We start from the raw sequence: 71,389 nt of genomic DNA, 5'->3' as shown, positions 1-71,389 counted from the left end.
ATAATAATCCATCACTATCTTCAAAAGGACAAAAGAAAAACTCTACTTCCTCTTCAGATTAATTTGTGTACAAATAACTTAAGTGAGAAAATCTTAATGTCTGGACTGTGATATCAATAGCAAAATAACCCCAAGCTTCCCAATTAAAAGATATGGACGGGCTGAGTGGATTTAAAACAAGAAAAACCAACTCTATGCTGCCTACAAAAAACTCACTTCAGCCGTAGAGACACACATAGACTAAATGTGAAGGGATGGAAAAACATGTTCCACATTAATGGAACTCAAAAGTGAGCAAGAGTAGCTATATTTATTTCAGACCAATCACAATTTAAGTCAAAAACTCTAAAAAGGAGACAAAAAGGTAATTATGTAATAAAGAGATCGACATAGAAAGAGGCTATAACAATGACGAGTGTATGTGCACCCAACAACAAAGCACCCAGATATATAAAGCAAATATTTGTAGATCTAATAGAGAGAGAGGTCTGGCGTGGTGCCTCAAGCCTGTAATCCCAGCACTTTTGGGGGTGGAGGCAGGTGGATCACCTGAGGTCAGCAGTTCAAGACCAGCCTGGCCAACATGGTGAAACTCTGTCTCTGCTAATACAAAAAATGAGCCCAGCATGGTGGCACATGCCTGTAATCCCAGCTACTTGGGAGGCTGAGGCAGGAGAATCACTTGAACTCGGGAGGTGGAGGTTGCAATGAGTTGAGATTGCACCTCTGCACTCCAGCCTAGGCAACAAGAGCAAAACTCCATCTCAAATATATATATATACACACACACACACATACATATATATCTATATTTACATCTATATATATATATAGAGAGAGAGAGAGAGACCAACACAACAATAGTAGGGGCTTCAAAACCCCACTGTCAGCACTGGAGATGATCTAGACAGAAAATAACAACAAAATATCAAGTTGAAAGTACAGTGTAGACCAAATGGACCTAACAGACATTTACAGAACATTTCATCCAACAGATACAAAATGCACATTCTTCTCAGCACATGGAACATTCTCTAGAATCAACACATGCTAGGCTACAAAAGAAGTCTCAATTCATTTTTTTTTAATTGAAATAACATCTAGGATATTCTCAGACTGTAACAGAATAAAGCTATATATCAACAACAAGGAACAGTACTTCTCAAAAGAAGACATTTATGCAGCCAATAGACACATGAAAAAATGCTCATCATCACTCGCCATCAGAGAAATGCAAATCAAAACCACAATGAGATACCATCTCACACCAGTTAGAATGGCGATCATTAAAAAGTCAGGAAACAACAGGTGCTGGAGAGGACGTGGAGAAATAGGAACACTTTTACACTGTTGGTGGGACTGTCAACTAGTTCAACCATTGTGGAAGACAGTGTGGCTATTCCTCAAGGATCTAGAACTAGAAATACCATTTGACCCAGCAATCCCATTACTGGGTATATACCCAAAGGATTATAAATCATGCTGCTATAAAGACACATGCACACATATGTTTATTGTGGCACTATTCACAATAGCAAAGACTTGGAACCAACCCAAATGTCCATCAATGACAGACTGGATTAAGAAAATGTGGCACATATACACCATGGAATACTATGCAGCCATAAAAAAGGATGAGTTCATGTCCTTTGTAGGGACATGGATGCAGCTGGAAACCATCATTCTCAGCAAACTATCACAAGGACAGAAAACCAAACACCGCATGTTCTCACTCATAGGTGGGAAATGAATAGTGAGATCAGTTGGACACAGGAAGGGGAACATCACACACCGGGGCCTGTTGTGGGGTGAGGGGAGGGGGAAAGGATAGCATTACGAGATATACCTAATGTAAATGACGAGTGAATGGGTGCAGCACGCCAACTTGGAACATGTACACATATGTAGCAAACCTGCACATTGTGCACATGTACCCTAGAACATAAAGTTTAATAAACAAACAAACAGAAAACAAATCAACAACAAGGAGAACTTTCAAAACTGTATAAATACATAGAAATTAAACAATATGCCCTTGAATAGCCAATGGGTCAATGAAGAAATTAAGAAGGAAATTAAAAAATTTCTTGAAATAATTGAAAACAGAAACACAACATATCAAAGCCTATGGTATACAGCAAAAGCAGTATTAAGAGGAAAGTTTATAACAATAAACTACATTTAAAAAACACATTTAAAATAAACAACCTAACAATGAACTGCAATGAGCTAGAAGAGCAAGAACAAATCAAATCCAAAAGTGGTAGAAGAAAAGAAATAACAAAGATCAAAGAGGAAGTAAATCATATTGAAACTAACAAATATGAAAGATGAAGAAAAAAATGTTGGTTTTTTGAAAAGATAAATAAAATAGACAAACCATTAGCTACACTAAGAAAAAGAAAGAAATCCCAAATAAATAAAATTAGAAACAGAAAAGGAGAATTACAGTTGGATACCACAGAAATACAAGGGATCATTAGAGACTATTTTTAACAACTGTATGTCAACAGATTGGAAAACCTAGAGGAAATGGATCAATTCCTGGACATGTACAACTTACCAAGATGGAACCAAGAAGAAACGGAAATCCTAAACAGAACAATAATGAGTAACATGTATGACTATGTAATAATAAAAAGTCTCCCAACAAAGAAAATCCCAGAACTAGGTGGCTTCACAGCTGAATTCTACACATTTTTATTTCAATTCCTCTCAAACTATTCCAAAAATATTGAAGAGGAGAGAATTCTGCCAAGTTCATTCTTCAAAGTCAGCATTACCCTGATACCAAAATCAGACAAGGACACAATAAAAAGAGAAAACTCTACGTCACTACCCCGATGAACACAGCTGCGAACATCCTCAACAAAATACCAACCAACTGAATCCAACAGGAAATCAACAAGATTATACACCATGATCAAGTGGGATTGACCCCAGGATGCAAGGATTGCTCAATAAACACAAATCAATAGACACACTACATCACATCCACAGAATTAAGGACAAAACCATATCATTTCGATAATACAGAAAAAGCATTTGATAAAATTCAACGCTGCTTCATGATAAAAAGTCTCAACAAACTAGGCACTGAAGGAAACATACCTCAACACAATAAAGGCCATATGTGACAAACTCACAGCTAACATAATGGTGAATGGGGAAACACTAAGAGCTTTTTCTCTGACATCTGTAACAAGACAAGGACGCCCACTTGTGCCACTCCTATCCAACACAGCACTGAACGTCCTAGTCAAGAGCAGTTAGGCAAGAGAAAGAAATCAAGGGCACCCAAAGTGGAAAGGAGGAACTCTAATTGTCTGTTTTCAGACAATATGCTCTTATATATTAAAAAAAAAAAAAAAAAAGACTCCAGCAAAAATCCCTTTGAACCGATAAACAAATTCAGTAAAGTTACAGAATACAAAATAAACATATAAAAATCAGTAGCATTTCTATAGACTAACAATGAGCCAGTGGAAAAAGAAATCAAGAAAGCAATCCAATTTAGCTACAAAAATATCAAATAAAACTAAAAATACCTCAGAAGAAGTCTAACCAAGAGGGTTAAAGATCTCTATGAGGAAAATGATATTCTACCCTCTGAAGGTAGAACAGTGGAATCTAGAGACAGGAAAGGGCGGCGGGAAGGCAGAAAGGGAGAGGTTGGCTAATGGATCCAAAATTACATCTAGATAGTAAAAATGAGGTTTAGTGTGCTATAGCCTTGTAGGGTGACTATAGTTTATAATTTATTGTATATTTTCAAGCAGCTAGAAGAGAGGATTTTAAATATTCCCAGCATTCAGAAATGACAAATGTTTGAGAAGATGGACATGCTAATTACCCTCATTTGCTAATTACACATGATAAACATGTATTGAAATATCACACTGTATCCCATGGATATGTACCATAACGTGTCCATTAAAAATAATAATTGTTAAAAACCCAAGGGCCATTTCTCATTTGTCCTATGTCAATGTCGTGGTCCATTGGTGGAGACCTAGCCATTTGCAAGTAAGACTATAGTCACTTGAGCTGAAAGCAAATGAATCGTCACAAAAACTACCACTGGCACCAAGTCTTCTTTCCAGAATTTCCTGCCCACAGCACTGCCACAGTCACTGTGGGCAGGAAAGACACACTAGCAACCAAGTTTCAACCCCAGCACAGTGGATGCTTTTATTTCTCTGGTTTGGAATAAGTGTGTGTTCATAACTTACATTTACTCCAACTGTCCCCTTGCTTAAATAGCTCCTTAAGGATGACTTCCTGTTACTAAACTCCAACAGCTTCTGAGCATCCATTATATTCTCCAAAGTCAATAAAAAGAGAAAATGTGTTGAAAGCCTGATAATGTTCACTTAAGAATCCAGCACGATGTACCGCTTGAAATGGCCACTCCCCCTTGTTCCTTTACCTGACTTTTAAAGTAACCCAGTTATTACACATAATTGAAGCCATAATTTCTGCAATACCATTAGGTCCACAGAGGGTGGGGCCAGGGGACTTCAAAGTCTGTCTCTGAATTTTTTTTAAAAAAGGAAAGCTTATGAGAGTAGGTAATGAAAATAAATATTCACACAACTCGAAACAGGGGATGGTGACACATAAAGCTCCAGCCTGGCACAGGTGTCCAGCCAGTGAGGGTGGGGACACAGACTCGTACGGTCCCCACAATCCCCCAGAAGTGCCACAGACATGTGGGTGGCCTGATACAGAGCCAGGCTCCGAATTCCAGGAGTTGTCTGGCTCTTGTGCACCCCATGTGGTCCACAGTGCACGAGGATGCCCCACGTCACCAGTCCCGATGCAGAGCACAAGAATGCCCCATGTCACGAGCCCCCGCTGCAGAGCATAGCCCGAAGGTGCCAGCCCAGCCTCCTACACACACTGGCCACCAAGGCACTGCCCTCCAGGAAGGAGGACCCCAGAGGTCGTGGCAGGGTGAGGTTCGGCTCTTCATCATCCCCGAGCAGAGGGGAAAGTCCCAGCAGACATTTGGGGAGCCTCTACAGGTGGCTCTGGGACTCTGAGCAGAGGTTCAAAGATGTCCCCAGATACGCCAGACTCAACCCTAAAACAGGCCATTCTTCCAGATATGCCCAGACTGGAACCTATAGAGGCCATCCTTCCTAGCTTTCCTCTGGAAAAGCAGGCTTAAAAGAGTATCGACTAAAAGGGGCCACCAGGAAGAGGGAAGTCCTATCTTTAAAAAAAGAAAGAATTTTTTTAAAAAAGAGGCACTGAGGCTCTGACCCATCTGAGCACAAAGTACGTGCTCGGCAGCATCTGTCAGAGCAGAGCAAGCACACACATGCTCTCCATACCCTGTGCTCCCGGCCCCCGTGCTCCCCGCACCCATGCTCCCCGCACTCGTGCTCCCCACACCTGTGCTCCGGGCACCCGTGCTCCCCGCACCCGTCCTCCCCATCGCCCATGCTCCCCACACCTATCTGTGCTCCCCATGCCTATGCTCCCTGCACCCGTGCTCCCCGCACTGTGTTCCCTGCGCCCATGTCTGCTCCTCGAGCTCTCTTCCACTGATTTCCTCTGTACGTCCCTCTTGATAGTCACTGTCACCTCGAATCACCTGGCTAAACGGAGGTAAAGAAAAAGTCTAGAGTAGCACTTTGGAGGACAGAGTGGAAGTGGCTGTTTACCAAGCAGGGCTATGAGATGAGCGCATCTGAATCCCCATTAATCCTGACGGTCAGTTGATTAGCCCTGTTCAGCAGCTGGGGACACTGAGGTGCAGAGGGACGGGCTTGCTTACCCGGACGATGCTGACAGTGTGGGCCCAGCCCGGTCCCACAGCCACCAGGAGGAGGCTTCTGAGTGGGCAGGCGCGGAGGTGCAGCCCAGAGAACGCTTGGGACCCTGGCACAGACTCCTCAGGAAGGAAACAGAGAAAGGTCCACAGAGACTCAAGCAGCTACAGAAGAAGGTCACCCAGAAGTTAAAAATAGATGTTTGTGCTTTATCGTCCCAGCGTGCTAAAAATCCAGCTCGCTCACACGAATGGCCTGACGTGAGCCCGGCCTCCTTCAGCACTGGGCTAAGCGAGAGCCACACCTGCCCCTCTCCCGACAATAGCAGGCTCCGCAGCTGTTCTTCAACGTACTTGACACCCTTCCGTGAGGATTAAGCTACACTCTGTCGACACTGGGTAAGTTTAATCCCGACACAGCTAACCGTGTCGATCTGCAGTGAACAAACAACTTACTTTGGATGATTCTGTCACTGACAAAGACCCTGAATCTCACAGCAAAGCTTAGTGACACGACTTACCTTTCTGTTTTCATTTCAGGTACACTGGCCCATAAGGTCTAGTTTACCTGCTGATAATGCCTTGGAAAGACCACCAGGGGGCCCCACACCATTTTCAGCTTCATGGGGATGTGAATTTCCCTTTGATGACAAAGATGACGGGGAAAATAAAACAAGGATCCAAAACAGATGCCTGTGTGTTTCCTGGGAGTGATAAGGTCAGGAACTGCCGCTCTGTGTCAGGTGAGGGAGTAACAGAGAGAATGGCACCAACTCCTGAGACAGGACCTGAGCATGGTGCAGCCACCGCCTGTGGCCATGGAAATTCCAGGGAATGCAGGCCCCAGTTGCATGGTACAGCCACCATCTGCGACTACAGAAATTCCAGGGAACGCAGACCCTCAGACACATGGTACAGCAACCATCTATGGCCACGGAAATTCCAAGGAATGTAGACCCTCAGTCACATGGTACAGCCACCATATATGGCCATGGAAATTCCAAGGAATGCAGACCCCAGTCGCATGGTGCAGCCACAGTCTGCAGCCACAGAAATTCTGGGGAACGCAGACCCCAGTCGCATGGTACAGCCACCACCTATGGCCATGGAAATTCCAGAGAACACAGACCCTCATTCACATGGTACAGCCACCACCTATGGCCACGGAAATTCCAGGGAACATAGACACCAGTTGCGTGATGCAGACACCACCTGCAGCCACAGAAATTCTGGGGAACGCAGACTCCAGTCGCATGGTGCAGCCACCACCTTTGGCCATGGAAATTCTGGGGAATGCAGGCCCCAGTCTCTAAAGTGTTATTTGTTTTATGAACTTCACTGCAGTGAATGTGGAAGAGTTTCTCTCCGTGCAGAGCTCAGTATCCAGAAAGAAAGTCAGCCCTAGGAATGCCTTCCTCCTCTTCAGAGCTCAGGGCCCAGGGCTGACACCCTTGGGAGGGGTCCTTGTTCGGCAACTGTGCCTGTTGAGCGTTCCCCAACACTTACCGTGCACCTCCTAGGAGCGGAGGCTACAACGGGGAGCCAGAGACTAAGCTCTGCTCAGACAACAGTGAGCTGATGGCTTTCCACTCTAAGTTCAACAGGGACCCAGACACCAATCTCTGCTGAGAAAACAGTGAGCTGATGGCCTTCCACTGTAAGTTCCAACCGCACAGAGTGTGTATTCCATGAATGCTTGTTAAATGAATGATTCATATAATAAGGTCGTCTGTGCTGACCTTTGCTGATCTGCTGACTGTGGGTTTCAGAGCATAGACCTCATTCCTGGAGCAGCCAGTTCTTCCCAGAGCGACGGCTGCTGGAGGACAAAGCCCAGGGCTTCTGTCCTGCTGCAACGCACTCAGGACCCTGCACTGGGCATGCTGGGGGCCTCTCCAGCAGGAGATCCCCAGTCCTGACCTTGCAATACCAGTGAACCCCAGGGGAGTCCCAAGTGCTCAAAATCAAGTAAATGTCCATTGTGATTTAACATATCAATTTTAGAAGAAATGGCAGATTGCCACTTCCCTCCTCAAACTAGGGACCATAGATCGATCCATGGCCCTAACTGAGGCTCTGCCTTAAATCCTGCTAAAACTACCAGCCAAACACTCAAATTTACATTAGAGTTAAAGGGGGAAAAAAAAACTAAACCCCTGTAAGAAATGGTCAAGTAACCTGTGATACATCAACCCAAAGATTAAACATTAAAACAATGAAGTAGCAAGATATTAAAAGAATAGAAACTCTATATACATCATGGTTCAAGGTTCTAAAATTACACAGAGACAAAGACTGGAATGGAAGGGGGATAGGTTTACAGATACATTTTTTATTTTTTAATTTTTAATATTACTTCTCTAATGTATGATTTGACTAACCAGATAATTCAGCAAAAAAAAAAAATCAATTATGCCTATAGATAAATATGTAAAGAATCCTTCTCTCTGATGCCAATGGAATTAGTTTGGGTCTGGCCCATAGTCTTTAATCTTTTAATGAAGACACAAAAACCATCTTTCAAGCTATTAGAAAAAAAAAAGATTTAAAACCAGGAGCCCAGAAGAAAAGGACCCGCTCTGTATCACAGCGTCTCTCCACGCCTCTCCACCCGGGACAGTGCTCTCTCAGCATGCTCCTTATCAGCATGTAGCTACCAATATTGTGACATTATTACTGCAGAGTGAATGATGACTGGGGCATCTTAGCAGGATTTCTAGGGTGTTTCTTTCTGCATAGGTACCTCTTCTCCCTCCTACCCACAATTGACAAGTGCCCATCCACTCCAGCATTACAGATGCCACTAAATGGGAATTTTTCGTGGTCCCTCCAGGTGAGCCTTCCCAGACTTTCCCTTTTTCAGGAGCTCCCCCTCCTGTTCATGTCTAGCCGTCTATCTGCTCTAACAGAGCCCACTACCCTGTGTCTTTCCCAAAAATAGTGAGGGAACGATTATTGGAAACCATAGGAAATGATATGCATGTAGATGAAAACTTTACAACTTACACAAATAATCACTCAAAATCATCCTTACACTAAAAATGCAAAACTATACAATTTCTAGAAGAAACTATGGAAGAAAAGCTATGTGCCTTTGGGTTTGGTCATGAGTTTTAACAAATGACACACAAGGTTGATATACACAGAAGAAATGACAATGTGGATTTCTTAATATTTACAGTTTATACTCTGGAAAAGACCTTGTTAAGGGAACAAGAAGACAAGCCACATATTGAAAAAAAATTTTGCAAAATACAGATCTGAGAAAGAACCTGTATTCAAAATATATACAAAATTCTTGAAACTAAACAATAAGTTAAACAGCTCAGTTAAAAATGCACACAGATCTGAACAGACACCTCACCAAAGACGATCTATGGATGGCAAGTAAACATACAAAAAGATGCTCAACGTACTAGAGAATTGAAAACCACAATGAGATAGCACAGCTGGTCTATATCTGTTAGAACTGCTAAACTCTAAAAAAATGACAAATTGCTGGAGGAAAAACAAGAGCTCTTTTCATTGCTGGTGGAAGACAGTGTGTAAGACCAGAATATGCCACCCCAAAATATGATGGTAGGAAACCAGAATATGCCACCCCAAAATATGTCCCTTTGGCATAAGAATTATTCTGAGCTGATTACTTTGAAAAAAATGCTAAAAAAGGAAGTTCTGAAAACAGAGTAGAAGTTACCCTTGTGTCAGGAAAATTTACATCTATAAAAGAAATCCCCATTTAAAACATCTCTCTCTCTCTCTCTCTCTCTCTCTCTCTCTCTCTCTCTCGGCACCAACCAAGAAGAGAAGGATGACTAAATTACTAAAGAGTCTTATCAACACAGAACGCATGGAGTTAAGTCTGTATAAGAAAACTTACCCTTGTCTACTGTGCTTTTGCTTGTTACCTCCCCACTACTGAGCTTCAAATCTTCTTTCTTTAAGTTGAAGATAGCATTTACACTTGAATTGAAAGCCACCTGCTGGGGATTTACTCATTTTTCCCTGAGTATCTCCCATGTATCCATAAGGTATACATGTTTTTAAACTTGTCTACTTTTTTCTCATTTTAATCTGTAATTTGTTACAGAGGGTCCCATCTAAGAATTCCGTAAAAGTAGAGAGAAAATTATTTTTCCTCCCCTATTACAAGTTGGGCAGTTTTTCCCAAAGCTAAACAAGTCTCACCTTACAATCCAAAAATCACATTCATAAGTATTTTGATAGCTACTTTGACATTATTTCCAAACAAAAGTTACCATGCAATTATGTACAGAAGCCCTATTCATAATGACCAAAGGAAAAAAAGGAATCAGAAAGTCTTACAACAGATGACTGTGTGGGAACCCACTCAGACATCAAGAGTTGTCATAGGGGCTGGGCACGGTGGCTCATGCCTGTAATCCCAGCACTTTGGGGAGGCCGAGGCAGGTGGATCACGAGGTCAGGAGATTGAGACCATACTGGCTAACATGATGAAACCTCGTCTCTACTAAAAAAAAAAAAATACAAAAAAAATTAGCCGGGTGTGGTGGCGAGCACCTGTAGTCCCAGCTACTCAGGAGGCTGAGGCAGGAGAATGGCATAAACCTGGGAGGTGGAGCTTGCAGTGAGCCAAGATCATGCCACTGCACTCCAGCCTGGGCAACAGAGCAAGACTCTGTCTAAAAAAAAAAAAAAAAAAAAAAAAAAAAAAAAAAAAAGAGTTGTTATAAAGATTATTTAAGTGAAAACATTTGAGATACCGAAGATAAAGAAAGAAATCTTACCAGACTTACTTTATCTAATTATAGCAGAGCTCCCAGAAAATACAGCTGCCATTAACCCCATCCAAGGAGTTTCTTTCAAATTCAGCTGCCAGGAAGACAGCCTACTCATTCCCATTAGCACCTGATAAATGAAAATGAAATCGTAAGCTTCCAAATGACTGAACAGACCCACTCTTGGCTGAGGGGATCCCAGAGTGACTTTCAAAACTGAGTTCTTGTATTTACAGAGGGTCCCATCTTAGAATTCTGTAAAGGTAGAGAGAAAATTATTTTTCCTCCCCTATTACAAGTTGGGCAGGATGGGATGACAGGGGTCAGATACACCTCGTTATACCCCCTCCTTTGCTAACCATGATGAGGCTTTCTTCCCTAAGGATTTAACAGAAACAAGCCTTTCAAAAGACTCCACCACTTGATTTCAACCAACTGCCTGAAGCTGCCTCTCCTCTCTTGCCTGATAAGAGACCACCCATGACGGAGAGGTTCTGACAGCATACACAGGATGCACAGAGTGAATTTTCATATCCTCTGCTTCACCTTTTAATGTCAGAGGGCTGAAAACTCCACCCTGGGATCATGCTAACACTGCCATTTTTTTGTACATTGGACCCATGAAGGAGCAAGAAACTCAATTGCACATGCATGCATTTCTCCTTTCAGAAATATGCATGACTCCTCCTAGAGCTTATTAAATATGTGTATTTGGCCACACCACTCAGTATAAATTACTATTTCCTTTACCTCTCCCTTGAAGTGTCTGTTTCTGACTTCTGGCTGGAGGTTATGCTTCCTAGCCTTTCAGGACTATCCTGCAGGCTGCAACCCTTTATAGGAAATAAATCTCTCACTGGGTGCAGTGGCTCATGCCTATAATCAAAGCACTTTGGGAAGCCGAGGCGGGTGGATCACCTGAAACCAAGAGATCCAGACTATCCTGTCCAACATGGTGAAACCCCATCTCTACTAAAAATACAAAAATTAGCTGAGCATGGTGGTGCATGCCTGCAGTCCCTGCTACTAGGGAGGATGAGGCGGGATAATCGCTTGAACCTGGGAGGTGCAGCCTGCAGTGAGCCAAGATCACTCCACTGTACTCCAGCCTTGGCAACAAGAGTGAAACTCTGACTCAGAAAAACAAAAATATAATGAAATCTCTCCGAATTTCTGAAGCTCATCATTCTTCATTTGACAGCATTAAAAAGTTCAAAAAGACCTTCCACACTCTCCCACAGAAGCCCTAGAAATCTTCATTTTGTTTTTCATTTTGGATGCCTGAGAACTTGTAATCCAATGAGTAGAAATGTTGGTACCCCATTTATGGCTGTCATCCTGCCAGTTCTCAGGAGTTTGTATAAGTCTAAATCTGCAAGTGTCTCATCCCATAAGGACCCTTGTCTCTTTCTCTGTTGCCTTTGTCCACTGGCTCTGGCAACAGGGGTCTTTCTTTCTCCTTGGCTATCTTTGGATATGGGAGCTCCCTCTTCTGAGCCACCTTAGGAAATGCCTTTTGCATGCATGGCTAAGTCACTAAAAAGCCTACAGTTTGAGTAACATTTTGAGTGAGTACTCTCTGAAGCTGGGTTGGAATCTCAGGCTTCTTTGTCTGAAAGGTAACTCTTGGGCTAGAAGTTTCTTATCCTAGCTTTGGTTTTGAGGCCTCTCTGTTCTCCTGTTGGGTTGGAAGTTATTCCTGGCTTTTTGTTTCAGGTGTCTCTGTGATCTTGCTCTTGATCCTTTCATGGGAACTTCTCAGTTGACTAAATTCTCCCTTCTCAAACCTCTGCTGACTGTGTGTTCCACCAATATGGAACTAATTCTGTCTACTTCCTTTCCTGTTTGCATGACTTTACCAAGAATTATTTAGAACTTTAATGTTTCTTTTGAGAACATTTTGATCTTCCAAATTGCCTCCTTTAGACCTTTCCTTTCCTAATTGAGTCTCTCAACTCCCTATAATCACTGAAACTTTAGGCACCCCACTCCATGCCTTGGAGGCTGTCAATGTGCTCAAGGATCTGCAAAAGCAAACACGTGAGGCTGAAAAATAAAATAGAAAAAAAACCCACAAAATTTAATTCTCAGCTTCATAAGATTATATGTCAAAAGAAAATCTTGAAAATCTTAAAAATCTCCAAAAATATTGGTGAGAAAAAACTTTAGCCCTCATATGAAGAAGATAAAAACTTGTTCCATTTTCCAGAAACACAGTTATAATACAAACATCAAATGGGGTAAAGACAAAAACAAAGTCTTCCATATAAACTAGTGAATTTTGTATTATTGTAATCACATTAGTCAGTGTTCCCCAGAAAGGCACAATCCGTAGGATATATGTAGATAGACAGATGTAGAAGGTTCACATAATTATGGAGGCAGAGAAAGTCCACGATAGGCTGTCTCCAAGTTGGGGAACCAGGAAAGCTGGTAGCATTGCTCAGTCCATGTCCAAAGGACTCAGAATCAGTTAAGCCAATGGTATAACTCTCATTCTGAGGCCAAAGGCCTGAGACCCTGAAGTTCTGATGTCAAAGGCAAGAGAAGGATGTTTCAGTTTCAGAAGGAGATAATTCATCTTTCTTCTTCCTTTTTGTTCTATCTGGGCTCTCAAGCAATTGGATGCTGCCTGTATTAGTCCATTTTTGTACTGCTAGGAAGAAGTACCTGAGTTTGAGCAATTTATAAAGAACAAAGAGGGTTTTTTTTTTTTTTGGTTTTTGGTTTTTTTTTTTTTTTTTTTTGAGACGGAGTCTCACTCTGTCGCCCAGGCTGGAGTGCAGTGGTTCAATCTCCTCTCACTGCAAGCTCTGCCGCCTCCCAGGTTAACGCCATTCTGCTGCCTCAGCCTCCCTAGAAGCTGGGACTACAGGCGCCCACCACCACGCCCGGCTAATTTTTTGTGTTTTCAGTAGAGACGGGGTTTCACCGTGTTCGCCAGGATGGTCTTGATCTCCTGACCTTGTGATCCCCCCACCTCGGCCTCCCAAAGTGCTGGGATTACAGGTGTGAGCCACTGTGCCTGGCCAACAAACAAGTTTCTATTCTCCTTGAGTGCTTACAAGAAGCTAATGTTATATTTACTAGATCATTAGAATCAAACCTATAAGCCTAAAGATTTTAAGTCGTCATTCTTATGAAAAACATTATTTCCCTTTTTTTATGGTGAAAAGATATACATCTATTTAGAATCAGCCAGCTGGACTCAGTTTAGATTATCCCAAGTTTGTTGGCAACATCCAAAGCATCATAATCAGGAGCCAGTCGAACATATGCCTTCTTCTCTCCATCAGGCCGAATCAGGATGTTGACCGTGGCCACATCCACATCCCAGAGCTTCTTCACAGTCTGTTTGATCCGGTGCTCTTTGGCTTTAACATCGACAGTGAACACAAGCATGTTGTTGTCTTCTATCTTCTTCATGGCTGACTCAGTGGTCAGTGGAAACTTGATGATAGCATGGTGGTCAAGCTTGTTTCTCTGGGGGGCACTCTTCCCAGGATATCTGGGCTGCCTCCGGAGTCGCAGTGTCTTGGGATGCTGGAAGGTGGGGGAGTTGCAGATCTTCTTTTGGGGGGGCTGTGGACACATTTCAACACTGCCTTCTTGGCTTTTAAAGCCTTTGCTTTGGCTTCAGCTTTAGGAGGGGCAGGAGCTTCCTTCTTCACTTTTGGTGCCATCTTGTGAAAAGCGAAAAATATTATTTCATTAATAAGTTTTTTACAGTAAATCTGCCTAATAGTAGTTTCCAAAATACTTTTGGTAATTTTTAACCTTAAAATTAAGCTAAGTAAAATATTTCCATTAAATATCTAGATCATTTATCAATAAGATACAATACTAAAACATTAATTACTGAACATAAGTAATTCAAGTTTATATACTTTTGGCTTCTTATTTTTACAGAGAAACTAGATATTTTGGCCTGTTAATAAACATGTTTTTGCCTACCACACTGAGAAATTGAGACGGAGCGACACTCATTCTCAAAAAAAAAAAAGAAAGAAAAAAAAAGAAATCTCTTTCTCTTAAGCTAACTCTTGTTGTTTTTGTTTTTGTTTTTGTTTTTGTTTGTTTTTTGTTTGTTTGTTTGTTTTTTCTTTTTCTGAGACAGAGTCTCGCTCTGTCACCCAGGCTGGAGTGCAGTGGTGCGATCTCAGCTCACTGCAAGCTCTGCCTCCTGGGTTGATACCATTCTCCTGCCTCAGCCTCCCGAGTAGCTGGGACTACAGGTGCCCACCACCACGCCGGCTAATTTCTTGTATTTTTTAGTAGAAATGGGGTTTCACCGTGTTAGCCAGGGTGGTCTTGGTCTCCTGACCTCGTGATCCGCCCATCTCGGCCTCCCAAAGTGCTGGAATTACAGGCATGAGCCACCACACCCAGCCTCCAAATCTTTTTCTTTGAGACGGAGTCGCGCTCTGTCACCCAGGCTGGAGTGCAGTGGCCGGATCTCAGCTCACTGCAAGCTCCACCTCCTGGGTTTACACCATTCTCCTGCCTCAGCCTCCCGAGTAGCTGGGACTACAGGCACCTGCCACCTTGTCTGGCTAGTTTTTTGTATTTTTTTTTTTAGTAGAGACGGGGTTTCACCGTGTTAGCCAGGATGGTCTCGATCTCCTGACCTCGTGATCCACCCGTCTCGGCCTCCCAAAGTGCTGGGATTACAGGTTTGAGCCACCGTGCCTGGCAAACTCTTAAGCTATCTCTAACTCACAACAATTTAGTAGATTATGTTTTTGTAAACAGAAATGGAGCAATTATCTTTTTTCCCCACCTGATTTCTCTAGAATTTTGAAATTCTTACTGAATACTCTTACTTTTATGACAATATAGTTGTTAGCAAAAGTCCAGTAAGTATCTGTTCACCTTGTAACAGGACAGAATTGGAAACTTTGGCTATATTATCAAGGCTTTTACTGAAATATCATATTTAGGAAGTGTGCCTCAGACCAGTTATGACAAGCAATTGTAAGGAACTAAGGTTGACTTGTATGGAGCCAATGCTTACAAAGCACTCTGAGAAAAGCCAGTCTGATACCTGGATTTTGGGGTTCACAACCTTACAGATTAGTAAGGAAGGTCATTTCCTTGTAGGCCCAGGAATTTGGGGCTATTTTGAGTGCCTCAAGCAGAGAGGAATTCACATAAAGCTATAAAGACTGCAGCTGAAATTTGATAGTATGTTCTTGGCTTGGCTTTTAGCTTCAATAAGGCCTTTAAAAGTCCAACCTGAGATTCTGTACGAAAACTTGCAGCAACAAAGCTTGAAAGCACCTATGTGGTCAGCTCTTGTTCTTGCTGCACTTACATAAATGATCAGGCAAAACCTAACAAAGCTAGACTTATTTTTGAAACAAGAATAATCTTACTCTGATTATCTATGATCAAAAATGATGGTTACTACAGAGATAAATTTTGTTTCAATGGAAAACTATAAGTCGGATGGGCATGATGGCACATGCCTATAATTCCAGCACTTTGGGAGGCCAGGAGTTCAAGACCAGCCTGGGCAACATGGTGAAACCTCGTGTCTACTAAAAATAAAAAAATTAGATGGGCATGATGGCATGTGCCTATAGTCCTAGCTAATCAGGAGGCTGAGGAGGGAGGATCACTTGCACCCAGGAGGCAGAGGTTACAGTGAGCTGAGATTACACCTTTGCACTGCAGCCTGGGAGACAGAACCAGACCCTGTCTCAAAAAAAAACTTCTTTGAGGAAAACTAAACGTAATGTAAATGACAAGTAGATGGGTGCAACAAACCAACACGGCACATGTATACCTACGTAACAAACCTGCACGTTGTGCACATGTACCCTAGAACTTAAAGTATAATAAAAAATTTAAATAAATAAAAGGAAATCTATAGCCCTTGCGGGTTATCAGATTCTAGTCTAGTTTCTTGTCTTTGGGCTAGTTTTACCTGTTTGTAAACTGGATCCTGTCATCTGATGAATTTTGTCCTACAATGATACTTGTGGAATAAGAAGCCATGTATTGTCTCTCCTACTAATGTATCTATTGTCAGTTAATTTGAAGGTCTCCAAACCTGGAACAAAGTTAGAAGAGGAAGGTTTTGCTCCCCCAAATGCATAACCAAACTGTGGTACATTCATGCAATGGAATACTATTTAGCCGTAGAAAGGAACAAGCTATCCACTCACACAAAGACATGAGTGAATCTTGTATGCACATTGCTAAGTGGAAGAAGACAGTCTGAGGAGAATACACACAGTGTGACCTCATTTAATGAGACCCTGCAGAAGGCAGACTACACAGATGGGAAGCCATTGGCTCCATGGGGTGGGGGTTTGAAGCATTCCATATGAAACTTTAATAGTGGGTACCTGCCACTACGCATTTGTCAAAACACGCAGAATTTTACAGCCAAATGAGTAAGCCGAACGCTATTCAAATTAAATAAAATTATTCAGGATGTGGAGTATCCCAACGCAGAATACATCATGTGAAAAAGAAATTATGCTACAAATTACTATGGTTTGGATGTGGTTTGTCCCCGCAAAAACTTGTGTTGAAATTTGACCCCTAGTGTGGCAGTGTGGGGCGGTGGGGCCCAGTGGAAGGTGTTTGGGTCATGGGGATGGAACCCTCATGAATAGGTTAATGTCCTCCATGGGGGTGAGTGAGTTCTGCTCTCACAGGAATGGATTAATTCCTGCAGGAGTAGGTAGTTAAAAAGAGTCTGCGGCTGGACGCAGGTGGCTCAAGCCTGTAATCCCAGCACTTTGGGAGGCCGAGACGGGCGGATCACGAGGTCAGGAGATCAAGACCATCCTGGCTAACACAGTGAAACCCCGTCTCTACTAAAAAAATACAAAAAACTAGCTGGTTGAGGTGGCGGGCGCCTGTAGTCCCAGCTACTCGGGAGGCTGAGGCAGGAGAATGGCCTAAGCCCAGGAGGTGGAGCTTGCAGTGAGCTGAGATCCGGCCACTGCACTCCAGCCTGGGCAACAGAGCCAGACTCCGTCTCAAAAAAAAAAAAAAAAAAAAAGGAGTCTGGCTTCCTTGGCCTCCCTCCTGCTGTTGCTCTTGCTATGTGATCTCTGGTGCACCCTCTGCTCCCCTTCCACTTTCCACCATGAGGTGAAAAAGACTGAGACTCCACCAGATGCAACTGCCCAATCTCAGACATTCCAGCCACCAGTATTGTGAGCCAAATGGACCTTTTTTACTTATAAATTACCCAGCCTCAGGTATTCTGTTACAGAAGCACAAAACGGACTAAGACACAAATGTAGGAAAAAACTCAATGAAGGTGTAGGGAAAATGGTGTTGACCTAAGTCACTTCAAAAGTGAATAGAATCTGTAGACTGAAGGCACATGAAATACACTTCATCACTGGATTCCATTTTATAAAGTTCTTTCCAACAGCGGTAATTGTGAACAATTGTAAAACCACAGTATCTGTATCTGGAATGAAACAATAACTTACATAAGTTGCAGATGGTAGGAACCAGGTCTCTCACTGTTGAAGTGGGAGGTTACAAATTAGCAAAGGGAGAAGGCTAGAATGATTCATGTGATAGCACATCACAGGTGGAGACATCAACATAAACTTACATTTGGTTTAATGTAGATACATACAGTTCCATATAGAAACCTTTATAATTAGGTGTGTATAGGTCTGTTAGATACACACATATACTTCCTAGCATTGCTAAGGAGGGACAAGATACAATGTGCTCATTCAGCAGTCAGATGTAAGTTTTCCTACCATTCTCAAAGGAATCAGACTCTTTGAAGAAATGTCTGGTACTAGAACTGGGACAGTAAATATATGAGCCAGGATAATCTTGAAGTATCAGAAAGTAAGTATGTATGAAAAAAATTAAAATATGTAATAAAAATAAAAATTAATTCTTTTGTTAAAAGAAAAACAGGAGCCAATAAAAAGAGCTACCCATGACCAACACAGGAATGAATTGTGCAACATAATGCTGTAGTGCTGAATAGTAACTAAAGCTTTAAGTAATTATCTAGGTGTCTGTGTTTGTATACATAGGTGAATAAGCAAATGGAGTTGAATAGAACTCTCCTTTGCAAAACAACTCCAAATAATTGAGGTAGACAGTCAGCCATCAAGAAGGTGGAGCTCCTCACTCTCTAAGTGTGGGCTCTGCATAGTGACTTGCTCCAAAAGAACACGTGCAGTATGGGCAAGGAGGAAAATAATGTCACAGTGGAGAAACCTGACAAACTAGCTCCGCCAAACGATCGAAGTGAACATCAAAGGCAACAGTTCACCTTGAGAAAATGAAGTGACAAGAGTAGCACTTCACCTCTGTGATCTACTTCTTCCAGACCCAGAACCCCAGTCTAATTATAAGAAAAATTCCATGTTTAATCACAATGGGGGACATTCTACAAAATTCCTGACCAATCCTCCTCAATACTGTCAAGGTCATCATGAGATGGAAAGCCGGACACGCTGTCACATCCATGAGCTGCCTATGTGATGACTACATGTCATGCAGGATCCTGGATGGGTCAGGGTAAGATGGAACTAAGGGAATCCTAATGCAATATGAATTTTAGTTAATAATAGTCTATCAGTATTTGTTCATTAACTGTGACACATTATGTAAGATATTAATAAGCCATGTGAGACACACTGACAGAAGATGTTAATAAGAGAGGAAAGTAGGTTGAAGCTACAAGGGAAATCTCTGCATTTTTTCTTTTTTGCAATTTCTGTGTAAGTCAAAACTGCTATAAAATATAACTATATTTAAAACATTGTTATATTTTTCAAACATTTCCTTAATTATTTATACCATGAATCGCTGGTAATTGACACTGTTAACTAGTCCTGTTTTTTGAAAAAGAGCACTTATGACACAAAAAAATTAAACAATGCAGACTGATATATAAATCAAAATAAATGTTCTTTACATGTTTTCTGTTACAGAGGTAACACATATGTGTAAACTTATTTATCATATTTTTTTCTTGTGCTGTGGTTGTATCCTGGGTTCATTCTCTAAAATGCTGTTCACCTTAGACCAGGAAAAAAAATAACCTACCAGACTCTGTTTCAATTCATGACTAAATATTTTCGAAAGAGTGACTTTGTAAAAATATGTTCCAATGGCAAATTGATTCATTGTGACTGGATCACTTCTTCCAAAGACTTCTTGTCTTTATTTTGTTCCATGCCTACCTTTTAGCCATAATACAACAGAATCAAATATTGGCCACTGGGAAAAAATATTCAAAGAAAGAAAGAATGTGAACAGAACTTGTGACCATGAAGATTCAATGTTTTACCACAAAACTTTCTAAAAACAAAAGAGTGTAAAAGGATATTCAAAGTCAATTTCCTCAATGAGGCTTTGCAGAAAATGGGGAAACTAGAGAAAAAAAATTGCAGGACATTCTACGGGTGATTTTAGATGTTACTATGTTTTATGGGAAAAAAATACTTTACCTTTTAAAGAATCACAAAGAAGTATTAGAAACCAAAACTCTGGAATGTTTCCAAATTTAGTTGAACCTCTATGTAGTTATGTCTATATAGCTAGTCATGAAGTTGATTTTTTAAAAATCCGTGCCTTGTGTAATAAAATACACAATGAATACTTAACGCTCATAGGAAAACATGTTAGACTTTGTGAAAGGAAAATCAACCTTGGGGACCCAAAATCACTAAGCTAAAGGGAAAGTCAAGCTGGGGCTGCTGAGGGCAAACCTACCTCCCGTTCTGTCCAAAGACACCCGTCTGCTCACCGAGAGAAATGCGTATCTGAGTGCCTCATCGGGAGAGGGTAACCGGCAACTCGAAAGAATGAAACCATTTGTCTCTTACCTACCTATGACCTGGAAGCTCTCTGTCTGGCCTTCTCTTCAAGTTGTCTCACCTTTCTGGACTGAACCAAGGTACATCTTTCACATATTGATTGATGTCTCATGTCTCCCTAAAGTGTGTAAAACCAAGCTGGGCCCCCAACCACCTTGGGCCTGTGTTGTCAGGACCTCCTGCGGAGGCATCACAGGTACATCCTCAAACTTGGCAAAATAAACTTTCTAAAAAATATGAGACCTGTCTCAGATTTTCAGGGTTCACACATGTAATGTAGGATGTCAATGTTTATAAAACAGACATTATTCTATCTACTATTAAAATATGCTGCCATTTAACCTTAGACTTTCTCAACAAAATAAAAAATTTTCATGAGGTACAAATAATATATTTAGACTTAAATAATGTTGCAAGTTTTAATATGCCTACTTTTCAATTTTTCAATACCATTTTTACTACTTTAACACTGTAAGAAAAATGAGTAATGAAAATATGAATAAAAGTGTTTACAGGGGGTGCACATGTTTCCTCCAGCCTCCGCCCATCCCCAGCTTTCATCCCAACTGTCCTGAGGTGGCTCTAAGTATTTCTCCTTTCTCTATACCAAGATCTCCCAGCTGAAGCAAACCCAAATCTTACCATATGTTATGACACGCTGTGATGATGAGTAACCAAAGCCTCGAGGAAGGGATGCTTTTGTAAAACAAGACTGGTAGAACATAACGTGTGAAGTAAAACCCATGGCAGAGCTCCCTCTTTAGCACACGGGGCAGACAGGAAGCTTTTGCCTCACCTTCCTCATTGGACCACAGCCAAGTCTCCCCAGGTCAGTCTTGAGGACAACAAAACTCTGGTCTTCACTGTGGACACACTACCAGGTGCTCCAAAGCCATGGCCTCTCCTCAGGTGGGTCCTGAGGAGAACAAAGCTCTGATTCTAATCCTAACCCCAGTCCTGTCTCTAGACTTTGACCCTGACCCTAAACCCTGATCCCTACCCTGGTCCCTAATTCTGACCCTGATGCTGACCTTGACCCTGACCATGACCCCACCTCTAACCATACTTCTGACCCTGACTCTGACCCAGACCCTAATCCTAGCCCTAACCCTACTATTACCTTTACAATCTATCTCTAATCTTACCCCCTACTGCTAAATAGCTGTGCCCAAAAGCACTTTTAAAATTATTTAACTTCTTTTCCTTGAATTCTCTAAGGACATCCTAAAGGAGATGTCATTATGTATTTTGCAGTCCCTCTGAGTGGTATGGCTTCAGATAGGAAGTTCTAATACTTTGCAAGACATAAAAAGTTTGGAGATTGTTAGGGGTTGTTAGGGATGCATGTTGGCATTCACGATAGTCATTGGTGCTGTTCTCCAAATATTTTCAGTTCAGGTTTTATGAATGTATTCTGACTATTCCAACCCACCTACTTAAATTTTTGCATGACCACATAGCTTTTTTTTTTTTTTTTTTTTGCCGATGGAGGTGAGAAGAAATAACATGTGAGTTTTTCAGGAGAAATCTCTAAGAACAGAGTTCCATTCAGCATGCTTTTTTCTCTTTTCTATAGCAATATTTTTAGCAATATTAATAGCTTCAAAAACTAACTTAGCTATTAGGTTTTTTAAAATGTCCTTTGTCTTCCAGTTTGTAAGCCACACTGATCAGGACTACAGAGTTGAATTATTAGAAGTGATAAAGGAAAGATAATGCTTATCTTTCAAAAACATGAATTACCTGTTTAATGGGCAAAAACAAGTTTTGTTCTATTCATCAGGTAATACAAAACTTTACACAAAAAGTGAGGGTCAGGGAATGCAGAGAACACACAACTGACTTCATGGCAGGAAGATTCTTAGCGCTAATTCAATGTTACTACTCATTAGCTGCAAAATATAATTGTATTTGAAATTTTCATCATGGACACTAACCATCATTATGGACAAAGGATGGCCATTGACCAAAGAGAAAAGATGGTGGTCATAACAACCAGCAGTGCCCATGGCACATCTGCCAGTGTGCAGTGACTATCAGCTCCGACTGATCTGGATGTCTTAATGGCTTCATCTATGAGTGACAGGATTGCCCTGTGTCAATGGCTCTCAAACCTGGGTGCTTGCTTGAATCTCTTAAAGAGCTTTCAAAAATATGCTCATCGCTAATTCACAATTATACTGTTTAGGAATTATGAATCTGGGTGCTCCTGTATTGGGTGCATATATATTTAGGATAGTTAGCTCTTCTTGTTGAATTGATCCTTTTACTATTATGTAATGGCCTTGTCTCTTTTGATCTTTGTTGGTTTAAAGTCTGTTTTATCAGAGACTAGGATTGCAACCCCTGCCTTTTTTTGTTTTCCTTTTGCTTGGTAGATCTTCCTCCATCCCTTTATTCTGAGCCTATGTGTGTCTCTGCATGTAAGATGGGTCTCCTGAATACAGTACACTGGTGAGTCTTGATTCTTTATCCAATTTGCCAGTCTATGTCTTTTAATTGGAGCATTTAGCCCATTTACATTTAAGGTTGATATTGTTATGTCTGAATTTGATCCTGTCATTGTGATGTTAGCTGGTTATTTTGCTCGTTAGTTGATGCAGTTTCTTCCTAGCATCGATGGTCTTTACATTTTGGCATGTTTTTGCAGTGCCTGGTACTGGTTGTTCCTTTCCATGTTTAGTGCTTCCTTCAGGAGCTCTTGTAGGGCAGGCCTGGTGATGACAAAATCTCTCAGCATTTGCTTGTCTGTAAAGGATTTTATTTCTCCTTCACTTATGATGCTTAGTTTAGCTGGATATGAAATTCTGGGTTGAAAATTCTTTTCTTTAAGAATGTTGAATATTGGCCCCCACTCTCTTCTGGCTTGTAGTGTTTCTGCCAAGAGATCTGCTGTTAGTGTGATGGGCTTCCCTTGGTGGGTAACTCGACCTTTCTCTGGCTGCCCTTAACATTTTTTCCTTCATTTCAACTTTGATGAATCTGACAATTATGTGTCTTGGAGTTGCTCTTCTTGAGGAGTATCTTTGTGGTGTCCTCTGTATTTCCTGAATTTGAATGTTGTTGTGCCTTGCTAGGTTGGGGAAGGTCTCCTGGATAATATCCTGAAGAGTGTTTTCCAACTTGGTTCCATTCTCCCTGTCACTTTCAGGTATACCAATCAGATGTAGATTTGGTCTTTTCACATAGTCCCATATTTCTTAGAGGCTTTGTTCATTTCTTTTTACTCTTTTCTCTCTGAACTTCTCTTCTCACTTCATTTCATTCATTTGATCTTTAATCGCTGATATGCTTTCTTCTAGTTGATCAAATCGGTTACTGAAGCTTGTGCATTTGTCACGTAGTTCTCATGCCATGGTTTTTAGCTCTATGAGGTCATTTAAGAACATCTCTACACTGGTTATTCTAGTTAGCCATTTGTCTAATATTTTTTCAAGGCTGTTAGCTTCTTTGTGATGGGTTTGAACTTCCTCCTTTAGCTTGGAGAAGTTTGATCGTCTGAAGCCTTCTCTCAACTCGTCAAAGTCATTCTCCACCCAGCTTTGTTCTGTTGCTGGCAAGGAGCTGCGTTCCTTTGGAGGGGGAGAGGAGGCACTCTGGTTTTTAGAATTTTCAACCTTTCTGCTCTGTTTTTTCTGCATGTTTGTGGTTTTATCTGCCTTTGGTCTTTGATGATGGTGACATACTGATGGGGTTTTGGTGTGGATGTCCTTTGTGTTTGTTATTTTTCCTTCTAACAGTCAGGACCCTCAGCTGCAGGTCTGTTGGAGTTTGCTGGAGGTCTACTCCAAACCCTGTGTGCCTGGGTATCAGAAGCGGAGGCTGTAAATGAATGAATATGGCTGAACAGCAAATGTTGCTGCCTGATCATTTCTCTGGAAGCTTCATCTCAGCGGGGTACCCGACCATGTGAGGTGTCATTCTCCCCCTACTGGGGGGTGTCTCCTGGTTAGGCTGCTCAGGAGTCAGGGACCCACTGGAGGAGGCAGTCTGTCCATTCTCAGATCTCAAACTTTGTGCTGGAAGAACCACTACTCTCTTCAAAGCCATCAGACAGGGACATTTACATCTGCAGAGGTTTCTGCTGCCTTTTGTTTGGCTATGCCCTGTCCCCAGAGGTGGAGTCTATAGAGGCAGGCAGGCTTCCTTGAGCTGAAGTGGGCTCCATCCAGTTCGAGCTTCCTGGCTGCTTTGTTTTACCTACTCAAGCCTCAGCAATGGTGGGTGCCCCTCCCCCAGCCTCGCTGCCGCCTTGCAGTTAGATCTCAGACTGTTGTGCTAGCAATGATGGAGGTCCCGTGGGTGTGGGACCTTCTGAGCCAGGTGCGGAATGTAATCTCCTGTGTGCTGTTTGCTAAGACCCTTGAAAAAGCAAAGTATTAGGGTGGGAGTGACCCGATTTTCTAGGTGCTGTGTGTCACAGTTTCCCTTGGCTAGGAAAGGGAATTCCCTCACCCCTTGCGCTTCCCAGGTGAGGTAATGCCTCGCCCTGCTTTGGCTCTCACTCGATAGGCTGCACCCACTGTTCTCCACCCACTGTCTGACACGCCCCAGTGAGATGAACTCAGTACCTCAGGTGGAAATGCAGAATTCACCCGTCATCTGTGTCTGTTATGCTGGGAGCTGTAGCCTGCGGCTGTTCTTATTTGGCCATCTTGGAACTGCCCCCACCCCCCCTTTTTTTTTTGAGATGGAGTCTCGCTCTGTCCCCCAGGCTGGAGTGTGGTGGCATGATCTCAGCTCACCGCAAGCTCCGCCTCCCAGGTTCACACCATTCTCCTGCCTCAGCCTCCCAAGTAGCTGGGGCTACAGGCATCTGCAACCATGCCTGGCTAATTTTTTGTATTTTTAATAGAGATGTGGTTTTGCCGTGTTAGCTAGGATGGTCTTGATCTCCTGACGTCATGATCTGCCCACCTCGGCCTCCCAAAGTGCTGGGATTACAGGTGTGAGCCACCGCCAAGATTTTTAAAGAGGGTCAGAGTCTGACCCAGACGCAGGTCATGCAGAGGGGCTGGCATGGGTAGTCAAGCGCTGCTTTGTGCCAGGCACCAGGCACCTCCTTCTCAACTCTTATGATCCCAATTTACAGATGAGGGGACTGCGGCTCAGAAAAGATGTCACAGCCCAGCCTGCCACTGAGGCAACTGCTCAAAGCATTGAATACACAGGATGGTGGCCAGAGGGAAGAGCAGGCTCTGCATTGAAGAAGGAACCTGGATTCAAATCAGGCATCACCATTTCTTTGCTGTGTGGGCCTAGGAAAGTCACTCAGCCTCTCTGAGCAGCAATTCCTTTGTTTATAAGGAAGGTTTTAAGGTTTAGAGATCACGAGTAAAAAGGCTTTGGCACTTAATATATGTTCAATAAGTGGCCACGCCCATCCTCTCATCCTCAGAAGGGCAGGTGGGGCTTAGAGGACAGAAGTGGCCATCAGATGACTCCAGCCACCAACCAGAAACCTGGCAAGGAGTTCCTTGTACCAGCAACCTTGCGTGTAAGACATTGGGTGCAAGGAAGAACCCCCAAGCCCCAACAAGCTCCCAGGTAAGTTATCGTTGGCCATGAGACAGGCTGCATCCTCTAGAGGGGCCCCTACCTCCAGGGGCAGTGGCTCATGGCGGCCCAGGATATGGGCATCAGCACCTTGTTCTCTTGGTCATCAATGAGCACTTAGATGGGTCTTCAGGTCGTCAGTGCCAACAGCAGAGGGGACACTCCCCTCTTCTAAAGCTTCCTCGTATCTGGCTCCCCAGTGTGGGCCACTGACTCTGACCTCCCCTGCTGCCAGAGTGGCCCAGGACTCACCTCAGCCCTGCTGGTCTCCAGTCCTGCAGACCAGGTGGGATATCCTTTCTGAAAGGCCCACACTCTGGCTCCAGGACTGGCCAGCCCCTCCATGGACTCCTCCTCCTGTTACCCTCCAATGAGACATTGAGGCTTGTTTTATATATATATATATATTTTTTTTTTTTTTTTAATAGAATGCACATCAGGCCAGGCACAGTGGCTCATGCCTGTAATCGCAACACTTTGGGAGGCAGAGGTGAAAGGATTGCTTGAGGCCAGGAGTTCAAGACCAGCTTGGGCAACATAATGAGACCCTGTCTCTTCAAAAATATTAAAATAAAATTATCCAGCCATGGTGGCATGCACCTGTAGTTTTAGCTATTTGAGAGGCTGAGAAGAAAAATCACCTGGACCCGGGAGTTCGAGATTTCAGTGAGCCATGATTGTGCCACTGCACTCCAGCCTGGGCAACAGAGCAAGACCCTGTCTCAAAGAAAGGAAAAGAAAAGAAAAGAAAAGAAAAGAAAAGAAAAGAAAAGAAAAGAAAAGAAAAAGAAAAGAATGCGCACCAGACTTCATCAGACCAGCACAGAGAAATGCACAGACGCAGAAGAAACCCTCATCTGCTCTGTGCTGCTCAGTGCCGTAGAGCTAGGGCCACTGATACACGCAGCATCACGCAGTATGAGCACAGGACCAGGCTACTTCCAAGTGGCAGGAACAGAATCCCAACCCAGAGAGGCCTAAACAATGACGAACTGAGTGCCACATCCCACATAATGGAAAGGCTGAAGGCACAACACCTCCAGACTGAGTAATTCAGCAGCTCCACCCCAGTCAGGGCCCGAGTCGGTCTCTCTGTTATTTCTATGGCTTTTCACTCATCTTCCCACAGAGGCTGTGGCAGCTCCAAGCATCCTATATTTACACAATAAGGCCCAAGGACATAGAAAAGCCACATCCCAGAAGCAGCCTTCTCTTGTGTAAGGCCTAAAACTAATATTATTAATGACATTATGCGCTGCCTTGACATCTGGTGAAACCGGGAGGGCTTCGAATGGCCTAAGCACAAGTTCCCCTCTGCATGCCTCTACCCTCCTTCTCAAGGGGCCCAGTCACAGTTCCTGCTTGTCCCTGCATTTCCATTCCCTATTGGCCCACAGAATTATTCAAACAAGCCAATCACATCACCAGATAGAAACTAGGGCACCCCATTCTCTTAATACTGCAAGGTCTGCCTCCCTCAGCCCCTGCCAGGTCCCTCTGCTTCCACCACAGCTCCCATGGGCCCTGTGTCCTCCTCTCTCAGCCTGTGGGCATACGAGCCTCGGAAACTTTTGTCCGTGCCATCTGTCCAGTGTGTCAACGCTGTGTGTTGGGCCATCCCCATAACCCTGGAATGAGAATCCCTCCCTCAACAGCAGGGTGAGTGGGAGACGATGAAAACAGCCTGACCCACAGCAGAGCTGTCTCCCTAGGGCAGAGGCTCCCGGAGGAAGGGACGTTGTTCTATCCCATGTGAATTCCCTGTTCACACAGTAGTGCCTAGAAAAGAGCAGGTGCTTGATGCCAGTAGAGTAAATGTGCGAGTGGAAACCGAACAGATCAGCTCTGTCATTGGCAGGGGCTGTGGAGCATGCCCACGCCCGAGCCAACAGTGGCAGGGACACTGGCATCACCAGGACTGGCCTCGACCTGGGCTCCTTCTCCAGTGTGCAGGGGTGGGCAGGTCCAGGGTGCTGAGGTGCTGCTTCCTCGGGCCTGGAAGAGGCCTCTGCCACCTGAGCCAGTTGTAATAAAATTATATGTTCATACTGTCTTGATCCAGTTTTGAGGCCCTGGTTAGATGCCAGTTAGTTTACTTTCCTGAGCAGTTAAGCCTACATTCCAACCACTTCCCTTAGGGGGCTGCCACTATGACCATCTCTCCAGACCGCCATGCCCCTGCCCTAGCTGCCTGGTGTCAATTCCAGACAACCCGGAATGGCTCCCAGGCTCCTGAGCCTGCAAAATTGTGTCAATGAATCAATTCCCAGGGAGCCCATGAAGCCCACCTAAGTCCACCCCACTTGCCATGTATGAGCTGCTCAGATAGCCCCAGCGTGCTAGCCCGTCATCCCCGGGTGAGCCCCCTGCGTGGCCCCTGCCTGGCAGCCAGCTCTCCTTTGGAGCTATAAGTAACCAAAAGCTCTGCCTTTCATCTCTTCCAGAGCGTTTGTGTTGTGTCCACCGTCAAAAGAACATTGAAATCTTACAAAACAATTGGCATTGTGAGCAGGATGGCATGGCCGTGATGCTGGCGCTTGGACAGCTTCGTCAGGGACTGCCCTTGGCTTGTCGTTTTCTCCCAGGCCACTTCGAGAGGGCTTGGGGCAGAACTCGAGCTGCACTTCAGCCCAGTTGCCTGCTGCTGTGTCTGCCAGGGATTGCCGAGTCTCTCCCCACCCAAAAGTCCTCAGCATGGGACTATTCAAAGTGGACAGAGCTAACTGACTAAACTCCAGGACTGGACACCAGCCCAGGAGGCTCACGTTAGGGTGAGGGGAGTGATGAGAACCACAGCAGCTCTTCTCTTCCTGGGGGAGGCGCTCTGGTGTGTGTGGTGGAGGCCTGTCCTAGCGCTCATTATCTCTACAGCATCAGTGTTCACTCTTATTTGGGGCAGAATCCTGGCTTGTCTGTGTCTTTCAAGCAACTCCTGTGAAGGAAGGTGTTGCCGGACTCCCCCCTGGCACAGAAGTGAAAACCCTGGCCTCAGTGCTGATGCTGCTCAGGTGGGGGCTGCAGCCTACATGTCTCCTTTGTGCTACACACCTTGCTGCGGTCACCAGCAAACTTCACACTCTCCCGACCCCGCCACCACTCCCATTAGTGCACTCAGAGACCCCTCCCCTGCAGATTCTTTGGCAGCCTCCTCCAGCCTCCCAGAGTCTCCGGACCACCAATGCAGCCATGAGCTGCCCTGCGGGCTTCTGTTGAGAAAAAAACTGCCCTCCTTGGCTCCACACTGTACACCTTAGAGAAAACATTGCTGGCCACGTACTGGGCTCTCCTGAAAACAGAGGCTTTCCGAGCCCCTGAGCCCATGGGCCTCCCTACAGTTGCCCATTATTCTTTGGATCATGACAACAGCCCCCCACAGCTTGGCACAGCTACCAAGGCCTCCCTGATGTTCGATGGAGCCAAACCTGCAGCCGCTGGTCCATTTCACCAGCGTGAAGGGTGGTCTCCCATGTCCTCAGTCCCTTGTGAGGTCACCGTCCCCAGACCCCTTGGCTCTCTGGAAGCCTCTTGGATTAAGTGAGTGAGGCCATCTCTAGACACGAGCTTTTGGGCCAGGGCTTGCAAGGTGTTCGGTGGCTGCTCACCAGACTTGCTTCTAGTTTCCCATGCAGGAAGAACGTGATGACCATGCAGAGCACGGTGAAATGGAAGTGATTCATCAACACAGGAACAAAGCCATCCACAAAAGAAAGCAGTAAATCTCTCTAAGGCTGTATTCATCAATACGAGTGCAGGAGCAGCTGGAAACCATGAGAAACTCATGGTAACAATGCTTGTGATATCGAGGCCTTTCTCAAAATTGCAGAAACGGAAACCGTGTGTGTGCACGCACTCGCGTATGTGCGTGTGTGCAGGCTCAGAAGCTAGATGCAGCTTGCCAGACAGATTTCTTAGGGAGATACTGAACTGGGGCCTCAGAAAGCTGTGGTACCAAACTTCTCATTTATGAATATCAAATTTCGCCAGGCTCAGAAAGTCCCTGAGGACTCTCTTCATTTGTCCACAAGTTATTCAGAAAGTCCAGGAAGCCACTGACCTTTGTTAAGAACCACCACCAGGGCCAGGTGCGGTGGCTCACGCCTGTAATCCCAGCACTTTGGGAGGCCGAGGTGGGTGGATCGCTTGAAGTCAGGAGTTCAAGACCAGCCTGGCCAACTGTGAAACCCTGTCTCTATCAAAAATACAAACACTAGACAGGCGTGGTGGCGCGTGCCTATAATCCCAGCTACTGAGACTGAGGCAGGAGAATCGCTTGAACCCCAGAGGTAGAGGTTACAGTAAGCAGAGATCATGTCACTGTACTCCAGCCTAGGCAACAGAGAGAGACTGTCCCAAAAAAAAGAAAAAAAAAAGGAAGAAACACCTGCCCAGCATGGTGGCTCACATGTATAATCCCAGCACTTTGGGAAGCCAAGAAAGGAGCATCGCTTGAGCCTAGGAGTTTGAGACCAGCCTGGGCAACATGGTAAAACACTGTCTCTACAGAAAAAATACAAAAATTAGACAGATGTGGTGGTGCACACCTGTACTCCTCACCCCTTCCTCCCCAACACAGAAAGAGCAGAAAGAACTGAGCCCCCAAATTAGTGCAGCAGGTCCAGATGCATGGGTGGGACTTCTGTCAACCACATTCGCTTCCCAGCTATGAAACGGAGCCTCTAAGCTTTAAGCCTCAGGACCCTTGAACCAGGCCTGACCCCAAGCAGAACCTGCCAGTGGTAAGCCTGTCCTGTCATACTTCTGAGCTGGGCGGGCCCCAGCCCTCCCTCACAGGCCCGAGAGGCCACCAGAGGTGGAACCTTCAGAGCCAGCTCAGCAGGTGACTAAGGGCTAACGAAGCCCCGTCAGTGCACCAGGTGGTCCAGTGAGCCGTGGAGGGAGTGAGCCCATGAGAGCTGGGTTCCCACGAAGGCTGGGCTTCCACTGGGGCTGAGAGACTTTATTTGCTGATGACAACTCCGGGAGCTTTTTGAATTTGCTTTTCCTTCCCTAGCGTTGCAAGGCCACAGCGACCCCTTGTAAGAGCTCACAGTGAGGCACTCACATTGTGTCAGCCTTGGGTTTCGCTGGAGGCTCAGCTGTCAGCTGTGGGGTTGGCTCATGTAGCCATCCCATCTTCTGCTGCATAGGAATTCACAGTGCGGTGGCTCCTGCGGTGACCAGAACAAGAACTGCCACTTGCTAGAAGGGTAGGTAGAGAAATAGCCTTAGGCCTGGGAGGTGACAGCCTGGAGATGAGGTGGGGATCTGGGTGTGTGTGTGAGAACCAAAATGTTCCCTAATAGAAGCTGCATTCAAATAGGGGAGAAACATTTTCTCCTGAGAGTGAAGCTATGAGACAGGGCACGCTCAGGACGGCGAAGAATCCTGGGGGAGCCCAGGTAGCCTCCATTTATGTGAACACCAGCTGTCATGTCCTGGGCGCTACCTTATGCCAGGTACTGCCAAGGGCGCTCACACACATTATCTCATTTAATCCATAGATAGCCCTGGGAGAGAGATTAGCGTCACTATTGCGTAGACAAGGAAACCGAGGCACCGAGAAGTCAAGTAATTTGTCTACAATTGCACAGCAAGGAAATAGCAGAAGGGAGATTTTGTTTGGTTTGTTTGTTTGTTGTTTGTTTGTTTGTTTTGAGACAGAGTCTCCCTCTGAAGCCCAGGCTACCGTGCAGTGGCGCGATCTTGGCTCACTACAGCCTCTGCCTCCCAGGCTCAAGCCATCCTAGAAGGGAGATTTTTAATCCAGGACCTGAGGTCACTCTAATCTGAGTGCTCTCTGAGGTCTCCCAGAAGGGAGGAATTCTGTGGTACATTCATGATGTGACCAGAGGGAGGATGGTGCCTGTGAAGAAGACAGAGGTACCACCCTGACCCTGCGTGCAGCTGTCTCTGGGGAAGGCAGTATGCAGAAGAGAAAGCCAGAGGCCCCAGCTCAGAAGTGTCAGGCACCGAAACAGGCAACCCTTTCTTGGGAAGGAAGGCTAAGGCACAGGGCAGTGAGGCCAGCACGGAGGGTCCGCTCACCAGCCCCGGGCCTCCAGGGATAGCAAACATGCAGCCATCTCTGCCCAGCCCTGCCTGTGAAGCGACCTCCACAGATCAGCAGGCTGGAGCCAAGGCGTGTGTTCCTTTACTGGGGTTTCAGCTGCAAATTCTACATCCTTTGTCCACTGTTTAACGAAAATGTGACATCTCTTGCCCTCAGTCAAGCACTTTCTCACCCCCAATACCATCCCACCATCCTCAAAGGGAGCCGTTGTGAGGAGCCCAGTTTCTGTCCATGCAGGTGTACATTTACCTCTGTGTCTGCAGACACATTCTATTCGAAGCAAACAACGGATTACGCTTTCACAACGGCTCTGCCACTTCTTTTACTTCGAAAGAGCGCTGCCCCGGCGTCCTCCAGTGTCAGTACATGGACCCCTACTGTCCCTTTTCCACCCACAGCAAGGTGTCATCCCACAGCCTGGACACAGGCCTCCTACGCCAAGCGGATTAAACACTTCGTGAGAAGGGACTGTCCTTTCCCACATAAAGAGGAAGTGATTGGGCCTGGAGCTGTTGGGGAGAGACTGCCATGTCTCAGAGGACCGGGTAGCGCCAAGATTCTGACCTCTCTGATTTTTTAAGGGGTTTGGGGGAGGTGATGGATCTGAGAGGTGATGGGGTCTGGCAAGTGATAGTTTGGAAAGATGGTGGGGTCTGGAAAGAGATGGGCCTGGGGGTTGGGGTCTGGGAGGTGAGGCAGAGGGGATGGGTCTGAATACTCCTCGGGATGCAACGCCTAGTCCTGCACGGTCAGGGCGGCTCCCAAACAAGCCGGGCTGGTCGGAGGCGGGCAGCCCTCCCCTCCGCAGCTGTGGTTGCCCTCTGCTCCACAGCCTCTGGTTTCCTACACACCTCTGAGGTGCACCTCTCTGGGCGCCTCCTCATCTCTCATCCAGGTGGGACGGTGGTGAGTCCCCTCCCTTCTTTCCAAGGCTTAGCAGCTCTGAATCATAGACCAAGACCTGGGGCAGCCAAGAGTTTTCCTTCCTCTTCCTTTAGGCCCTACTGCTTGGAAAACAGGTCTGTTGCCACAACAGTAACCAATGCACTCAAAGGACACATTTTGTGTCATGGGCTGCAAGTTTAGGAAACCAACAGGACAGACCCTGTGGGGTCTGAGGGTTCTTTGGCTTTTGAGATGCCTGCATGTGAGCTGGTTTTTCCTGCCCTTTCTCCCTGTCCTTCAATAAGCACTCATGGCCCTGCCCATGGGCCAGGCACTGTTCTAAGCACTGGGCACTGAAACGTGAAGTAGCAATTTCTTACTACCCTCCATGCAAACATTCCATTCTTCTTTTGCAGCAGGTTTTTGCATTCTGCTTTGTTGAGGTTTTATGGTTTTGATGTGTTTCTTGATCCCATGCTGTCCCTAATTTCCAAGTCCCCTGGGCCAACTCAGAGACATCTGGGCTGGTCCCTGTGCCCTGTTTCTTCTGGCTGTGCTCCAAGTGCTTGGCCCTGGCCAAGCATTCCAGGGACAGAAGAAACAGTAACCGTCACTGGACCCTGCTTTCTTCCCCTAGAGGAGAACCCACATTGGCCTTGTTAAAGGTCTTGATGGCCCCACCCTGGAGTGCCTGCACCTCGCAGGCTCCCACATGCACCTCCCTGTCCAGCCTGGCTCCCTGCGCTCACACAGCCTGGGTGTGACACTAGGGGAGTGTGTTTGAGGCTGAATGAATGGACAAGTCACGCTGGAAAGAGAAGCTCAGAGAGGGTGAGCCTACCTCTCCACGAGTTCTGAAAGATCATGTGCACACACGAGAATAGTTGCCTTGACTTGGAAGAATCGAGGGCATTAGGACAATGCTGTTTTCCTCTGTTTTCTTTCTTTCTTTTTTTTTTTTTTTTTTTTTTTTGAGACACAGTCTCACTCTGTTGCCCAGGCTGGAGTGCAGTGGCCAGATCTCAGCTCACTGCAAACTCCGCCTCCCGGGTTTACGCCATTCTCCTGCCTCAGCCTCCCGAGTAGCTGGGACTACAGGTGCCCGCCACCGCGCCCGGCTAGTTTTTTGTATTTTTAGTAGAGACAGGGTTTCACCGTGTTAGCCAGGATGGTCTCGATCTCCTGACCTCGTGATCCGCCCGTCTCGGCCTCCCAAAGTGCTGGGATTACAGGCGTGAGCCACCGCGCCCGGCCTTTTCCTCTGTTTTCTAAGTGAGGGTGCATTTCTTCCAACAGAAAATAGGAATGCTAAGAAGAAGGATATCTAGCAGGAGAGCCCCCACGGCCACAGTCTCTCTCCTTGACTGCAGGGCCAGGCATCTTCTCTAGAAGGTGGATTCCTGGTCATCCACGAGGGAGTGACCTCATTCTAAGGCGGGTGGGGTGCCTTTGGAGGAAGCCCCAGGTGGAAGTATAAGTTTGAGCAGAAAGGCCTGGGGCCAGGGTCATTGCAGGATTCATCTGCTAAATTCTGTTACTTACTTAACAACCACTCTAGAGTCTAAGAAGGCAGGCAGCGGCTATCTGAGGGGTGTTGTGAGTGAAACCTGAAGGAAGATGCCTTGCACTGGAGCAAACCAACCTAGCCCCAAACATGCTGAGACTGCATTCCAAAGATCCACTGGCCCAGTCCTGTGGGTCTGATGTTTCCAGCAAGTTGGGCCAAATTCCTGGTGCAGCTTGCTGGGCAGGTTGTGAGCTCTCGTGTGAAGGTGCAGGGTCTGGTCCCTCTCTGGGGCGGAGAAGGCGGGCTCCAAACAGGGAAGAAGAGGGATCTTACTCTTGGAGTCGAACAGAGGGAATGGACTAAGTTCAAGGTGTGCGGCATACCCTTTACATTTTGCCTGAGCCCAGCCTGCCCTTGGCCTTTCTGGGTCTGACCAGGAGCTGCCTTCTCACACAGGTCACAGGCCTCCCTGGCCCCAGGACTCACCTGCACTGTCCCCTTGGCCTGGCACCCTCCCTCCCTCTTCCTGCACATCCACATTCCATGCAGCCTCACAGGCCTTCCTCACGCTCCACTGCAGCATCAGTTCTGTTCTCCTCCCCTTCCAGAACTTGCCCCCATGCCTGTTCCTTCTGCCCTGGACTCCTGTGGCTGTTTATATTCTGCCTCCTCCCTGCTCTATCGCTTTCCTCAGACTCTTACTGTTGATCTCTGTATGTGCGCTTGAAGCCTGCAATGTGTGGTGGAGTGCCAGACCTTCCTCCAGGAGATGGCATGAGGCCTGGTGTGTGCTGTTCCTCTGTCGGGAGGGCTCTCTCCCTTCACCTGGTAACCACTGCCCACCAGTCCAAAAGGCACTTCCTCCCACAAGCTTCCCTATAGGCCAGGCTGGGCCGGTGGTGTACCTGGGCTCCCTGCAGTGTGCTATGCTTGGCTCAGATCTGCCTTCTGAGCCTCATGATAAGCTTCAAAGAGGCAGGGGCCCCTCCTCCATGGCGTCCCCATTGCCCAGCACTTACTGAACGTGGGCTGGAGGCAGGAGGCTCTATTGAGTTTACTGTTACATCCACAGCGCGGGCACAGGGGTACTACCCAAAAGGTATTCAGAAACAGGGCCCCACTGTGCAGCCTGCCCCCACCCCAACTTTGTTCTAGAACGGTTGGTCCGTGTGCCGCCTGCTATGATCTGAATGTCTGTGTCCCCTCCCCAAATTCCTATGTTGAAATCCTAACCCCCCAAGATGATGGTGTCAGGGCTGAGGCCTTTGGGAGGTGATCAGCTCATAAAGATGGAGCCCTCATGAATGGTATCAGTGTCCTTAGAAAAGAGGCCTCAGAGAGACCCTTCACCTCCTCCAACGTGTGAGAACACAGCAAGAAGGTGCCGTCTGTGAGCCAGAAAGCTGACCCTCAACACACACGGAGTCTGCAACACCTTGATCTAGGACTTCCAACCTCCAGAACAGTGAGAAACAGGCTCCTGCTGTTGACAAGCCTCCTGGTCTACCGCAGTTTATTACAGCAGCCCGAACAGACTGAGACACGGTCTCTGAGCACTTTGCCTGCAGTCACGGGCAAAGGGTGCCCAGCACAGGACCTGGCCAGGTGCCTCTCAGCCTCAATTGCTGTCTCTCTTGAAAAGAGCTCTCCTAGGGAGCAGGGACTCTGTCTTTCCTACTCACATACCCTCTACCCTCCATCCCCATCCACAAGACACCCAGACAATGCCAGCCTGTTGTGCCACATCTCCCTGGTTCTAGAAAACATGATCCTACAAGAGGGTAGGGAAAAGAGCTCATGCTGATCTTTGTCCCTGGAGGCAGTGGCCACATGGAGCCCGTGGCCCGTCAGAGGACAGCGCCCTGGTGAGCAGCCACAACTTCTGATTTTCCAGTTTGGGGATTTGTGCAGCAGACACAGAGCCTGCCTGCTGGAATCAAGAGGCCTAGTCACCAGCTATGTGGTCTGGGCACATTACCTCCCATTGCTAGCCTGTATGGTGCGTGACACCTGCCAGCAAGGCTCTGTGGGATTAAATGAGGCCATGCAGGCAAAGTGCCTGTGGCAGTGCTGGGACTTAGCAGGCCCTCAGTAACAGGTTCCCCTCCTGCGCTGAGGCCAAGGCAGCTGCGGCTGCCATTCCCCCATCCACCAGCAGGTGCCCTCACTGCTTCACGCCTTCAATGGAACCCAGGGCTGTGGGTGACTGTGTCTGTGAGACAAATAAAATCCATAGGGGTAAGTGCGGGTTCAGGGTAGCTCTCTGAACTCATGTCTGCACCCAGCCTCGCCATCCATAAATGGGGATGACGACCCCCACTACCTTCTGTTCCCAGAGGTGAAGGTCCCAAGCCCTGTCCACCAGGGCAGGTGCCCAGGGCCTTGCCTGAGATGACCATGAAGACTGGATTTGGGAGGCTGCCGATGTCTGCAGGGAGCTGGCATTTGACTGGCAATTGCTAATCTTGAGCAGGTTTTCATCCAGGGCTCGAAGCTTTAGAGGTGCAGTGTCACTCAGGTTCAAGGTGCTCAGTAGTTCTGTGCCCTTGGGCAGCTACTTAACACTTCTGAGCCTCTGTTACCTCATCAGTAAAATGGGAGTCATCTTACCTACCTCAAAAACAAATGCACCCGCTATTACGGATGGGCAACTCCTTCCCCATTAATCTTTCCCTAAACACATCCCTCTCCCCACAATCTCCTCCCTCCCCCTGAACACACACAAGCTGGAGGTAACCTCTTCCTTCCCCAGGCTGGCTCTGCAATGACAACTTTCCAATTCCTACTTTGTGGAAACCTGCCCAAAGCCAAGTTACTAATATTTGACAGAAGCCCCAGATCCACCCTCTTATTCACACCCACTGGGAAGACTGAGGACACTCACTGAGTTACTACTGGTTGAAGTTATTTTTTCATATCCTGTTGGAAACCAAAATATGGTCCTGGGCTTCTGGTAAGTATCAACCACCTCATTGATCAGCAGGTGGCCCAGAACACTTGGGGAAGCTGTGCTGGGAAATGAAGACAGGCCCATCTTTACTTACCAATGCCTCTCTCTCACCGATGTCTCTCTCTCTCACCAGTGCCTCTCTCTCTTACGAATGCCTCTCTCTCACCAATGCCTCTCTCTTACCAATGCCTCTCTACTTACCAATGCCTCTCTATTACCAGTGCCTCACTCCTCACCAGTGCTTCTTACATCCAAACAGGGCACTTCCATGTCCTCCTCTGGTGGTCAAGCACAGACAAGGCTGGAGCCATCCAGCATTGGCTAAGGTTTAATGAGCACTCACCAGAGGTTGGGTTCTGCTTGGGGCTGAGGATATGCTAGGGTGGGGAAGGAGAGGGGCAGATAGGGGTGGTAGGAGGACGCCCTGCTGAGGGTAGGTCTAGTCATGAAGATGAACATCAAGCAGAGAACTCCAGGTGGGAGGAAGGGGTCACAGAGATAGGGACAAATTCCTTTGACCCTGGCCAGGTTGCCTTCCTCATCCTCTGAAGCCTCTTTCAGAGATTGCCGCCCCTCTGCCTTATCAAAGGAGGGCTGGGACTGCTGAGCTCCACTGAGGTGACCCTGGGAGTGAGCTTTTCCCAAAGGCTCAGGCCCAAGTAGGAAAGAGTTAGCAACAGAGGCTTGAAAGAAGTATCAAAATACCAAACCACACCACAAACAAAACCCCTCCAGACCAGGCAAGGACATTATTAGGAGTTGATAGGATCTTCTTGTTTTTAATTAGTGTGTGCTGATGGGAAATCTCCAAGCTGCTTTCGCTGGACTGCCTGAGGGTCATCTCATCCCCCTGCAGGCTGCGGCTTCCTGTGGCCACCTTGCTTTAAGGCTTGTTTCCAGGATGGTCTCCTGGGGAGGAAGAAGATGTCCTCTCAGAGGCCAGCAGGTCCAACTAACGAGCTATGAGATCCCCAAGGTGGGTGAGGACCTGGGCTCCTGAAGTCCCACAGCCCATTGTGCCCAGAGAGATGCTGCCCTGGGGACCCGACACAGTGGCAACTTGGTTGCAGCCATCCGAGCTAGCAGCTCACAGAGGCACAGTGGGGTTTTCTCATTTCAAATGCCTGGCCCCTTTCCAGAGGCGCTTAGAATGGCCAGCTGATGGGAGTGCTACTTTTCTTTGGAAAATGCGTCCACGAATGTACTTCTCTCCCTAGGGACTGGGAAGGAGGAAGAATTGTGCAGCAGGGAGAGATGAGGGCCCCACAAGAGGGGAGCCCCTTGTCCTGCCTGCAGCACCTGCCAGTGAAAAGAAAGAAGAGTTGGGAGTCTGAGCTGGAGGCTGCGGGGCCAATTCCCTCTTGGCAGGAGAGAATCCGGACTGGGGCGGATTTCAGGCTTCAGTGTTTGTAGGAGGAAACACAGCAATCACACTATTAATAGTAAATTAAAATAAATGGGTAACTGCTGTATGGCAATACTTGTTTTTTTTTTTTTTTTTTTTTTAAGGCAAAAAATAATAAATACTGAAACAGAGAAACAGAACCGGAAACACTGGCGGTCAACAGGCAGCAAAGAACATGCGGGTGGGGTAGCAGCGGTCCCACCCTCAAAAGGCCCGGGCTGCCCAGACCAAGAGAAAGCGATGAATCTCTTCTGGTAACGTCCCTTCCTGTCCCATGGAGCCAAGGCAGACCTGCCCCAGCACCACCACCAGCAGCCTTCTGCTGCCGGCACGGCTGGGAGCAACCTCCTACCCTCAGGCAGACGCTCAAAGCCAAGTAGAGAGGCCCCAGTGCACGTTCCCAGCGCCGAACCAGCGCCGGCTCGGGGGACGCAGAACGGGCAGGCAGCCAGGGCTGATCCCAGCCCCCACTGCAGACCCCCAGCCTGTGGCGGCGGTCCCGTTCTGCCAGGAAACCGCCGCCTGGAGCTGTGGGTCGCGCACATTAACGCATCCAGTGGCAAAATGAAGGAGACCCAAATTCAAAGTTAGAGCATTGGTGACCCGAGGGGTGCCTTGGTGAGGTTTGGGGTCCCGGTTACTGATGGTTAACATTCTTAGGAGATGCTGGTCACCTACGAAGCGAGAAAAGCATGAGGAGCGCCTGACCAAAGTGGTTTTGCCCTGCTTCCCACAAGAGGTGGCACCCACGGCTGGAACGCAGGAGTCAGGCCCACCGTCCCCAGCTCTGCACGCCCGCAGCGGGCCCTCGAAGAGGTTCAGGGCGGTGCCCGCGGCGCTCAGGCCGGGTCTCCCGGGGCGTGGGGCCAGGGGCGGAGCTAGGCGGCGGCCGGGACTCCTCCCTCCTCTGCTCGGGCTCCCCTGCTCTTAACCCGCGCGCGGGGGCGCCCAGGCCACTGGGCTCCGCGGAGCAAGCGAGAGGTCTGCACGCAGTCTGAGCGGCGCGCGTCCAGTCCCGAGGCCGACGCCAGCACGCCCTCATGGCCCCCGCAGCGGCGTCGGGGGGCAGCACGCTGCCCAGTGGCTTCTCGGTCTTCACCACCTTCCCCGACTTGCTCTTCATCTTCGAGTTTGTGAGTGACTCCTGGCCCGGGAAGGAACGGGGTGGGCTGAGCCGTGCGCTCTCTCGGGCGCCCAGCACAGCTGTCGGACTGGATCCGCTAGCTGCGCAGGTCCCGGGAGCATCGGGGCAGCAGGGACAGGGCAGGGACCAAGCCGGGGAAGTCCCCTCCCACCTCCGGTCGTTTGTCCCCTTCTAGACCAACGGAATGAGGGAAACAGTCTACAGGACTACGGAGGAAAAACCGGGTTGCCAACCGGGGTCGGATGTTGGCAGCGGGTCAGGCGGGGACGGCTCTTGGTGCGCTGGTCCCAAACCTGCGCGCCGGGCCCGCTTGACGCGCGCTGCGCCACCGAAGCTCACGCCGCGCTTTGCGCGGTTGGGTAGAAGTGCGCAGCTTTTTCAAGGGAGACAGTGTGGGAAAAAAAAAATCAGCAAAAGAAACGTTAGTATTACCAACCGAGATTTGGAGATGAGAGGGAGTTGAATCCGGTTTATTTTCTTCTGGCCTTTTACAGTTTCTGGCGTGGGGACGTATTTACAACCAATTCGATCTGGAAATGAGGCCCTAGTTTGCGCGGCCGCAGTCCTTCTGCCCCGTGTGTGGGGTGGGAGTGGAGGAGACGGGGGTTTGCTGGGGGGCGGAGAGAGCGATCCGCGTGCCTCGGCTGACCTTGGGCAGCCGCGGGGCCTCTGCACCTGCTGTCGGTCCCGCCTTCCACGCACGGTCTCTGCCTGAGGCTGCAGGAAAGCGCTTCCTACTGAGAACTCCTGATAAGCGCTCACGGTGTCGCGAAACCGAAGTGACCTCCCTCAGCCTCAGCTCCCCGGGACCCGTGGCCCTCACCTGGGCGGGGTGTGCCCTGTATATTCTGTGGGTGCGGTCCGTCGCCGCCTCAGGGACACCTTTTCCGGCACCCCACCCTCAGAAGCACCGGCGTGGAGAGTTGGACGGGAAAGAAAATGTCGGAGCCTGGCTGTTTAAAAATTGGACCCCAGGTTGTTATTGCCTGATTGGAGGGGGAGGGTGTGAACCCCAAAGGGAGCAGGTCAGTTCGTCTAAGGAGGGCTTGGGGGCAGTGGCTAGGAGGGCTGCGGCGGCTGGGAGCAGGGCTATCATTGAACTTGGGGTGAAAGTCGAGTCGAACCCAAACCTGGGTGGAACCGGTGACTTTAAATCCTAGGGATAGGCGGAATCAAAGCAGTTACATTTAGAAGAAACCCCGGACGCCAAAGAACGCAGTCCCACCATTCACAGAGAGCCAGCCCCCGCTGGCCTTCGACATACAAGAGGGAGTGCCCCTGAGAGTAGGAACAGTCCAGTGAGACAGGGCGATCTGATCTGCGGGAAAGGTGACGGGAGGCTCCCACCCAACCCACCAATGCTGCAGAGATTACAGGGGTGTGGGAAACCCTGGAACCATCTACTACTGGCAGCTTGCTCCGCCAGCGCAGCGTGGCTTTGTGGCCTGCCAGTAGCCGGGCTTCCAGAAGAAACAACTCCCTCCTCGCCCAGAACGCTTCTCTCAGCTGACTTAGAAAGTCACTTCTCCACCTCACCCCTGTTCCCCACCTCCCCTCCTCACTTCCCAGGAGACCCGCAACGCACAGTCACCTCCAGGCGTCTTCCTCATGCTCTAGATTAGGGGTGGGCTAGCAGGTGCCTGGGAGAGAAGAGGAGGAAGCTGGCCCCAAGCCTCTCAGTTCTCCTCTGCTTGGACTGTAAATATGAAGCTGTATATATTAGATGTGTGGAAGGAATGGCGAATTAAAGGGCCTGAGAAGGTGCTGGCCACCCCAGGGGAGGCTTTTTTTAAAATTATGGAATATTACAACTCAACAAAAAGACAACCCAATTAGAAAATGAGCAAAGGACTTCAACAGAGGTTTCTACAAAGAAGATGTACAAATGGCCAATATGGACATAAAAAGATGCTTAACATCATCAGGCATTAGGAAAACAAAATTGAAACCACAATGAGGCCAGGTGCGGTGGCTCACGCCTGTAATCCCAGCACTTTGGGAGGCTGAGGTGGGTGGATCGCCTGAGGTCAGGAGTTCAAGACCAGACTGACCGACGTGGTGAAACCCAGTCTCTACTAAAAATAAAAAAATTAAAAAAAAACTTAGCCAGGCGTGGTGGCTCATGCCTGTAGTCCCAGCTACTCAGCAGGCTGAGGCATGAGCATCGCTTGAACCTGGGAGGCAGAGGTTGCAATAAGATCATGCCGCTGCACTCCAGCCTGGGCAACAGAGTGAGACTTGGTCTCAAAAAAATACATAAATGAGTAAATAAATTAAATAAATAAATAGAAAGAAAGAAATCACAATGAGATACCACTTCACACCCATTAGGCTGGCTAGTATCCAAAAAATGGAAAACGTCAAGTATTGGGTGTGGAGAAATTGGAACCCTTGTATGTCGCTGGTGGGAATGTGAATGGTTCAGCCACTGTGGAAAACAGTTTGGTGTTCCCTCAAAAAATGACCCTCTGACCCAGCAATTCCACTCCTGGGTATATAATCAAAGGATTCAAAGCAGGGACTTTAGTTTTGGCACATGCATGTTCATAGCAGCACTCTTCACAATAACACACAGCCCAGTGGCCATCAGCAATGACCTAAATAACAAAGTGCGACATCTCCAAACGATGGATACTACCTGGCCATAGCAAGGAACGAACTACTGATACGTGCTACAAAGTTGATAAACCTTGAAAACTCTATGCTAAGCGAAAGATACCAGGCACAAAAGGTCATATAGCGTATGATTCCGTTTATATAAAATATCCGGAATAGATAAATCTGTGGAGACAGAACACAAACCCTGTTGGTTTACCAGGGACCGAGGGGAGCAATTGTTTAATGGCTATGGGGTTTCCTTTTGGGGGTAATGCAAATGCTTTGGAATTAAATTGAGTTGGTGGGTGCACAACACCATGAATGCACTAAATGCCACTGAACTGTCAACGTAAAATGATTGGTTTGATGATATGTGAATTTCACCTCAAGTTTAAAAAACAAAAATAGAAATATTTCAAATGCCACAGAAGAATATATATAATACTTTAACAGACACCTACATAATTATTGCCCAACTTTGTCAAATCTTAATATTTTGCCTTGTTTGCTTTTATGTATTAAGGAAATGAAGCTTTCAGATGGCATCCAAGCCCCCTAGACATCCTTCTGTTATCTTATCCTCTCTCTCCCTCCATCCTCAGGGCCACCTGTAGGCTGAAGGTGGTGTTCACTTCCAAGCACAGTTTAGACTTTTACTGCACACATATGACCTACACATGGCATTGTTTTACGTTTTCATACTTTATGAAAATGCCAGCATACCGTACATATCATTCTGCAACATGCTTTCCAGGCAACATTATGTTCTGAGATTTATACATGTTGACTTTGTTTATCCAGTCTTCTGTTAATAGACACTTGGGATAGTTCCAATTTGCTGCCTTTAGCTACTGCAGACAGCATTGCCAAGAACATTCTCATATTTGACTCTGTAGTTACCTGTTGGAAATTTCTCCCATAAACACGTGGAGGATGTGACTTGTTGGGTCACAGGGGATATGCACATTGTCATTTTCCCAGATGTTATTACATTGCCATCCAAAAGAGTAATTCCAATTTACACACCCCAGGGGCAGATTTACTGGGAAGCCGATGATGTTTAATTAAGTTCAAGACCCCTCCTTACTCGAGCCCCTTCCAAGACTCTGCCTAATTTTGTATTCTTTTATAAAGATGATCCCCGCAATTGTTTAAGCTTCAGGCTAAACCTGGACCTTCCCCGGCCCCCACCAGCAGCACATGAAAGTCGCCATTGTTCCTCATCACTTGGTAGCGTCAGACTTTATAATTTTCTGCTAATCCGATGGGTGTGAAATGCTTGATTATTTTTTAAATCTGTAGTCCTCTGAGTTGTTGATGACTCATAGTTCAGATTCCCATGCCTGACCTCCCAACAGCCTGGGAGGCGCAGATGTCCAAGGCGATCAGGGTGGAGCACCACTTCTATGGTGAGGGGACTGCCCACTGGAGCAAGTGAGGGTGGCAGCTCAGGGTGGGGCATAGCAATCTCTCCTTGGCCCTGCACCCCTATCCCAGACCTCCTGACCTCTGAAATCTGCAGAGTTCTCACAGGAAGAGGAAGGCAGGCCCAACTAGGAAGTGAGACTGCCTTTCCAAATACCTCCAAAGTCACAGAGGCTCTGCCCCTATTGCCGGTGGTGGGGTCATCAGCGCAGCCCCGCGTAGGCCACGGGTGAAATGGCCAATGTTCTCTCCTCCTTCAATAAAACCCAGGGCTTTGCCTCTGGTCTGCTCCCCTGCAAAAGTCCCAGCCAGTGAGGAACTTTTCCTTTTGGAGCCACTCTCTGTCTCCTCCTTCTCCATTCTAAGCCAGGGGCTTCATGACACTGAGCCACCATTCAGGGAACAAAAGGTTCGCAGGGAAGACTTTCTGTCTCAGCTGTGGCCCCCAGACGCAAGGTCTCCCATAGAGACACCCCTGTGCCAGGAGAGACCCCTACCCTTTCAGGACTTGTGAAGGAAGTGGCTGAAGAGGGCTGTGAGATCATCTACTCAGCCTCTCCCCCCGAGGTCACGAAGGAGGCAGGGTTGTGAGTGAGAGCCTCAGGAATGCCACCCAGCCCTCCAGGGACATGCCCTCCTCTCTGTGCCTCAGAAGCACCAAGAGAAGTGCGGTCACATCACGGGTTGGGGTTGGGGTGGGGAGACACCTGAAATCAGTTTGCAGTTTTGACAGTTTCAGTGAACTGGACAGAGTAATGATGAAAATGATACCTTTTCTGTGACCTAAGGTGACCGGACTTTTATTAACAGTGAACAGAGAAGTCTGGGGACCTACGCTAGATTTCTACCTGGCTGGGGAAGAGCCAGCCTGACAGAGCCGGGACTGGGCCACGGGCCGGAGAGGCAGTTTTGCATTAGGTGAGCCAAGCTGTGGCTGCATTGAGAAGGTGGCATGGGAACTCCTAGGAGACCAGAGACATAGAGTCACAGAAACCTCACTTTCAGACAGGGAGCAACTTGCCTGGGTCACTGGGTCTCCAGGGTCCAGCGAGCACTTCTGGCAGTGAGCAGGTCATGCCCAGCCTTCTCTATTCACCTAAACAGCCACACGAGAGTTTGCTTGCACTAGAAGGCATCCTGGGATCCTGAGTAGGCAGCCCTGCCCACCTGGCAGCCCTGGGCAAGGCTGGGGTCCCTTCTCTCCCCCAACAGAATGAAGGGACAGCTCAGGACCACTGGGAAGCTCTCACCTTCTCTGGGCCTCTTTGTCAAAACACACCCTGCAGGTTCTGAGTCACGAGGTCCAAGGCAGGTTGAAGAACACGCATTGCACTGCACACCCTCCACTGACTCTCTGAGACTTGGAGCAGACATCTGGAGCCCAGGCCACCCTCTTGATATTTTTAAGGGGAACAGAATAGTGGGAACAGTTCTCAGGGAGAGGCTGGGGCAAGCAGTCAGGTACTCTGAGGTTCTCGCAAGTCAGTCCAGGGACTTCCTCTTTTCCTGGAGCAAGTTCCCTGCTGCTCTAGCTAGGAACCTCTCCTACAGGCACCAGGGAGTGGAGCAGGCCCTGCTTGGCCAGCACAGGATGGTGTCTGAGCTGGCCTTCCCTGACTGTGTCCACTGGCTTCCGGCTCTGTCCCCTCTCTGTAGCTGTTTAGAGAGGGCTACTGCCTGATCTGCCCTGTTTTCTCCTCTCTTCCCCTCTAAAGGGAGGAGAAGTGTTCTAGACAGAGGTTCCACAGGGGTTTGGTGGAGAAGTGACTTTTCCAGCTTTTCAGGACCAGAGGCCAGCTTTGGTGAGGACTCAGTGACTCTCAGCTGCTCCCTGGAAACTGCTGAGCGATGACGGGGCTCAGATCCACAGGACTGTAGGACGTGTCATCACACCTGAGCTACATTTTAAAAGATTGCCTGTTAGCTTTTCATAAGTCACTCCCCCACCTCACGGGGATGGGGCAATGCCAGGACTGGTGTGAAGGCACCCGTTCTGTCCCAGGGCTTTCAGAAGTGAGTAGGAAGCCCCACAATGCTGCTGCCAGCAGGGCTCACCCTCAAGTCGGCCAGGGACAAGGGCTGAATTTTGTACCTGTACTCGCCACACCAGCAGGCGAGGGGCAGAGCACATTGTGCCGCCAGTGCAGACTCGCTCTGCACGGCCTCAGTAGTGGCTTGACTTTGCCCTGAGCCCAGACACATTCTCCAGAGAACGGGCTGGGAGTAGGGACTGGACCACCTGGGACCTGCCTTGACACAGGACAGAGCCGGCCAGACTTGAACTAGAAGGGCCTGGGGGCTGACTTAATCTACTCTGGGACTTCCTCCTGGCCCCTCTAGTCTCAGTCCCTGGACACGGTGATTTGGAGCCACAGGCCTCAGGGGCAGGTGCTGATAGGATACCCAGCAGGTGTTCCCTCCTGGTGCTGATGGGTGTGAGGACAGTGGGGGATAGTGCTCCTCGTCCTTGAAGGAGGAATGTTCTGGGGTGTGTGGCCAGCTCCTTCTCACAGCTTTCAGATTGTTCCCAAGGGTGTGGAGCATGGCGCAGGTCCCTCGTGGTCTCTCATCAATTTGGAAGGCTCCAAATTGCCTTTGACACCCTGGTGAAAGGTTTGGTTCCCAGTGAGCTCCTGGCTGGGCACGAGCAGCACAGTCATTTCCCTTCTTGGGGTCATGAATGTGCCACACTCTGACTGTCTGCAGCACGTCTCCCCAGGCTCTCTGCCGCTCCTACCGCATTCATACCTAGTGCTCTACCCTAGTATTGGGCAAATCGTTTTAATGTACCCAAGCCCTGGGTCCTGAAAAACATATGTAGGAAATCGAAGGAAAGCCTGTCACCAGCCACAGCCAGCCTCACTGACCCGCAGGTCCTGGCCAGAGCCTCCAGTCCCTGTGAGAATGCAGTGGGCTGGGAGGGGAGGGGCTGGAAGGGCAGGGGGAGGAGGCAGAAAGTGAAAGTCCCAGAACCAACTTGGAGGGAGGGGGCCCAGGAGGTGGGCACTCCAGGAATAAGGCCATGGGGAAGAACATAGGTCTAGGTCCCCTGACCTGTGAGTGGAGTGGGGAGCGGTGGGGTCTGCATGGCAGCCCCTCCCGCTTCTTCAGACTGAACTGCAGGCCGGCATCTGCCAAAGAGGGAGCGGGATCCTTTGGCATTTCATCTTGTGCTGTATGTGTCTTAAACACAAACCTTGCTATTGCTTTCCTCTGAAGGAGCAGAGGCTATTGAGACTCATTGTTTCAGTGGCGGGCTGGGGAGGGAAAAGCCGGCTGGAAGTGGCCTAATGGCTAATTGGTTATTCTCCCTCCTCCATGTTAACACGCCTGTAATCCCGGCACTCTGGGAGGTCAAGGTGAAGGGTCACTTGAGGTCAGGAGTTTGAGATCAGCCTGGGCAACATGGCAAGACCCCATTTCTACAAAAACTATAAAAAATTAGCCAACCATGGTGGCTTGCACCCATAGTCCCAGCTACTCAGGAGGCTGGGGTGGGAGGATCACTTGAACCTGGAGGTCAAGGCTGTAGTGAGCTGTGATTGCATCACTGCCCTCTGGTGTGGGTGACAGAGTAAGAAACTGTCACCAAAACAAAAATCTCATGGCCACTTCCAAAGCTGACCCTAGACGCAGGAGGTAACTGTCACACCCATGGGGTCCTGGATCTGGGCCTCAGCCAGCTCATCAGAGCAGCACCCGGCAGCTGTGGGAACGTGGGTAGGTAACTGTGCCTCAGTTTGTGCATCAGTAAAATGGGGACATAGCAGCACCTGCCTCACGTAGCTACTGCCCCATAGCTATCAAGTGCTGTTATTACTAGTTGACTAATAATTTAAACATATGCTCTGAAACCAACTGGCCGACCTCTGCCCACGGCAGGGTCCGCAAGGCCTGCCCCCATCACCTTTGCCATAGGTGCCCTCTGTTCCATTCTCAGGCAGGTGCTGAATGAGGATTGGGATTGGGCCAGGCTGTGGAGGGCACACTTGACTTTTCCCTGGGGTCACCAAGTCCTGCACAGACACCACCTTCCTGGGGCCTTCCCAGTGGCTCTCCTCTCACCAGGAAGGAACAACTGAGGTCAGAGGTCAGTGTGTCCTCGGCTGGGAGCTTGATGGCACAGCCAGGAGGTGGGGGACAGGGTGGCAGCCCCAGCCTGCCTTCTGCCCAGGGAGCAGGCTGCTTTCTAAGCCTCTCTGCATCACCCGCCAGCGGGTGCCAGGATGGGCAGGAAGAGCTTTTTGGGTTCTGAGTGACACATAGCTACATCTGCCCACAGGCATAGGAACGAATTACCAGTGGGCTCAGATTAAAGCTTTCAAAAGCGATTTGTCATCAGTGTCAGTGTGTCGGCTGTATGCAAGGGCATCGGTTCAGGGAGGGGGCAGCCTCTGGCAAAAACCTGTGCCCTCACCTCTCCCAACCTCCATCCTGGCCCCCAGCTGCTTGGCAGGTGGGCATAGTTGGATGAGGGGCCTGGCAGGAAAGGAACCACCCAGCTTGTGGGTCTCAGGACTCTTTCTAAAACCAGCCACAGACCTCCTTCATGTCCATTTGTGATCGGGTTGGGGGCGGCAGTGGGAATGCTTCTTTGTTGGAGGTGGCCCCTTAGACCCGAGCTAACCCATCACCTCCACCGGGAAGCCCACCCTCCTAGCACCCTTTCCCGGCACTCAGAGCACATCCTGCAGACCTTTGCTTATTGTCTGTCTCACGCCTAAACCCTGAGTCTGCCCACATTCCTGGCCCAGATCAAGAACTCGGAAACATTTGTTCTCAGCAAGCATCGGTAGGGAAAGGGCTCAGGTCTCCACTCTCACCTACCCAACTTTGATGAATCATAAGATAAGTCCTTGACCTCAAAGGCGGACAGAGGGTGAAACTGACAAAGGCCGCCAATCCCCAAGAGACTCTGGGAGTTCCAGTTCCCTTGGACCCTCCCAGACCTGGGGCAGGCTGCCTCTTCTCGCCTCTCTCTTGCCGTTGTACACCTGTTTTGTTGGTTTGTTCACATTACTAACCTACCTGGTGACTCCCATAAATCCCTTTTGTTTTTCTTGCATTTAAGCCACTCCTGTCTGGTCTAGCATTTCCACGGATTTTGCCTTTTCCAGGTGGCTTACCCTGTATTTTCATGGAACCTCTCGGTTTCTGTTTGTCCTGCTGGGTAAGGCCACCGGGTGTAGACGTAGTAGGCAGAATTTTCCGTTCAAGTGAAGACATGCCTATCAGAAAACCCCTAGATTTGTGGATCTGAGTGGAGTTTTCATTCATTCAGGAACTAGTGACCGACCGTCCTCTAGCTCGTGAGGGAGGTGGGTATTAAGTCAGCAGTCACTTGGTCCTGCTGGCTGTGTGTGCTATGGGAGAGAAGGCTTCCCTGGGGCTCAAGGCGGGTAAGATTGCAAGCCTGAACAGGGGGCTCTTCCCACTCCAACTTGCCTTGTTAATATAAACTATGGCCCTGAACTTAGCTCTTAGACTTTTTTTTTTTTTTTTTTTTTCGAGACAGAGTCTCGCTGTGTCGCCCAGGCTGGAGTACAGTGGTGCGATCTCAGCTCACTGCAACCTCCGCCTCCTGGGCTCACTTCATTCTCCTGCCTCAGCCTTCTGAGTAGCTGGGACTGTAGGTGCCCGCCACCATGCCTGGCTAATGTTTTGTATTCTTTAGTAGAGACTGGGTTTCACCCTGTTAGCCAGGATGGTCTCAATCTCCCGACCTCGTGATCCGCCCGCCTTGGCCTCCCAAAGTGCTGGGATTACAGGCGTGAGCCACGGCACCTGGCAATAGCTCTTAGATCTTTTAATCCCAAATCTCTATCCTCTTCTTCACAAACTGATCCAAACCCCCTGAGTCATGCTCTTGCCTTGAGATTAGATAAGGAGCATGGTCTAAGGCCAGCTGGGGGTAAGGATGGCATGAGGGGTCCCTCTGGGAGGAAGAAGCCAGGAGGGGAGAGTGACTGCTGTAGGTAAACCAAGTCAGGTCCCAGCCCTGCTCCCAGGGTTCTCTTTCATAGCAGCCCCAGGAGTCAGACTCCCAATAATCTGCCTTTTCAGTTGATGCAGGGAGAGGATCGCCACCCAGAGAATCTCAGACCTCTCCCCCGATCTCTCCCCATGGGCTCAGATGGGCATCTTGTGCCAACTACCGGGCTCTGTCCCTGTCCTGTGTGGCGTTCGTATCTGGTCACCGTTGCTTAGACACTGACACTTTCACCAGGGCCTGAATCCACCCTTGGTGGACCCAGAGCTGCTCCAGTGGGGACTGTCACAAGACTGCATGAGAAAGGAGAGAAAGGGAGAGGTGGGCTCCGTTCATTAAAATGTGTCTTTGAATGAGATCCATTTCACTGGGTGAGCCTGCCTCAGTGTTGACCATGCCACTCCCAGCATCTGTTAAATGCATGAGTGAATGAATGACCAAGTGAGTGAGTCAGCGAGTAAGACAGTGAGTGACTGAGTGACTGAATGAGTGACTGACTGACTGAGTGACTGAGTGACTGAGTGGGTGAGTGACTGAGTGAGTGAGTGAGTGAGTGACAGAGTGACTCCCTGAGTGACGGAGTGGGTGAGTGAGTGAGTGAGTGAGTGAGTGAGTGAGTGAGTGACTGAGTGACTGACTGACTGAGTGACTGAGTGGGTGAGTGAGTGATTGAGTGACTGAGTGAGTGAGTGAGTGAGTGAGTGAGTGAGTGAGTGAGTGGGTGAGTGAGTGACTGAGTGACTGAGTGACTGAGTGAGTGAGTGAGTGAGTGGGTGAGTGAGTGACTGAGTGACTGAGTGAGTGAGTGAGTGAGTGAGTGACTGAGTGACTGAGTGACTGACTGAGTGAGTGAGTGAGTGAGTGAGTGAGTGAGTGAGTGAGTGAGTGAGTGGGTGAGTGACTGAGTGACTGACTGAGTGAGTGAGTGAGTGAGTGAGTGAGTGGGTGAGTGAGTGACTGAGTGACTGAGTGAGTGAGTGAGTGAGTGAGTGGGTGAGTGAGTGACTGAGTGACTGAGTGAGTGAGTGAGTGAGTGAGTGAGTGACTGAGTGACTGAGTGACTGACTGAGTGAGTGAGTGAGTGAGTGAGTAACTGACAGAGTGAGTGACTGACTGAGTGACTGAGTGGATGAGTGACTGAGTGAGTGAGTGGATGAGTGACTGAGTGAGTGAGTGGATGAGTGACTGAGTGAGTGAGTGAGTGAGTGACTGAGTGACTGAGTGGGTGAGTGAGTGACTGAGTGAGTGGGTGAGTGACTGACTGACTGAGTGACTGAGTGGGTGAGTGAATGAGTGAGTGACTGAGTGGGTGAGTGAGTGAGTGGGTGAGTGAGTGACTGAGTGAGTGGGTGAGTGACTGACTGAGTGAGTGACTGAGTGGGTGAGTGAATGAGTGAGTGACTGAGTGACTGAGTGGGTGAGTGAGTGAGTGGGTGAGTGAGTGAGTGACTGAGTGAGTGAGTGGGTGAGTGAGTGAGTGAGTGACTGAGTGAGTGAGTGACTGATTGAGTGACTGAGTGAGTAACTGAGTGAGTGAGTGAGTGACTGAGTGGATGAGTGACTGAGTGAGTGGGTGAGTGGGTGAGTGGCTGAATGAGTGACTGAGCAAGTGAGGGAAACTCCTCTGGCTTGCTGGGACTGAGTTCCTTCGTACCAGGAGGTAGGTAGGCTGACAAAAGTAAGGAAGCCAAGCCGGGTTTGCTCGTTACCTCTCGGAACTGGAGCAGAGTCCCCTGCCCTCCCTCTCAGATGCTTCTTCTTAGGGGAAGAGCTGCAGGACTCTGGGGAAGCCTTCAGCATTAGGGGTCTTGGGTCTTCCCCTGAGCTCCTGCTCTGTGCAATTCATTCTCCCACCACCTGGTGCACGGGGCCCTCTTCACTTCATCCTGGCATCAAAGCCTGTTGTGCCATTTACCTGCTCTACAGTAGCTCATCCTTAACCCGGCTCTACGTACCTACACACACACACACACACACACACACGTGCACTCACATGCACCCACATGCATGCATGTGCACACACATATACACAAGCATACACAGGCACATGCACACATACAAATACACATGCGTATGCAGCACCATACACATACATACACATGCACAGACATACACACCTGCACACAAACACATATACATACAGAGAAGTACACCTGTGTGCATACATACACATACATATGGGTACATACATGCACCTATACACAAGCATACATGTACACACACACATACGTACATACATACATACACACAGAAAAATGCTTCCTACCCTCTGTCTCACTCCTGGAATGATTAGCTTTAAATCAATCATCCCATTGAGCTGGCAAAGACTGCTGAGCCTCTCCTGAACCACACAGTTGTTTTTCTGGTCAGATCACCTACACAAAATGTCCTCCTGGCATTGAAATAACCCTTGGCTGCTAAAACGACTCAGTGAGTGAGTAGATTGCCAGCAACATGAGTTGGGGGTGCTCCTCATGGTGGCCTTGGGAGGACACAGAAGGGCTGGGAGCTTCCTGCAGTCCTCCCAGCAGAGGGGGATGAATCCGAATGCCTCCCTCATCCGGCGAGGACATCTCTTCTTTTCCTTCCTGGGGAGATGATTTTTGCCACTTAACCTAAGTGGCAGGGGGGCTCAGCAGTGGTGCTCAGCCTCTCTCCTGTGGCCGGTTTCCTTTACTTCTCAAGAATTCGAGGCACAAACTGTTGTTCACATATGCCTTTAAAGGCACACACCACGTGCTCCGTGCTGTTGGGCTCTGGGGACCACGCCCCCAGGTGTGTAGATGGAAAGCCTTGCCTAGGAAGACCTCTTTGGTTCACGGCTTGATGTGTCCTTGGAAGAATCTCCGCTTGTGGAGGCCCTAACAGGGTGAAACGGAGCCCCAGAAAAATATCCAGAGAATTTGAGCAAGGCCTCTGCATTGCCTCAGTTACCCAGCCCTGCAGCAGAAACTCTGGGGACTGTGGATGAAGAGTTCTTTCAGCCACAGGGAATGGAAACTCCAGACGAATCTCAAGAATGTGCCAGAGAATGCGTCTTCCCGTCCTCCATGACCAGGCCCGTTGTTGGAGGCAAGGCTGGCTCATATCTTAGTGCCCTTTGTGCTTCCTTGTGCAGGGCAGGCACATTTTTCTCAACTTTTGGTTTCTGGAGACTGTAGGTTTTCCCTTTTTGATTCTCTTGAGGTTATTTAAATATTCTGGCTCTCTTCGGACAAGTTTTGCAGTAGATGATTGTGCGTATTGAGATCATATTCAGACTGCTGGGATTTTGGATTTTTCACATAGTTACAGAAGAGGCTGCTTCATCTAAAGACCGTCGTGACAGCAAGAGCTTAGTGGCAGCCAGGTGCCGGCCCCCTGCAGATATAACCTGAGTCACAACTACGGTTATCACTACTTTTCAGATGAGGGACAGAGATTCAATAACTTGCCCAGGGACAGCAGGTCACCCAGCTATGAACAGAGCTCACTTCAAACTCATCAACCCTGGCTCCAAAGTGCATATCCTTAACCACCCCTTAAGCACCCTGGCTGCTTCCCATGGATTCATTTGGAAAGAAAACATGAGAAGCTTCTCCGATTTCACACGAGAGCTCCCAGGAAGACAATTCCTGACAGAAATTTTTTTCACAAACATCATTTCATTGGGTAGACCATGGATGTGAACTCTTTGGAACCTTTTTTGTCCAGTTTTGTACATTATCCCATGTTCTTAGAGAAGCTCAACTCTGCTCAGCACCCCCAACTGACCTGAATTAGATGGCTGGTTTCCAGCTCTGTCGTACCAGCGTTGGGAGGGGCCTCCAAACGTTCACGCACCCCCTCGGCCCCCATCCTCAGACAGTGAGGCTGCATCTCAGAGTTCAGAGGACACCCAAGGACGAGCTAGTCTCATGTTCCAGGCGAGACAGGGACCCAAGCTCGAGGAGAGGACAGGAGGGGAGAGGAGAGGAAACGCTATGGTGACAATTTGCACTGAGAGGTGGGGCAGGACCTGGACGGGGGCAGTCGACTGGCATGGCTGGAAGGCAGGCAGGGCCCTAAGACAGGAGCCATTTCCTCTTCTGTCTCACAGGAGTTACAGAGCATCGCCCACAGACTTATGTTACGGCAACACAACATGAGGCCTTGGCCAAGAGTGCGGGGCGTCTGTCCCATCTCTCTGCTTCTTTCCTGGGGATCAGACTCTGGGCATGAGTCCTGGGCTTTGGTGTTCTTTTCCTAAAGGCAGCCCAGGTGACTTAACGTATAGTCAGGGCTGAGGACGACAGAGTGTTTGCCGAGGCCCCATCCTCATCTTCTAACTCAAGGCCCTGGACTCAGAGCACTCAACCCTTGTCCCTCTGCAGCCACCCAACTGGAGACCTTTGTGTGAGATCACCCAGCTAGCTGTACCATCTCTACTTTGATGGACAGTGACGGGGTGCAGCTGCGGGGCCGGGGGAAGTCTGGCCTGTTGGCAGAAACAAAGGGGACACAAACCGTGCCTCCAGGGTGCCAGTAATGTTTTCAAAATAATTGCCTCTGTGCATTGCCGCCTGGAGACTGGGAGCCACCTGGAGTTTCCTTGATGAAAGGAAATCCTTGAACCCTCACCTACTCCCTCGCTCTGGACAAATATTTGGCCAGTGGGGTCCTGAGGCCAGACTGGAACAGACTGCTCCATGCCCAGGAGTGCCTTATCTCCCTGGTGTGGGTGCCTTTCTTACTCTGCTTGCTCTCTGTACATTTAGTAGGTGGAGCAGGGCAGGAACCAGCTTTGACTCATGGTTTACACCAAATCTCAGCTTTGCACACAGCAGGGCTGGAGGCTCACCCTGCCTCCAGCCCCACCTTCTGCTACTCCTTGACCCATGCCCAGCTGCCCAGCCTTCAGCCTCCTGAAGCCCTCACAGCTGCTTCAGCATCCTCTGACCTTGGCATGTGCCCTTTCCACGCCGTGGAGAGCCTCTCCCAGTTCTTTGGCCTGGTTAACCAGTTAAGTCCACCTCTCTCTCCAAGGCTCGACTGACCCTATGCACCTGTCCAGGCTGCTCTGCCCACTCGGGGCTGATTGTCCACCTGCATCTTAAGTGGCTGCTTATGTGTCTGTTTCTGCTGAGCCGTCAGTCTCCTGCATGAACGACGTCTTATTCCCAGGTATTGGTAGTGCTGGGCTCAGTGCCAGAAGCTTCACACTCACATCCATAGTTTCAGCCAGTTCACACCAGCCCACAGTGTGGGGAGACAGCTGCGAGTTGCCATTTGCAGAGAGGAAACTGAGGCCAAGAGGCAGAATCACTTGCTGCAGCCTCCTGCAGACTTCAGAGGACAGGTCCTCTGAGAACAGGGAGTCCCCTGCCAAGGGGAGGGAGCCAGCAGGGCACCTCTGCATTAGAATTCTCCCGGAGGAGACCGCAGCAAAGGTCTGTGCTCCAAAGGGAAGGGGTCATGACTCAGCTGAGGCAGCAGCTGTTTCTGTTCCACAGACACCTGGCCGGGGATGAACTCTCTCCTGGCTCAGCTGCACCTTTCCCGTCTCCTCCTCTTCTTCTCAGGGTTGCTCTGCACCCTCCTCCGCCCCGCCCCCCAGATAGCCCCTGTGACCCTGGGCTCTGCAGTCCTCCCTGGGCACCTCCTGGGCAGTGCTGAGGGGAACGCCCACCACCCCACTGCGCATCTCCTGGGAGCAAAGGCCCCAGCTGTCGTGATGTCATCTGTGCTGAGACATCTGTCACTAGCTGCACCTTCACATGTTTCTGGGACAGGCAAGGACTGGTGTAAGAGCGTCCCTAGGAACGCCGTTCCTCAGATGCTCCTGTGTTGGAGGCTCCAGAGAGATGAGACACAGTCACCCAGGACCCCTGAATGGTGGGGTCCAAATGGGCCACTGTGCGGCTGCGACAGCAGAGATATTCTGTATCAGTGCCCTTCAGAGAGAATTTCTCACCTGAACACATTGTACTAAATGAAAGAAGTGAGTCACAAAAGTCCATGTATTGAATGATTCCATTCATATGAAAGTTCAAAATACAGAAATTTATAGAGATAGAAAGTGGATTCGTGGTTGCTTGGAATGGGGGCAGGGAAGCCACAGCTCATGGGATTTCTTTCCAAGGTGATGACAATGTTTCAAGATTGACTGTGGTGATGGACGCGCATATCTGTGAATATTCTGAAAACTCGGGAATCATACCGTGTCAATGGGGGAATTGTATGGGCTGTGAATTATAGCTCATAAAGCTGTTTAAGGAAAGAAAAAGATAATGTCTCCCCACCATCTCACTAGGAAACATACCGCTCTAAATATACCACGCAAAGGAAAAAAGTCGGCCTCATTTTTTGAAGGACACCCTTGCAAGGTGATGCCCTCAGAGGCTGGGTGGGATCCTGAGATGTGTCAGGGGACAGGGGCTGGGGTTAAACCCACAGCACACTTTGTTCTGTGGACAACTGTGGACAGGGTTCCCACGATAGACAGCAGGAATCCACGTGCCAGTGTGGGCAGCATGGACTTTCCCAGGGAGCTGGAAAATAGTCTTCACCAGGTTGGTCAAAGCACACACTGGAACAGGGCAGAGGTCTGGCCTGACCTCGAGGCCCTCTGTGCAGCTGCTGGAAGCTCAGAGCCCAGGCTGTGGCTGTGCCCAGCAAGGTGCACACAGGAGGCTGTGGCCAGCCCTCCACGTACTGACTTCCCCTCACTTTTCCTGCCCTTGATTCCTCATATCAGTCACGTCTCAAGCCACACGGGAAGAATGGAGTGGAGATGACTCTACAGACAGGAGCTGAGGGCCACCTTCTCAGATTTGCCATTTCCAGGTGCCACCTGTGCATTAATTCACTTCGTATGTATTTTACAGTTAATTTTCCCAAAACTATGACATTGCGACCAGAAGCATAGAAACAATGTCACTATCCAGTTTACCGTTGCCTATCCGCGCTATTAGAGAACTCCAGACACCTGGCTCCACCCTGAGCCCTTCTTGCCTTCATCAGAGAAACCAGACAGTAAAGGAGGGGGAATCGTTTACTCACTGTGAAATTCAGTGTTCTTCGATAGCATGCGTGCTGGTCACCCATAAGCGCCTCTGGCCCACGGGGTCCCACTGGGATTCCACAACGGAGTCTCTTCCCCACCATGTGCAACCCAAGGTGCTCCTTTGGAATTTGGTTCATAAGTGGCTCCAGTTTAGCCACACCCGGGTACCAGGAGACCAAAGTCCTGCTAGCTGACTTGGACATGGACGCATGGCTGGATGGGTCTTCTCCGGGTCCCCACCAGGGAGGCAGCTGTGAGCAAGGCAGACCTCAAGCCCACCATCACCTGGTCAGGGAAAGCCCCAAGTTATCCCTAACCCAATACACCTGTGTTTGTGCCGAGCGCTACAGAGAAGGCGTGCACGACTCCCCGAGACTGTGTGAACAAGGAATCAACTTAAATTGGTACTCCTGGGAGGGTCACGTAGCCACCAGGCAAAGGGCGCTTAGGAGAGGGGTTCCCAGGCTGGGGCCTCCCTCTGCCCACTGGATGTGCCTGCTGGATCCTCCCGTTTCTCACGCCACCCTCACATGCCTCCTGAATCCAAGCCCTGCCTACACCGATGCGCTCCTGTCCCTCCGTCAGTGCCCATTATGGAAAAGGCCGCATCATCTGTTGGATCTGAAACTCAACTGTGGATGAAATCTACACACACACATCTTATTCCATGGCGGTCTGCGCATTTTTATTTAATTGATTTTGCTCCCAGTGCATCCCACCGCCCCTGCCACGTGCCTTCAGGCAGCCTAAGATCCATCAGCAGAGGACGCTTTCTGGTCAGACATGCCCACATCTGATTCCTTAGGGACAACTTGGTTTTAATAAATCCAAAGTCTTCATTGCACTGATTTTTCTACCTAAATGCAATTCTCTCCTGATTGCTTCTCAGCCAAGCAGCTCAGAGAACACCTGTAAAGACAGTGGTAGCTCTAACCCAGCAGGTGGTCAGCGGGGGGTCAAGGTGCTATGTGAATTCAAACCACAGGGGACACAGGCCTGGGTGGGCAGCCCCACCCTCAGCCCCCCAGATGCATCTGTAGTACCTTGGAGGCTTTTGGCTGCAAAGGAATCTCCACATAGGCCTAGAGTGCTCCGAGCCCCATCCTCATCCAAGTGCGGAACATGTGGATGAGGCTGAGCTGATTCTTTCTGGGGGCGGGAGCGGGGGGCGGGGTCGGTGCAGGGGGAGATGAGGAGAAGAGAAAGAGAAGTGCAGAAAGTCTCGGCTCGTGTTTGTACGCGCCTGTCCACAGTGAGGAGCAGGGTTTGTACGTACCCACCTGCGGTGGGGAGCGGCTTTGTATGTGTCCAGCCACAGCGAGGAACTGGGCTGGGCTACTGAGGGGTGCTGCTGGCTCCCATGTCTGCTCCTCTTTGACTGTATGGAGCTCACTGACCCTGGCGACCTCAACTGGGGTGTATTCTGGATAACCACAGGACTATACTTCTCTCACTGTACACCCATCCTCAGCCATCCAAGGAGACAAGGCTGGCCTGGGTTACTCCATTCAAACTCCAAATCTGGTCGTCAGAACACTTTCTGGACTTGGGAATATAAGGGGTTGAATCCAGAAAAAGAAACAATGAGCAAGAGAGAGAGGGAGAGAGAGAGAGAGAGAGAAGGAAGAGAGAGAGGTAGAGAGAGGGAGAGAGAGAGAAGGGAGAGAGGGAGGGAGGGAGGGGGGGAAGAAGAAAGGAAGGAAAGAGAGAGAGAGAGAAACAAAAGAAGGAAGGCCAGAGGGCTACTGACAGTGTGGCTAATTTGTTTTGCCAAATAAAGACCAAAAAGATCTGCTGGTCACTACCATTGCATAAAAAAAAGGACATTTTAATATCAAAGCAAGTAGGAAGGCTAGAATATCAGAAGAAATAGCAGCCCTTCTCATGACAATACCAAATGGCATAAGTACTTTCTTGGAATGATGAGTTACTTAACTTCCACCTACCTCAGTTTCCTCATCTGGCAAACGGGTCGGCATTACTCATACGGTTGCTGTGAGTATCACTGAGTTATTTGTAAAGTGCGTAGGATAGTGCCTGGAATGCAGGTCTGATATAAGTGTTTGTTAAATAAAAAATTAAATCCATATTTAAAAAGTTAATTAGGCCGGGCGCGATGGCTCACGCCTGTAATCCCAGCACTTTGGGAGGCCGAGGAGGGCGGATCACCTGAGGTCAGGAGTTCCAGACCAGCCTGGCCAACATGGCGAAACCCTGTCTCTACTAAAAATAGAAAAAGTAGCCAGGCGTGGTGGCGCACACCTGTAATCCCAGCTACTCAGGAAACTGAGGCATGAGAATCGCTTGAACCCGGGAGGCAGAGGTTGCAGTGAGCCGAGATCACGCCACTGTACTCATGCCTGGGTGACAGAGCAAGACTCTGTCTCAAGAAAAAAAATTTTTTAAAAGTTAGTCAGAGCAGGCATGCTGGGGATTGGGATTGAGATCCAGCACAAGGCCTGGCGGGGACGACAGATGCATTTTTGGAGAGGAAAATGCCTGCCCTGTTCTCTTTGCCTGCTTCCTGTGTTTTTTGCAGCCAAGTCACCCCATGTGACCGCTGGTCGGGGGCCCTTCCTGGGCTGGGGCTCTCCTCTGGGCCGAAACTCACCCCTCTCCTCCCCCACAGATCTTCGGGGGCCTGGTGTGGATCCTGGTGGCCTCCTCCCTGGTGCCCTGGCCCCTGGTCCAGGGCTGGGTGATGTTCGTGTCTGTGTTCTGCTTCGTGGCCACCACCACCTTGATCGTCCTGTACCTCATTGGAGCCCATGGTGGAGAGGCCTCCTGGGTCTCCTTGGTGAGTCCAGCCAGGGCGACTGCTGGTTGCAGTGGGGGGCGGGACGGAAGTAGTACTGGCCCCTGGTCCGGTAGGGTGGGCTTTTCCAGTGCCAGGTGAGACTTCTCCATAGACGTCACCCCACCGTGTTCCAAGGCTGAGCCTGCCCAGGGCTCCCAGCAGCAGAATCAGGAGAGGCAGGGGCAGAGGCAAGGTCTCCACTGCCAGCCCTCATTGGACCTCTTCTGTGTTCTCCTGCATGACTGCCTTTCCATGGATAACCAGCTGCCCAGCCCCCACACCACCTGTGCCCACCAGGTGCCTGCCTGCCCCTCCCATCACCTGTGAGGGCTGTTTTCATCTCAGGGGAGCCGGGCCCTGGAGGCTGACCGAGGTGTTGGGCTCCGGAAACTGGCCCTGGCTCTGAGGGTCTCAGGCCATATTTACTGTCCAGCTCCAAGCAGGGCTGCCACAGAGCACAGGGAAACAGAAGTGGCCTTTGGTCGTTATTCTGTATAAATTCTGCTTTGAGGCCCACGAAAAGGTAACTTTTACATGTAGGACACTTGCCCGTTACCTGCTGTAGGGGTGGTGGGGGCCATTTGGCCAAGCCTGTCACTCTCAAAAGCTCTGCTACTTAGACTTTTGAAATCACTTCCAAATCACAACTACATAAAACCCTGTTTTAGTACCTTTTCGCTTTCATTTATTTCTTTATTTTGAGTTGGGGGTCTCATTCTGTCACCCAGGCTGGAGTGCAGTGGCGCAATCTCATCTCACTGCAGCCTCAACCTCCCAGGCTCAAGTGATGGTCCTGCCACAGCCTCCTGAGTAGCTGGGACTACAGGCATGCGCCACCACACCCAGCTAAGATTTCTTATTTTGTGTAGAAATGGGGATCTAACTATGTTTCCCAGGCTGGTCTCAAGTCGTGGCCTCAAGAGATCCTCCTGCACCAACCTCCCAGAGCTCTAGGATCACAGCCTTGAGCCACCACGCCGAGCCCTTTTTTGCTTTTAAATATACCAGGAGCCAAAAATAAGCAATGAAACAAAACAAAACAATAGAAACAGCATGGTCCTCCCTCATCCTGCACCGGTCAGTGAGGCCACACCCACGCTGGACTGTGGCCATGCACACTTCTCGGATCCAGGACGAGCTTTTTCCTGGGACACCCCAAGCTGCTGGCCCCTCCCCCACTCTCCCTTGACCCTTCCTCAGGGGAGACCCATGTTCCATCTGAAGTGCTCACTGTGGCCCCACAGCAGTGAAGCGAGACTCAGCGCAGCAGGGCAGGCATGGGACCCCCGTGACAAGGTTGGGAGGGGTGGGATTCAAAGGAAGTAGGGGGAGAGGCAAGGGATGGGGGTGGAGGGGACCTCAGGTCTGCATCTGGGCCCCGTCTCTCTCTCCCCATCCCTCTGACGCTCCGTCTGCCCCGCAGGACGTAGCCTACCACTGCACCGCTGCCCTCTTTTACCTCAGCGCCTCAGTCCTGGAGGCCCTGGCCACCATCACAATGCAAGACGGCTTCACCTACAGGCACTACCACGAAAACATTGCTGCCGTGGTGAGTCCGGGCACCCGGGGCTGTGTCCGCAGCGGGCGGCTCCGCGGCTGGCAGGGTGTGTGTAGAGGCTGCCCAGGCCCTCTGTTTCCAGCTCACTAACTTTGGAGTGAGGTCAAACCTTGCCTTCATTCCTGGAGCAGGAAAGCCCCGAAGAAGGGGGGTGTCGTGTCGTGCCCAAGGCTCTGCTTAGTCGTCTGGCCAGGGCTGCATGCCCCAGGCCTGGGTGGGCTTTGCAGAGGGCAGACGTGTGAGGGGATGCAGCTGCCCAACGCCCTGCCCAGGTGCTCTGTGAACAATCTTATTCAACATCCACGGCAACCCTACAACCCAGGATTATGACACCCATCTCACAGGTGAAGTGGACCAGAGAGTGTGGGTGACAGGCCCAAGATCACCAGGCGTTGTAGGGCCCAGCATCAAGGCTGGGGGCCCAGTCCCCACACCCTCAGCACTGGTTTGGGGCTGTGAGTCTGGCCACATGGGTCTCCTGACTCTCCCCACGTGCCCGTCCATTGAAGCATCCAGCCAGGGGTGGGGACACTGGAGCCAGGTGGATTTTCTTCTTAATGGACTGGATCAGAATGACAGGGTAACAGAATATACTGTTTCATCACGTGGTTTTCAGAGCTGAGCATGTGTGCCCTTGCACCAGTCTAAAATACGCTTCTGACTGTGGGTATTGTTAAAAAGTAAGAAGTTTCAGAAAGAGCACTCTTCAGATATCTAGAACTTGACCTACGAATTATGCAAATCCCAAGGTAGAATGTGGTGATCTCCCATGTTGGCCCGTCTCCCAACATGGCTGGTTTCCAAGCAGCAGCACAGCCAGGTGGCATCCTGACTGATCTTCCTTCCTGGAGAGGCTGGTGAACCACCCTCCATCTTCTTCACACAATTCCCTCTCATCTCCTTCTCCCAAGGCAGCTTCATACGTTCCCCATCCCAACCAAGTCTTCTCTTTTAACAAACATCAGCGAAGTGTCTGATAATAATTTCCATAAAATTATTGTGGGCAAGGGTTGCGAAATGTAGATGGGATGTGGTTAGTGGGTCAGCACTTGAAGGAAAAACCCAGCCAGGGGAATGAACGTCCCTTCCTGCTGCTCAGGTCTCTAGTTGAGAACCACTAGGCTCTACGGCCTTCTGACTTTTCTCTTTTACCTTTTATCAAAGGCAGCACACAGCCAGAGAGGTGTGCAGTTACAAGCCCACAGCTTAACAGATTTCATACAGCGAACTCCCTGTGTGGCTGGTGTCTGGACTAAGAATTAGGGCCAGTCACCAGCACACAACCTGATGAATTTTCATAAAGCGAACTCCCCTGTGTAGCTGGCATCTGGACTAAGAATTAGGGCCTGATAAACCACTCCCGGAAATCTCCTCAAGTCTTGTTCCCATCACTGTGCCCCATCACCACCCAATTCTGATTTTTTTTTTTTTTTTTTTTGAGACGGAGTCTGGCTTTGTCGCCCAGGCTGGAGTGCAGTGGCCAGATCTCAGCTCACTGCAAGCTCCGCCTCCCGGGTTCACGCCATTCTCCTGCCTCAGCCTCCCGAGTAGCTGGGACTACAGGCGCCCGCCACCTCGCCCAGCTAGTTTTTTGTATTTTTTTAGTAGAGATGGGGTTTCACCGTGTTAGCCGGGCTGGTCTCGATCTCCTGACCTGGTGATCTGCCCATCTCAACCTCCCAAAGTGCTGGGATTACAGGCTTGAGCCACCGCGCCCGGCCACAATTCTGATTTCCAGCACCTGTTCAGTCTTGCCTGCCTTTGAACTTCATATAAGTGGAATTATACAGTGGAAACTCATATGGCTTCTTTCTCTCACCCTTATGTTTGTGAGATTCACCCAAGTGGCTGTGTGTAGATGTGGGTTGTTTGTTCTCATTACTGTGTAGTATTCCCTTGTAGGAATAGACCAACAGCTATTTATCCATCCCATGATTGACCATGTTCCCATTTTTTCAGTTGAGATGGATAGACACGAATATGCTCATGCAGACAGGAGGGTTACAATTGAGAACCAGAGTGTTCTCAGCTGGCAGATGCACCCAAATAAAACCACCAAGGGGAAATCTGCACGGTGTTTGATGTAAAGTCACGCCTTTCAACTCACAGTATCAACTGCATCTGACTGTGAGAGAGAAAGAAGTTCATTACTCAGGATTCAATCCCAGACCCGCCCAACCACAGCATGTCCAGTCCAGGGGATACTGGGGTGCAAGGAGGCACTTCACACCCTCTCTCACACAGCCTGGTTTTGGAAGCAGCCAGCCTGCCTCACCTCCACTCTGTGGCTACTAATCAGGGCCTGTTCCAAGCTGAGCTCCTCCCTCTCTCCTTTGTGGGTGGCAGAGCTGCTTTGCCAAAGGTACCCCGGGGATTGGTGGAAGTTGACTGGGACGAGATGGAAATTTCTGGAGAAATCTGGAGGTTTCTAGATTATACAATGGTAGGCGGCGATGGCTGCAGTTTAGGGAGAGAGCTTTCTGAAGCCAAAATTTGCCCGTTCGTGCCCAGCTCTACGTGTTCCCTTGACCCCATTGGAAAATGAGTCTCCACTGCTCTTCCTGCTGGGGACTTCCAAGGTGCTTCTGCTAAAGGCCCTCGTTGGTCTGGAATGCCCACCTTTTACAGAGGGCTGCCCACTGGGGTCTGACTGCCTGCCCCAGATACGTTCTCTTAAATGTGTTAATCATTCGGCTTACTCGCCGCCTGTAGGCAATGAGGGAAAGGGCTTGCCCAGGTGTAGAGGCAGGAGAGCTGGCACCCTGAGGGCTGGGGTTGATGGGCATTTTCAGGAGTCACAGAGGCGTAGCCGCCCTAAATGGATGTTATGCCTGAGCTGGAAACTCTTGACCTCCACCCAAGGTCACAAAGCCAGGTGCAGAGATTGGGCTCGGCAGCAGGCAGGCCTCAAGGAGTGGGGTGATGGGAGCAGACAGTGCTCAGGAGGACTCAGCAAGTCCCCAGCGAGCAGGGCCATCGCTCCCAGGGCCACGGTGGCTGACTGGATGGTCCCAACAGTAAGGCCCCTCCTTTCGACAAAAGCTCAAAATCCCTCCTCCCCTTCGCTGTCCCTCACTTCCTATGAAGTCTGGCTCCCTCAGCCACACCTGTGATATTAAGAACCCTAAAACAAAATAATGATAGGGCGAGGATGTCCAGGCAGCATGGAGACTTTCACCAGAGCCAGCAAACCCAGATATTTACAATCTCTCAACCAAGCTACCAGGACCACAGCTGGAGGGTGCTGGTCTCCCTGCTGGGGGAGGAAGTTGTCCCTGGAAAGTTACCTGCCTGAGATGCTTTCATTGGAGGGGCCTTTGAGGACTCCATCTCAGGTCAGCCGAGACCTCAGGCTGAGACCCGTGTGATGCTGGGTGGTAGTGGAGAGTCTGACCTTGCACACCAGGTCCAGGCGGTTGTTAGGTCGCACGGAGCTCTGTACTGACAGGATGTGGTGCATGCCTGGGTTCAGCAGGGAGGGCGTCCATGTGAGGGGTGAGAAGCCATGGCGGCCCAAGCTCTCCGGGTCTGGCGCCCCTGGGCCCTGTGAGGCTGGATGCAGTGCAGACGCTGTGCCTCGCCCTCCTGCACAAACCCATTGACGGCCGTTTCTCTTGGTTCCAGGTGTTCTCCTACGTGGCCACTCTGCTCTACGTGGTCCATGCCGTGTTCTCTCTGATCCGATGGAAGTCTTCGTAAAGCCCCAGCAGAGCCTGAGCTGAAAACCCAGATGGTGTTAACTGGCCGCTCCACCGTCCGGCATAACGTTTTAGAAAACAGAAATGCCCTTGACGGTGGAAAAAAGAAAACAACCCCTCACCCCCGCCCCCAACAACAACAAAAAGCCCTGCCCTATTGCTTGTGGGTGCTGTGTTTACTCTCCCGTGTGCCTTCGCGTCCGGGTCGGGAGCTCGCTGCGTCTAACCTCCGACGGCTGCGCTGTCTGCTAGGGTCACCTCCTGTTTGTGAAAGGGGAACTTCTTGTTTGGGGGTGGGAGGTGGGGCTGACCTGAGAAGGAGACAAAGATCCCCTGCGGACCCCTGGACCAGCTCTCGAGAACTACCTGCTGGAATTTTCCACAGGCTCTCCCGAGCGTCCCCTCTTGTGGCACGTTTTCAGTCTTCATGGATGTTCCGCGTGTCATGGGGACTAAAACTCACCCCACAGATCTTTCCAGAGGTCCAAGGTGGAAGATGGTAACCCGGTGAAATACTTTATAAAGTGTCTTTATGTTCAATACATTTGTTGGGTGTTTTTTGGGCTTGGGTTAAATTCCTCAGCATCAGGAATGCCATCATTTCAGCTTTCTTTCTGAGGAATCCTTTGACTGAAACCGAATCTCAGGAGACAGCATCAGGTGGCAGTTGAGATGACAGACACTGTGTGCTCGGCCACTGCACTCTCAGGGCTCGGTGCGGGGGAGCCCACCCTCCCAGCCACCTGCCCAGATGGCTTTCCCCTCTCTCTGGAAACAGGCCAAGTGCCATCCGGGGGCAGCTTTTCCTTCCTACAAGACACAGCAGTCTGTGCCCCACGAGGACCTCCTTCCATTGTGACACTCATCAGCCTGGTCCTGGGCAGTCTGCTCTGTTACCATTATGTGGATAATACATTATTTTAGAATTTCCTCGGGCCACTCCATAGGAGAGAAAGGAGAGGAGATTACAGAGTGAAAGGAAGTACGGTGACAAGGGGTGACTGTCACGTTTTGGGTCTGAGATGTCTGGGTTGAAAGGAGATGGGACGATTAGGAAGCAGGCACTGCGTTAGGGATCTGGAAAGCCCAGCTCTGTTATGAAACGCTCCTTTATCCCTTGGCTCCGAGCAGTTAGTGCCATTCCAGAGCTGGGATGTTGGAACAGGTGCTCGAAGACCCGTGAGCTTCCTGCCGTGGAGGCGTGTGGCAGAGCATCTGCGACCTCTCGCTGGCAGCCATGGAGGCAAAGATTCAAGCTTCAGGCCGGGAACGGTGTCACATAGCTGTGGTTCCAGGTACTCAGGAGGCTGAGGCGGGAACGTCACTTGAGCCCAGGAGTTCGAGGTTGCAGTGAGCTGTGATGGTGTTACTGCACTCCAGCCTGGGCAGCAGAGCAAGACCCTGTCTCTCAAAATACAATAAAATAAATAAAATTCAAGCCTCAAGTGGTGAGTTTAGTTGACATTTTACTCCTCTTCAGCTTGGAGATTCTACAACTAAATTGGTCTATTCAGGAGGGTCCTTTGTTAACCCAGGATAACTGGTACCAGAAACCAGCCACTCTCAGTAAGTACACTTCAAACAGCCAACATTTCATAGTACATCACAAGCAAAAGGTTTGATTGGGGCTTTACCTTGAAAAAATTAAACTACAAATGAGAAGTAATTGGAAGTTTGTTACGTGTTTAACAAAATTTCCAGCAAGTGTTGATTGAGGGAAGCCCCATTTTTCAGCAAAACTGTCCACAGGAAGCCAGCAACATGTTAATGAAGCTCACTTTTTACCTTCATCAAAAAGAAGAAGAAGAAGAGGCCGGGCGCGGTGGCTCAAGCCTGTAATCCTAGCATTTTGGGAGGCCGAGACGGGTGGATCACAAGGTCAGGAGATCGAGACCACCCTGGCTAATACGGTGAAACCCCGTCTCTACTAAAGAATGCAAAAAACTAGCCGGGCGACGAGGCGGGCGCCTGTAGTCCCAGCTACTTGGGAGGCGGAGGCAGGAGAATGGCCTAAACCTGGGAGGCGGAGCTTGCAGTGAGCTGAGATCCGGCCACCGCACTCCAGCCTGGGCGAGAGAGCCAGACTCCGTCTCAAAAAAAAAAAAAAGAAGAAGAAGAAGAAGAAGAAGAAAGAGGAGGAGAGAAAAAAGGAGAAGGAGAAGGAGAAATGGAAGGCTTAGTTTCCCAAGGGCTTCTCAATGTTTTGACATTTTAATCATTCTCTTTTTTAAAAACCTTTCATATACTCTTTCTCTATTTTTTCTTTAGCCAAAGGCTTTGCCGATGGTTCTCTGGCACCACTTTCTTATTCCTTCTAGCCCTGGGCATATTTTAAATCTGCAGTTTCATTTTACATTTGACTTGCATCCTATTCACATTGGCTGTAAATTGGATGGGCAAGGTTTCATTTCTAGCCTCAAAAATGCCCCCTCCCGGTCTTGCTCTTCCTCCTCATCCCCTACTCTCAACCCCCATCCCGTCGGGTTTCTCTGCTCCCACGTCTCTGTTCCCAACTCTGTCCCTGTCCGGCTGCTTTGTGCTTGCAGGTACATGCGTGCTGGCGGCAGCCCTGCCAGCCATGGGTGCTGCTCCCCTGGGAGCCCACGATGCCTGGGTAGGAAGGGCTGGGAATGGGAACATTAGAGAAGCCTGCTGGGTGAAGCGAGCTGCAGAGCAGGGGCACCTTCCGTGTGCTGGGACCACTGGGGGGATGGTGTCTAGCCCCCAAAGCTGCTGCTTGCTGGCACGCCTCACCTCTCTGCTCTGGGTCTTACACAGGAGGGGACCTCCTTTAGGGCAGATCCTGGTGCCACCCAAGACACTCAGAGACTGCCTGTTTGGTGGCCCTCACTTGGATCAAATGCAACTGCCCAGAAGATCCAAATTCATTCCTGTGTTACCATCTTCCTGCCATTCTGGGGGCTTCTGCCTTGTGCCAGGCACTGTGTAAGCACTTTCCACATAAAGCTTTCTGTTACTCTCCCAGTGGCCACATCATCCTACAGGTAGGGAAACTGAGGCTGGTGCAGGTGGTGAGAAGTGCAGCTGGACTGAGGGCTGCCTCCCGCTGGCCCTGGAGCCCTGGGCTTGATATGACCTCAAGGCACCCAGACCTGTCCTCGTGCGGGCTGTCCTCCCATCTCCCAGGAAGTGGCAGTGAGATTTAGTGGTTGACATGATGCTAGTAGGCAGGGGCCTTCACAGAGTGATGAAGCCAGGCACTTAGGATAGCCCCAGACCACCATTCCCCACCACCACCCCAGACCACCACTCCCGTCCACCACCCCGACCACCACACCAGACCACCACCCCAGACCACCACCTCAGACCATCCCCCCAGACCACCACCCCAGACCACCCCCCAGACCACCCCCCAGACCGCCCCCCAGACCACCACCCCAGACCACCACCCCCGACCACCACCTCAGACCATCCTCCCAGACCACCACCCCAGACCACCACCCCACACCACCTCCCCAGACCACCTCCCCAGACCACCACCCCAGACCACCTCCCCAGACCACCACCCACGACCACCAACCCCGACCACCACCCCAGACCACCACCCCCGACCACCCCCAAGACCACCACCTCAGACCATCCCCCCAGACCACCCCCCAGACCACCCCCCAGACCGCCCCCCAGACCACCACCTCAGACCACCACCACAGACCACCGCCCCAGACCGCCACCCCAGACCACCACCCCAGATGACCCCCCCAGACTACCATCCTCGACCACCCCCCAGACCACCGCCCCAGACCACCCCCCAAGGCCACCACTCCAGACCCCCACCCCAGACTACCACCTCAGACCATCCCCCCAGACCACTCCCCCAGACCACCACCCCAGACCACCACCCCAGACTACCACCTCAGACCATACCCCTAGACCACTCCCCCAGACCACCTCCCCAGACCACGAACCCAGACATCACCTCAGACCACCCCCCAGACCACCGCCCCAGACCACCACCCCAGACCACCACCTCAGATCATCCCCCCAAACCACCCCCCAGACCACCACCCCAGACACCACCTCAGACCACCCCCCAGACCACCACCCCCGACCACCCCCCAGACCACCACCTCCGACCACTCCTCAGATCACCACCCCAGACCACCACCCCAGACCACCCCTCAGACCACCCCCCAGACCACCTCCCCAGACCACCCCCCAGACCACCACACCCAACCACCCCCCAGACCACCACCTCCGACCACCCCTCAGATCACCACCCCAGACCACCAACCCAGACCACCCCTCAGACCACCCCCCAGACCACCTCCCCAGACCACCCCCCAGACCACCCCCAGACCACCCCCCAAGACCAACCCCCAGACCACCTCCCCAGACCACCCCCCAGACCACCACACCCGACCACCCCCCAGACCACCACCTCCGACCACCCCTCAGATCACCACCCCAGACCACCAACTCAGACCACCCCTCAGACCACCCCCCAGACCACCCCCAGACCACCCCCCAAGACCACCACCCAGACCACCACCCCAGACCACCCCCCCAGACCACCACCCCAGACCACCTCTGCAGACCGCCACCTCAGACCACCGCCCCAGACTGCCACCCCAGACCACCCCCCCAGACCGCCAGCAGGGCCTATAGCAGGCCACGGCCTTGGCCAGGCCCTGGACTCAGCATCTCCTGGAGAGAAGCTGCTCAGAGCTGCAGCCACGGCCACGCTGGCTCAGGTAGCTGTTGGGTCCACTTTGCAGCCCCCACAGAGCCAAAGGCAACAGTCCGGCTGATACTTCGCAAAGGTGAGGAACTGGGTAATTTTAAGCTCACAGAATAAAGAGGTAAATCTATCCACAAGCCTGAGAAAGGATTAGGAAGAGGCCAATGTGTATGCTGTGACTCAGAGCCAAAGCTTGCAGAATAGGCCAGCCCATAGTCAGTCACCCCACTGTCGTCCCCACCAAGTCGTGGGCCCAGCAGAGAAGAGGACCGGGGGCTTTGGACCAACTGGGCCTCGTGGGTCACTGCTAAGGGCTTCCCCTCCCGACTGTCCCTGTGGCATGTGTGGTGTCCACGGACCCAGGAACATGCAGCGCCCGGCCAGGCGCCAGGAGGGACACGGGGCCAGTGCTCAGTAAACACGGCCACATGAGTGAGCAGGCCCAGCACCCCAGGGCGACTCCAGCTGACCTGTGCTCAGGCATGTCTGTCCTCTGGCCTCTCAGGAAATGATAGCGAGTGGAGAGATGCCAGGTGAAAGGGTGTTTCTGACTGGGGTGCGGCCAGGGTTTGGGACAGTGGCTGGGAGCGCTCTGGCGTAGCTTTGACTGGACAGTGATTTGATCAGTGCATTCCCTCCTGCCTTCCATGGCCCTCGAGCAGCTCCATGGGGCTTATGATTTATTATGGACACGTGTGTGGGGAGGGGGCACATCAGAGGGCAATCAGCAAACGGTAGCTACCAGCCAAATCCAACCAGGACATTTTGGAGGCTATGGCCTGTGACTTCCCAGGCTGTGGCTCCCCCCTGCTTCAGGGGGTGATCCTGGAGGTATCCTCCTGGTGGCCTTCCCCGTGCAGGGCAGGGTAGCCTGGGAGGTGTCCCAGGAAGCAAAGCTCCTGCCCCCCATTCTGCACAGGATGGAGCCGCATCGATCTTCCCTTCTGGAGAAGACACGGCTTACAGGAGCCCGGCTTCTTCAACATTCGAGAGCCGAATTCTAAAAAGCGTCTCATACCCCCACCCCCGCAGGTTGTAGGACTATTTTTGCAAAGCAGCTCGAATGCAAGATTGAAGGCTGCTTCACGCTGACCTTAAAGAGGCAGCAAAGGGTTTGCGCTGCCAGCCGTGGGCTGGAGCGAGCCTGCCTTCAGGGCCCACACAAGGGCCTGTTGTTCTGGGTATCAATTGGGGCCGGTGTGGGGTTACAATGAGGCCTTTCAAAGAGACAAAGCGCCTCTGGACAGGCTGAGTGTCCCTGCACACGTGGGCATCCGCCCAGGGCATTTAAAATAACGCGATTTGAAAAAACAGATTTGAAGTGATTTTTCCCACTCCGCGCTGTTCAGCGGCCTTTGTTCTGTCTGCATCACACCCGGCGACAGCAGCTTCTAAGAGCTGGGCATTGGAGCAGACACGGGGTTCCCAGCTGCGGCTGCTCTCTGCCTTCACAGGTAACGAGATCGTCACACTGCCAGGCTCTGTAGAGGGTACCCAGAGAGGCTGGATCCACACAGAGTGCTCAGCCGCCAGGACTTCCTTCAGCCGGAGGCAGGCACCCAGGACAGACCTGCGTGAGATGACTGCCCAGCGCCGCTGGGTGCCAGGTGCTGCTTGAAGTGCTTTACTTCTTCACGTAATCCTGTGACAACCTTATGTGGTAGATACAATTTAGATGAGGACTCTGAGGCACAGAGAGGTTAAGTGACTTACCCAAGGTC

The 71,389-nt window shown here is 49.7% G+C and overlaps 1 protein-coding gene and 1 pseudogene across 1 annotated transcript; one reads left to right on the top strand and one right to left on the bottom strand.

Annotated features, from left to right (window-relative positions):
- Positions 1-13,706: 13,706 nt before the first annotated feature.
- LOC115894377 lies at positions 13,707-14,222 on the bottom strand (annotated as a pseudogene).
- A 25,417-nt stretch (positions 14,223-39,639) lies between these two features.
- On the top strand, positions 39,640-65,511 carry MAL (mal, T cell differentiation protein). The gene is made up of 4 exons (XM_010362056.2): positions 39,640-39,869; positions 59,546-59,713; positions 61,137-61,262; positions 64,896-65,511. Exons 1-4 carry the CDS (start codon positions 39,777-39,779, stop codon positions 64,968-64,970), a joined length of 462 nt encoding a protein of 153 aa, XP_010360358.1. The 5' UTR covers positions 39,640-39,776; the 3' UTR covers positions 64,971-65,511.
- Positions 65,512-71,389: the final 5,878 nt, after the last annotated feature.

Source organism: Rhinopithecus roxellana, chromosome 17, assembly GCF_007565055.1.
Source record: "Rhinopithecus roxellana isolate Shanxi Qingling chromosome 17, ASM756505v1, whole genome shotgun sequence".
In the NCBI taxonomy this organism is placed as follows: Eukaryota; Metazoa; Chordata; class Mammalia; order Primates; family Cercopithecidae; genus Rhinopithecus; species Rhinopithecus roxellana.
This window is presented reverse-complemented; position numbering and strand designations above follow the sequence as displayed.

Excerpts from the sequence above, each read along its gene's own strand:
- MAL (XM_010362056.2), top strand. The coding sequence starts at position 39,777 with ATGGCCCCCGCAGCGGCGTCGGGGGGCAGCACGCTGCCCAGTGGCTTC. Across the intron at positions 39,870-59,545 it reads TGCTCTTCATCTTCGAGTTT|ATCTTCGGGGGCCTGGTGTG; the intron begins GTGAGTGACTCC and ends CCTCCCCCACAG. Across the intron at positions 61,263-64,895 it reads ACGAAAACATTGCTGCCGTG|GTGTTCTCCTACGTGGCCAC; the intron begins GTGAGTCCGGGC and ends TCTTGGTTCCAG.